Below are 61,229 nucleotides of genomic sequence, written 5' to 3'. Positions count from 1 at the left end.
AAAAGCTTTATTAAAGTTCGGTCTGTTTTGCTACTTGTTGGGATTCCTCGAGTGTTTACTGTGCCCTGAGCAGTGTGCTGACCTGCCGTGGCCATCGGACACCTCATCTCCTCCGAATAATAGACCCCAGCCCCCAGCGCAGCTCGGCCTTTGCGAGTAACAAGTCGGCAGGCATATTGCCAGGTTTGGGGTCCTTGTTCTACCACTTGGAATTTGACCTTGGACAAATGATTTAGTTTCTGTGCCCCAATTTTCTCATCTGTGAAATAGTGGTAATAACTGTTTCCCTCAGAAGGTGTTGGGAACTTCCTAAGTCAATGCACATGAAGCCCTGTGTGTATGCAGTGCATGGAGCGTAGCGTGTTCTAGATCAGCCTTGTTCTTCAACTTCTCGTGCTCTCAGTTCTACAGATGAGGAAATCGAGACTCAGAGAGTTTGAGGAAAATACCCAAAGTCACCTAAGTCATACTGTAGCAGAAAATGAATGCATTCCATTATTCTGCTTAATGAAGATATGATGCAGTATTTCATTCTGTGCCTTTAAAAGTGGATGGTCATCCCTGTAATCATAGATATTTAAAGATTACAGGTTTTGTTTAAAACAATATAGAGATTACAAAAGGGAAAGATTCTCCAACTTTCCTAAGAATTTCATGGTCTCTCCCAGCCAACTCCATGTGGCTTCTGACAGCTGAAGGGGTCCTCCTGCCAGGGGTGGGTGCTAGGAATGGCGGGTCCCCAGGCTTCCCTTATGGGGGCACAGGGGGTGCAGGAAAGTACCCCCCTGGCGCTTCCTGACCAAGGGGAGCCCGAACTAAAGCTGCCTGTGCTGTCTCCTTACATGTGTGTCTGTAACCTTAAGCAAGTCACCCCCCCACTGCACCCTCCTTTATGAAAACAAGGGGAATGCTTATTTACCTCAGAGTTTTAGTAAGAGTGAAAGGAGGTAATAATTGTAAAAATGCATTCCTACACTTTAACAAATGTGAGATGATGATTCTTCTGAAGTCATTGCAGCTTTCCTTGCGGTGTTCGCTGTGCGAGTGATTGTCATTATTTTGTGATGCGTTTTGGCACTCAAACGCGTGGTTGTTGGGAATAGTCATTGGACATTGTCTGAGTCATTCAGAGGCATGATCACGCCGTGTTCTATTCATGCCCACTTAATTTCCGTCTGGATCACAGGTCAGTTTCTTGGTAACTATTTGGACAGTTGCCCAGTCCCCCTGTGGCAGTGGCTGCCACCTTCTTTTCGCTCACCTGCACACACCTGCAGAAGGTCTTTGAAGTTTGTTGCAGGGAAGAGGGCAGAGAAGACTGTGTTCCAGCCCCTCCAGCCGTTGGATCCTCCCCAGGATGGAAACACCAGATCACTTCCCGTCTGTGTAGTGGAAACCAGGATTGAGGAAGAAGTGCCCTTGCGAAGGAGGTGTCACCTTTAGAGAGCTGGAAGTGTGCCGCTGAGAGACGGGAGCGCCCCAGCCGCCCACCGCACCTGTGCATGCTAGGGGCCCTGGGGTCTCCTTCCATCTGCTGGCTTGACTGTATCCTGAATGGTGGTAGTTGAAGCCTGACCTGGTGAAGCGAGGAACCGTCCGAAGCACAGCTGTTGTCCCTTCTACAGGTGCATGGGGTCGTGAGAAAACGCTTGTTCAAGAAGACCCGGGGGCACCACGCCGGCGTGCACTCCCCTCTCCAGCGCTCGTGCGGCGGCCCCTGGCGGAACCAGCACTGGCTGCCCAGAGACCGGGTGAGGAGCCCCGCAGAGCCAAGGACAGCTTAGGACCAGTCACTGCACACGGGCTGGACTCGGTCACCCGCCCACGCCCCTCGCCCAGGCTGTGGCAGTGACTGAGCATGATGCTCACGGGAAGACGTGGCCAGTAGCTGTTTCTGATGATCCATTGCTGGCTGTTCTTTGTGGAAGGTGACTATCACCTGAGCTCAAAAGAGGGGTGCTCCCCGGTTGCCCTCAGTAGGCAAGTCACACCCCGCTCCACGTCTGCGTCTCCACTGTCCCGTGTGCTGGCCACAGCCCCTGGTGCCACGGAGCCCCGACGTGGGAGAGGCGCTGGAAGTCTAAGATGTACACCAGGTCTTTAAAATTTGTACAAAAATCGTAAAATAGTTCATGTGATTGTTATATTTTGTGATAATACTTTGGATATGTTTTGATCAATAAAATACATTCAAATTAATTTCACTTGTTTTACTTTCTTAAGTGTGGATTATAGAAAATTAAAAATCGCCTATGTGTCTGGCATCGTATTTCTATTTGACAGGCCTGATCTACAAGGGGACAAAGGCTGGGGGTGTTCACACTGTGGCCACAATTCCTGCGTCTATTAGCTACTCTACAGGGTTTAACTCATTAAGTAGATGTGAATCTGAAGCTAGACATTTTATGGTTAGCTTAATCATATCAAATTAAATGTCAGTTGAAGGCTTTCTAAGTCAATTATGTTTTAATTTTATAGTCTGAAGTCAAATTTAAGAGTAAATGGCATGATCAACAAAGATTTAATACATGACATGGAAATCATGAAGGATCATCCAGGAATCACTGGTGTTCAAAACAAGAACCAAGAAATAGCATTTGAAGAAATAGGAAAATTCTAGATTGGGTTAATGGTGGATGATACACCATGCTATTCTCTGTGGGGGTTTTTGTACCTTCAAAATTTTTTAATTAAAAAATGTTAAGTCTAGGCACATAGGTTATTTTGTTTAGAACTATTATCTGAAGGTGATTCCATATGGTAACACAATGACTAAATATGATTTCTCCATGATCACTAGTCCAATGAATGGAATCAGTAAAATCTTAAGATCTGCAATAATTGGAAATCTTACCGGTTTATCTAAATGAACATAATCAGTTCGTGTTACATAGTCCTACGATTCCAAAGGATCATTGTAAATAGTTGTTTGCATATTGCTTATAATGAAGAACTAAAATTCTGTTACTTCTGTCTGCTCGTTTCATTATTCCCCAAGGAAATTACTTTGGAGGAATTGTGTTGGAGGTGCATTTATAGTGGTCTCCGAAGACACATTAAATGCTGACTGCAAAAGAATGAGACTTTTTAACAAGGTAGCAGTTAATAATTCTAAGAAATGCATAGAAAACAAGATAATTCCCCGAGTTGCTAACCACACTCTTGTGATCTAGCAAATAATTTCTGCACTGTAGTCTAAGACTAATGGTCACACATAAGATGGTGTCTAAGCAGCTCAGTGCAGTGCTACAGCTGGGAAGCTGGAGAGCTGGACAGGACTGCAGGGGGGCGGCCAAGAACACCTGGCGCACTTGGCAGATGGGGGAGCAGCCATGACGACAACAGGAAATACCCAGGCTTCATGAAGATCCCACAGGCAGAGAGCTACGTGGTGGGGCCAGAATGAGACCCGGTGCTCCTTGTCCTCTCCAGTTTGGACTATAATCCATCAAATGTGATGTGACCTAATTAAAATAAGTATGTATTATGTATATATTATAATACACATATATTTATAATTAATAGGTAGAATACCTTCTATATAAATATGACTTCATATATCTGAAACATTTGTGTATATTTACCATTGATGATAGGGATTTTTCAGACAATCACCTCGCTTCGCATCTTTAATGTTGAATCAGGATCCAGGTGCCTCTAAAGAGGCCCCTGCACACTCTAGGTGGGCGACCCCGTACTATAGTCAATGGCACAATGAAGTCTTTAACCAAGCTCTGCCCTGAAGCCTCACAGTAACTTGGAGACAGCTGACTTTGATAGTGGGACTTCCCCTTGTGTTCCTTAATTTCCACATATGCGCAGTTACCATCTCTCTCAACACCTTATGGAAATCCTTACTTATTAAAACACACTTACATGCATGTTCAAGCCGTATCCATCCGTCGCTGTTAGACCAGGACAGCACTGGTCTTTATGTTAACAATGTTCAATCAGTGATGGAAATTGTTTTTCCGTTACATTCCCAAAGTATCAGCCACGCCCATATTTAAAAAAAATGCTCCATGCATAATGATTAGAGCAGCCCTGTGGACTATTTACTATCTGATCCGCAAAGCGCAAAATGCTTCACGTACATTCTACATTCTCACCATAGCCTGTGAAATAGGTAGGGGTCCCCAGATGTCCTGCCATGATTACTATCTTTTTAAAATCTCCCCCAAAGGCAGAGCTGGGTCCTAAGCGATGCCTGATATTTGCTCTTAGTCTACGTAGAGGATGAGACGTGTCTGGGAAGCCAGGGTTAGAAATGCCTCCCCTACTGCTGGGCGGTGCAGGCTTTAAAGAGTAAGAACACACTGATAATTTCTTTTGAACCCTAAACCTGTAAGAGTAGAAAAGCCCCGGGGAACAGATGGGACGGCAGATACTTTGGGTTTTCACATTGTTGCTTCGAAGCTGGCCCACCTCGAAACACCATTTAGGGAGCAGTGCCATTCCCCTGCATTAACCCACTGGGGCGAAAGGCAGAGATTGAAGGCAAGAGCGTGGACGGGAGAGTGGGCAGAAACCCAGCAATCTCAGGCCTTTGTAATGGAGCCCCTTTTGCCACGACTGTTTGCCACCCCCTGGTGGCCACCTCACGGCAGCAAAGAGCTTCCTGCAGGGAGGCAGAGACCTCTGGTGAGAGGGGGAAACCTCGTGCCCTGTGAAGGCCAGGGGCCCCCAAGGACACTGGGGGTGGAAGGAAGCTCACCACGGCCTCCCCGCCCTGCTCCGGGCCCCCGGGCTTGGCCTGCAGGAGGTGCCCGCCTGCGCCTCATCATGGCCACAGACCCCGCACCATGGGCGACCCTTCGCGTCTCGTCGCGCCCCCGCCCGTGGGTGGCGCTCTCTTCTGGGCCACCCGAGGCACCGGGGTCTCGTCCCTGCTGGAAGCTCCTGGTGCAGCCTTAGCCGCGTGCTGATTGCTCCGACGGGGCGGCGGGCCCCCAACGAAGGCTCTGGGTCAGTGACCCGGGCACACGTGTTCCAGCTCCCCGCTCGGCCGAGGCGGCCATCTCCCCCACGTCGGTCAATAAACGCAGACAGACGGAGGCCCCGCACGGCCTGTACAGCCTGTTGTCGCCTCCCTGCCACCGGCCCGTCCCCACCGACAGGCTGGGCCTCACCCAGAGGTGGCAGTGCGCCCTCCCGGTCTGATGGGAGCTGGGCAGCGGCCTCCAGAGGAAGAGGCTGCAGCCACACTGGGTAAGAGCCACCCGGGTCCCCTGCCGTTTGGTCCTGTGGGACACGTACCCTCTCCCAGAGCAGCGGGGGCCTCCCTGGGGGCTGCAGGCTCCTGCTGGGCGCTCCCTCCCTGCCCTGCAGAGCAGCTCAGGGAAGAGGACGCAGCCATGGCTTGCCAAGCAGGGCACAGTCCCCGCACAGTCCGTCCGAGGGGCTCTCTTCCCGGTGCAGGGCAGGGGGGCGCCACGCTAACCGTCGGGCCGGGTGGGAAGGAGGCCGGCCGGCAGCTGGGCAGCATGACGGGGCCATGGCGACGGCGGCCGCCTGCCTCCCTCGTGGCCCGGCGCCTTCCCTCCGGGGGCGGCTATGTCGCAGGGCTCACTCCACAGCACCCAGCCTGGCTAGGGTGCCGGCACCCCCATCGCACAGGTGACAAGGCGGGATGCTCGCCCAGCTCACGCCCCCGGGGAGTGTGAGGGAACGAGGGCAGCCAGGCCCCTCGCCGCCCTGCCGCCTCCGTCCCTCTGTCCACCCCGCCGTCCTTCTGCAGAGAGGGACGGGAGCCCTGGGCCTGGACGCCCGCGGGCTCTGCTCTGCCTCGAGCGGGCAGCCCTGGGGCAGGCGGCCCCCCAGGGGCACCGGGCGGCTCCACGGGCCGCCTCCAGCCCCGCCGCTGGCCGCTCTCCCGGGCTAGTGCCCCCTTCCGGGGCCGGCCTGGGTGTGCGTGTCAGATCCAAGCAGAGGCGCGCGGGCATTAGCCATTCTGCTTGATTCTGCGTCCCTAAGCCTGCGGCGTGGCTTACGTCCTCCCCGAGGGCCAAGCTCGGGCAAGATCCCCGTCAGCCGGAAGGTGGTGGGCGCTTGGCATCTTCCCGAACCATAGGAGGGGGCGCAGAGGCCTCTTCTCCAGATGTTCAGCCCACCGGAACGGATGGTACTGTCTGCCCAGCTCTTGGAGGGCATCTGGCTGCTCCTGGCAGCGCCCCTTGGGGCCCGCAGTGACAGCCAGCGGCTGGACGCCACGACTAGTCCTGGAGCCATGGCCCAGGGGGGCAGCTTCCTGGCATTTCCAGGGCACTGCCTCCCCTACTGCCGGCCGCTGGCCCTGCTCCATGCCACGCCTTCAGCACCCAGCCCAGCAGGGCACACAGGGCACCTGTTAAGAGGCAAATGTGTCTTATGGCTTCCGATTTCCAGGGAGAACGCGGGCTTCATGCAGCAGATGGGTTTTCAGCTAAATTTGAGTAAGAGAAGCAGCAGCTGGCAGCCGCCTCATCTCCAGCGTCCGCTGAGTGTCAGGCATTGCACATGTGCTACTGAATCTGCATGACTGAGCACGATTGCTCCCACCTAGAGACAAGAGTGAGTCAGGGTGGGGAGGAGCCACGGTCAAGGCTGTGGGACCGGCCGCTAGAAGCCGCCTCCTCGGTGCCCACGTGCAGAGGCGGGGTGGCGTCAGGCGAGGAGAGTACGTGAGAAAAGAGCACGTACGTGACGGTAACACCGGCCAGGGCGTGTGCGAAGGAGAGGGCAGCGTGGAGGACGGACACGAAAACGTAAGGAAATGACTCGACATTGGGTCATGCCTGGCATACGCCCGCTAGGTCCTTGCTCTGCGTCACCCCGCCCGCTCCTGACCGAGCCCCAGTGAGACCGAAGTTCATCCTGCTTCGAAGCCGAGGTCAGTGAAGCTCCACAGATTAAGTGACTGACCCCAGGGTTTCTGAGAGTCAGCAGCAGGGCCAGCCCCGCATCTGCTCGCCTGACCCCCAGACGGGCGCTTGCCCCACGCCCGCATGCCTCTGCTGCAGCTCCAGGGCACAGCCTCCGGCCGCTGGAAATGAGGAGAGGCAGGTCTGCCCTGACCTTTGGTCTTGGCCAGGCACCCGCTGCCCCGGACCTTTCCCTCGCCTCTGGGAAAGGAGGTTGCTCAAGAAAACGCACAAGCTGTTTCAGGTATAAATGCAACACCACCCAGTGACGAGAAGCTGTTCAGACATGCAGCCTTGCACTCTGTGCACAGAGCGCGCCTGGTGGCACGGCAGGTGGCCCGCGTGACAATGCACGTGCGGTTGGCAGGGAAGTGCAGGTCGGCCTCCTGCGATCCGGACTGGAATGGGCAGGACAGAGAGCTGGTTCTTGCTGCTGCCGGCCCACCCCGCCCTCTTCCTGCTCCTCGGGCTCACAGCGTGCCTTCCTTCGGGGGAGCTGTGGCACGGGCAAGCAAGGCCTCGTCGCCTTAACTCAGACACCCAGGAAGGACAGGCTGCGATGCCCGCCGGCTCCTGCAGTGCTTCTGTGCTTTTCTTTCCCTCGGTTTTGTCTCTCCGGGCAAGCTCCTGCTCTGGGAGGTTTGCGTGCATGAAGAAGGAAGCGTGCATGAAGAGGGAGGAACTGGCTGTGTCCCTGTTTCCACAGGTGGCATCAGGGCAAAGGAACGATGCGGGCGGGCGGGCGGTGAGTAGGCCCGCACCCACCCCACCTGCAGCCTCCGTGCCGGGCGGCCCATTCTCTGTGGATGGTCAAGCGGAGGCCCAGCCGAGGAGCAGTTGATGGGACAAAAGGCAGGCATTTATGTGCAAAAAGAAGCTGCTATTTGCAACTAGCCAGAGGAGCTCCTGTCTCCTCCCTAGTCCCTCATTAAACTCTCCTTTGTTAAACCTAAGGGCCAGCTTGCTGTGGCCTGAATGTTTGGGTCCCCCCCCAAATTCATGTTAAAGCCCTACCCGCAATGTGGTGGCATTTGGAACTGGGGCCCTTGGAAGCGATTAGGTTAGAAGAGATCCTGAGGATACGGATGGCATCCCGCCTGTGGATAAAATGAGAGTTCCTGTGGCCGGGATTCTCACCTGGCCCTGGCTGACTAGCTCACTGCCCACCTGTGGGCAATACAGGGCTGTTGGCGCTATATAAAGAGCTCCACCCAGTGCTCTGGGCGCAACACGGTGGCAGGGCTGCAAGGCTGCAGGAGAGCAGAGCAGAGCAGAGGCTGGAGTGGTGGCAGCGCCGAGGACAGAGGCCCAGAGGGCAGCTGTGTGGGACGACTGTGCAGAGAGGCCCAGAGGACGGCTGTGTGGACAGAGGGGCCCAGAGGCAGAGACTGGCTTGCTGCAGGCAGACTCGCTCTGAGTGAACGGGATTTTAGTGACCTGCCACCTGGAAATAAAGTTGGGTATATCCCTTTCACCCCAAGAACTTGCAGTCAATTTCTTTGGTCACATTGAATCCGGAGCAAACTTGCCCGGGGCTGAAACCCATCGGCAAGACACCGCCCTTATAGGGGGAGGAGACCAGGGTCGACTCTCCACCAGGGAGGAAGACAGCATCCATGAACCAGGAGCAGGTGTCCCCAGACAGTGGATCTGCTCGGGCCCTGATCTCAGACGTCCTTTCTCCACAGCTGTGAGAAGCAGTGTCTTTCGGGTAAGCCACCCCGCCTGTGGCATGTCGGTGACGTTCTGGTGGAGCGGCCGCACTGACGGAGACAGAGGCTGGTGCCTCTGTTAGCTGGGGGCTCCAGGGAGGGGGTGCAGAGATTTCCCTCCACGCCAGGTGACGGCAGGATGCTGGGGTCAGGCCAGGGCCTGCGGCAGCCGGGGAGTTGTGTCTGTGAACCTGGAATATAACTGTTTCGGTTCATTTTACTTCAGAGGCAGCGGAAGGCAACCGGGCGGTATTTTAGGGGGTGAGGAGGAGCCTCTGCCCCTTCTTTGACAGGGAGACCGTTCTCACAGGTGCTCAGAATAAAGCACAGGGAAGCTGGAACGTCGCCTCCTTATCCCTTCCACCGGCCTTCCTGTGGTTCCTGGGATGCGGGTCTCCTGCAGGCACGGGCTGCCAGGTGGTGAGTCAGGCCTGCCCTGCAGCCAGCTCATGGAGCACCCCCACTGGGCACGCCGCCAGAGTGCCCGTGGCCTGCCCGGAAAGGCAGTTTCCATGGGACAGTTAAAAGGATGGCAGCGTGTCTGCCCCTCAGGGATTGAGGGGCAGTGGCACAAAGGATTTACAACCAGGCTGGAAACACAGCAGGCCTGGAGGCCCTGGGGCAAGGCCCCTCCTGTGGCCCCGAGGCATAAACAGCTCGGGGCTTCCTGCGGGGATGGAGCAGGCGGAGAGGCCAGGCTGCAGGGAAAACAAAGACCAGTGGCCAGCGTCCGACCAGAGCCTGGCCGGGGAGCGGCAGGCGGCGAGTGAGATGGGAGCACGTGGCTGGCTGCTCTCCCCCTTGCAGGGCCTGGGGGTGCCTCTCACCCAGAGCCTCCCACTTCTGTGACCCGGTGACTGTTGTGGCCCCACCGTTTTCCCCACGTGGCCTCCAGAATGGACACATTTGTACTGGGCTCTTTCCCCCTGTTTCTTCTGGAAGTATCTTCTAGGTCACTTCCCTTCTCCGCCCCCCCACCTTGGCTGAAGTGGGACACGTACCCCCACCCCCAGCCGGGGTCACAGACACGGGTTCAGCACCATCTAGTGGCAGTGGAGAGGCCCTGAGTGGCTGTGCAAGTCGTCAAGCGGTGACACAAACATCAGCAGAAGAACAAACGCGGTGGCAGAACAGGGCTAGCGTTGGCCACCATGTGAGCACGGGGTCCCTGGGAGCCCTGCATGTACGTGTGTGTGTGTGGTGCAGGGAGGGTGCACTGTCACTGCCATCAGGCCAGGTCCTGTTTGTCTTGGGTCCCCCTTTATAGAAGAAGCTGAGCGGGTCCCTACTTGACCCTGGGGATTTGGGGCATTTTGTACCTGTTTCTCTCCTGCTATACCAGCTTCTAGGGCAGAGATGACCCTTCCCACCAGCTCTGCTGGCCATGGGGAGCAGCCCCAGTGCCTTGTGGCCTCCACAGTGTGGGGAGGGCATGGGGTTAGAGGGCCCCACAGGCCCATCCTCTAGGGACTGAGGCCGAGGACCCCATAAACTCACTTTGTAAACTACCTGCCAGGTGCTCCTGGCACAGGTGGTGTGTGGAGGCAGGGTGAGGGCCCGGATGGTAAGTGCCTGAGGGCAGAGGGCCTGTGCTGCTGGGCTCACTCTCTGCCAGACCCACCGTTTTCACAGTGTCGCAATCGAGAAATGTGGGGCCAGCCCTTCCACGCAGGATGTAACCCCCTCTGGGCTGGGGCTCTCACTTCTGGGGGAGACTGGCTGTGGCTGGGAGAGCTGGCTGAGCTCGAGTTGACACAGGATGGAGGGACCGGCTTTCACTCTGCAGAAGACCTAGAAATAGATATGTCTGCCTTCTCTTTGGACCAGAGGAAAGTGTCACTGCTGGCACAACGCAAGTGGACCACTCCAAGCACTACAGGGATCGGGTCACAGAGAGCCTGTGGTGGTGGGATTTCAGAGGCCAGGACGCATGGAGGGACCACGCCTCAGCAACTCCCCCTCCAGCCACTCCTTCACTTTCCTAGGATAAGGAAAATCCTGCTGTGAATGTACAGAGCAAGGTCCGAAGATGGTCTTGGGAAGAAATGAATTACAGAATGTCATTAAAACATGGCTAGGGTCCCACGCATAGTCAGAAACGGACCATAACCCTGGGGCTACTGTTAAGTGTGTTCGTGTCCAGGTGGGACGAGGCTGCTGTGGACTTTCATGTCCATGTCCAGTGGCCAGGTGAGCGTGGCCCCCCACCACGACAGGAGGCCTCTGGGGAAGGGTCTCTCTGTGTCTGGTTTCCTCATTTGCAACATGGGGAAAAGGTAACAGTTACTCCCCGTGGGGTTGGTGCTGAGGCACGTGTCTGGCACATAACACATGCTTGATGCATATTTGCTGTTATTACCTGAAGACAGTGTAATTCTTCCAAAGAACTCCAAGGAACTCAATGTAAATGTTAAGCCAGTATATTTTTCTGTCTATGGAAAACTATCGCCTTTAGGCCAGGAAAAAAAGGATGGTGTCCTGTTTCTAAATTTCTAAAGGAAATTTACAATTGTGGGGCATCATTAAATTGCAAGCCTCCCCGGGAACAGGGTGGAAGCCCGTTGGCACGCTGCTCCAGCCCGTGGGGTCATCCGGGAATGCCTCCCCGGGACTGGGCGGGACTGGGCAACATGATGCAGGTCGTCCATCTGTGATGCCTGCAGGGCTGTGGGACGGGTTCCCACTGGCCACTGAGCAGTCCAAGGCCTGTGACTAGGTGCCTGATTTCTTTCCACATGGAAAAACCACATGGAATGGGAGAAATTGTGGTCACGGAATCCTTTGCATCTCATGATGTCAGAAGCATTTCCTAGTTCATTTCCCTGGAGTCCCACCAGCAGAAGGCATGGAGCCTGTTGAAAACATGCAAAGTCCATGTGACAGAACTAGAATTTTCCCCAACCACAGCCGTTCCAACTCAAGTTGGAAAGCACTGTCAGTGTGGCTGCTTCTCAGCCATACTGGGGCTTCTGCTCAGGAATTCACCTTTGCGGAGGCAAGCGTGGGATTCAGTCAGAATCGGAAGTCCTAACAGTTTCTGACAAATGTGTGATGTTGAGAAATTCTTCCTTTCAGCCTGTGTGTGTACATCTGTCAAGTGAGGTAATGAAAACTATCTGACCTTGAAGGATAAAACCAAGGACTAGGAAGGTTTGTTATTCAATGCTTGATGAGTAAATACTAATTGGATCTGAGTTTGTGGGAGGGGCTGGCTTGACAGGCGGGTAAGGGTAGGGCAACAAAGGGATTATGGAAGCCGTTTGAACAGACATTGGGGACGTTTGTCAATGTCAAATGCGTCCATTTATTCAGTGAGACCGGTCTGCGCCACACCACACGGACAGTGTGGGTACTGGAGGAGTTAGTCTATTTCCTGGAGACTTCCAGAAAAACCTGGTCCTTTTTAGGAACTGTGATCTCACAGGTCTCCCCCGCAGATAGCTGCCATGGATTGTACCATATGCATTGGTAGAAAAATAAGATTTTGTTTTTGGTTTTTGCTTTTTCCAACACCAGGGACAAAGAATTGGGTCAGTGGCAACCGCACACAGACCAACCCGGAAGGAGGCGGTGGACTAAGTCTGTACCAGGTTGCACCTGATGCAGGTGTCCACCCTGTCGATGGGAGAAATCAAGCCCGCTGGTCCTGTCTCTGGGGGTGTAGAAAATTCGGGCAAACCCTGAGATGCAGGTGCACTGGTCTGTATTCTGGGTTGTGGGGAACCTCTGCCACACTTCCATGTACATCAGACATACACCCTGGTCTCAGAACCGGAAGCTCGAATGCCAGGGGCTGGCCTCCTTCCGGATGGCTGCATCTGATCCCGACAGCCTGTAACACCCAGACTAATACATCCTTCTAGTAACTGTAGGTACCGGGCAATACCAAACAGTGTTTGTTTTGAAGCAGCCAGATTGGAGACACCAATTTTAAAATGCAAATCCAATGCATTGCTAAGAAAGAGGTGAGTTTCTTTCACTTGTCAGCATGAGGCCAGAGTTACTGCCAAGTTATACTCAGGCTTATACTTTTTCTGAAGCTCTCGTGCCCTCCCCCTCACTCCATTTCCTGGGTGCAGGGAGGGTGGGGGAGGACCGCAGGGTCCGTGTCCCCCAGGAGGAGGCCTGGTTCCCAGGGCCCGTCTGGGTGGGGCCGTGTGTGGGACCTGGGCCATGGGCCCCGCATGCTGCTGCCTGCAGGAGGTGCTCCAGGAACAGTGGGAGGCCTTCCCCAAAGCCCAGGAGCCATGGACCTTTCTTTCTTTTCTTATTTACTTTAAAAATTTATGGTAAAATATACATAAGATAAAATGTATATTCTAACCATTTTTGAGTGTACAGTGCAGGGCATTAAGAACATTCACATTGTTGTGCAAACATTCCCCACCATTCATCTCCAGAGCTTTTCCATCTTTTCAGACTGCCCACCCCCAGCCCCTGCTGCCCACCCCCTGCTTTGTCCCTAGGGAGGTGACTGCCCAGGAACCTCCTATATGCAGAATCACAGGATTTGTCTCTCTGTGTCTGGCATGTCTCCCTGGGCACGGCATCCCCCAGGTCCATGCATGTTGGAGCGTGGGTGGGCACGCCCTTCCTGTTTAGGTGATGGACACTCTGCTGTGCGGACAGCCCACATTTATCAGCATGGATGGGGGCTCAGGTATCTCCACCTCTTGGGCACCCTTCGCTTCCCATCCTTGTCACAAGTCATCATGTACAGTCACTCGTCTGCAGGTGCTATTTATAGACACGGCCTCTTTCCTTAAAAATTACTTTAGAACAACAAATGCCGGTGAGGATGTGGAGAAAGGAGGTCCTTTCTACACTGTTGGTGGGAATGTTAATTAGTTCAACCACTGTGGAAAGCAGTATGGTAGTTCCTCAAAAAACTAAAAATAGAAATACCATTTGACCCAGGAATTTCACTCGTAGAAATTTACCCAAAGAAAACAAGATCCCAGATTCAAAAAGACATATGCACCCCTATGTTTATCACAGCACTATTTACAATAGCCAAAATATGGAAGCAACCTGAGTGTCCATCAGCAGATGAATGGATAAAGATGTGGTACATATACACAATGGAATACTATTCAGCCATAAGAAAGAAACAAATCCTACCATTTGCAACAACCTGGATGGAGCTGGAGGATATTATGCTCAGTGAAATAAGCCAGGCAGAGAAAGACAAATGCCAAATGATTTCCCTCATTTGTGGAGTATAAGAACGAAGCAAAACTGAAGGAACAAAACAGCAGCAGGCTTACAGACTCCAAGAAGGGACTAGCGGTTACCAAAGGGGAGGGGTGGGGAGGGAGAGGGGGAGAAGGGGATTGAGGGGCATCATGTCAGCACACATAATGTAGGGGGTCACGGGGTAGGCAGTACAGCACGGGAAGACAAGTAGGGACTCTGTGGCATCTTACTACACTGAAGACAGTGACTGTAATGCGGTATGGGGGGTCTTGATAGCATGGGTGAATGTAATAACCACAATGTTGCTCATGAGAAACCTTCATTAAGATTGTATTTCAATGATGCCTTAATAAAAAAAAATTTTTTAATGACTTTAGATCATGGAGCTCAAAAAGACAAAAAGCAAGGGAACGCTCTAAGTGCCTGACATGAGCAGAGGGGCCTCTGGGCCGAGGGACAGAGGCACGTGGGTGCTGATGCCCATCTCTTGTGGGGCGGTGGCCGCCCTGGACGGCTGTATTTCGTTGCATGTCCTTTTGTATATGTCAAATAGGAAAAGCAATGATTTGGGAAAGTTTTCTCCAGCCTAGTAGTTTTCCGCATTGGCGCATAAGGCAGATGAACCTGGTCTGAATCACCCTGACTTGGCTCAAGTTCACCTGGTTTCGCTTCAGGAAGTGACCCTGCTTTTTTTCCTCAAGAGACAGAAAGCCTCCCCACCCCGACGCGGGCGGCAGGCAGGCAGGTGGGGCAGGGGGGACCGTGGGGATTCTCCCCGCCATCGTTCTGGAGGCCACCGCACACCCCCGGCCCCAGCTGAGCCTGCAGGACCGGCACGGGGTGCAGAGCACCCCCGGTCTGCCCCTGTCATCCGTCACCCCGCGTTTACAGATCAGCGCGGCCACCACACTCGGGGGCCCAGCCCTGTCCTGCCAGGGCTGCTCTGACCCGGCCGGGGTGGGTGCCCCAGGGCAGAGGTGTGATGTGGTCAGGAAGTTCTCTGGACAGCGCGGCCCACAGTCCCTCTTCCTTAACTGCACCCCGTTACTCCTACTTGAATCTCCCTGTGCCGGGCCGAACGCCTCCTCTCCCTGCTGCTTATGCCGTGCAGATGTTTGCGGGCCTGTCATCGCAGCCCCTTCCCTTGGGGTCCAGTTTGGTCGAGTTCCAAAGATGTTGCTGGGCCCCCGTTTCCTCAGAAACCGGCGCCTCCTGCCCCTTTACGGCGGGGCCGCGCTTTGCATGGTCGCTCACCGTGCACGCTTGCACACACATTCAGGCATACGCCCAAGGCCTCACATACACACGCCCGACACGCACCACGTGGGGCATGTGCCGTCCCCGGTGTCTGCCGCATGGCACATGCTTCTCTGTCTCAGAGTCTGTCTGCCTCCCAAGAATACTGGTGACTGGTCCCCCCCAGCTGGCACTCTGTCAGGCAAACCGGCGTTTAAAGCCATGATTCATTCTGGTGCCTAATCCCTGTGTCCTAACAGAGTAGCCATTCATTCAGTCAGTCAGTGGCCTCTTTGTGTTGTCTCCAGCTCCAGGCCATCCTCAGCTTCGTCCTCTCTTGGCAAAGTCAAGGCCCTGAGTCAATGCAGCTTCTGGCGGCATGACTTGAGGGGCTGGCGGAGACCACCCAGCCCATGGCTGTCCTTGGGGTCCCAGTCGTCCCGCCCCAGTGGACCCTGACAGCTGCCCAGCAGGTGTGTTAGATGCCCGGGCAGGCACTACCATCCGCTCCCGGGTCATGCTATCCCCCTTCCCTCCTGCTTCTGTGGGTGGCCTTACACGGTGACCTCCCGGCTCCCACAGGTTACAGCCTGACCATTACTCAAGGTGCCCACAGTTCTCTCCTCTCCCTTCTGCACCCTGGGCTCCCCTCTCTGCTGGTTCGGCCCCATCTGTGTGCGCACAGGCTGCCTGGCCCCGCCCCCCTGCCGTGTTAAACGCCACAGAACAAAGCCCTGCCCCTCCTCTGATGGTTTTCTCTCCCTTCGCTTACGCAAGACTGAAAGGGCTCTCTCTGTGTGTGTGAGCCGTTGGTTTTAGGATGCAGATCATTGAATCTTTGTCTAAAATCTCGACCTTGGACAATTTCTCCAATTTCACAAATATTTAAACATCTTGCAGCGTTAGCCTGGTAACCTGCTGGGCCTAATTTATATTCTTTCCTGGTGTGGGAGGAGCAACGCGGGCAGCCAGTTTTTAGGAGCTCAGCAGCAGTTTTGTTAGGACTGGCCCTGCCCTCTCCCAAGGGGATGATGAGTGCTTCGCTTGAACTCAAGCCATGAGCCCCTCTCTTGGTAGTGCGAGGTTGCGACTGTCCACCAGCCCAGGCACAGACAGGTGCCACGCGATGCAGCTACTTATTCCAATTTTCCATGTTCCAGGCCAGACGGGTTGACAGAACTCCCAAGACACAGTCCCGCGAGGGCAGCCACACGGGGCTGCACCACCAGCTTTGCCCAGCAGCCACCCGGCAGGATACACATGGGGGGCCTGGAGGGGACCAGGAAAACCTCCCAGCCCCACTAACGCCACAAGGCGCCTGCTTCGTCTGCGGGTTCCAGATGAGCACATCCTCCCCCTCTGGCCGTGACTTCCAGGCAGGCCCCGTGACGTCCCCTGCCTGAGGTTTCCCAGCCGGTGGTATTCTCCAAAGGGCTGCCTTCGTCCCAGCTAACACAGGCTGTGTTCCAGCAGACACCCCACCCTCTCGGTTCAGTTTTGAGAGAGGAATTCAAAGGCTGATGTGCAGGGATATCTGGGAAGGTCCCAGGCCCCATGGGCCTTTTAAATTGGGGGCACGGTGGAATGGGGCCCTGAGGTAAACGACCTACCCGCAGGGAGAGAGACCAATTGTTAAGGGAACTGAACTGCCCCTCGTCCTGTTAGGAGGCGCTCCGGGCAGCATGTATGGCCGGGCTTCTCCGTGTGCTGTGTGCTGACAAGTGGGACCTCTGGGCACAGCTGTGTAAGCTGCCTTCTGCGGCTGGCACCTGGCTGAGGGGGGAGATGGGTGCTCACACCCACCCACGTGGGGCAGCCTTTCCTGACCCCAGGAGGGGAGACTGGAAGCTAGTGTGGCTACAGTTGGAGCGCCTGCTGTGTGGTGGGGACAGGGGCCGGAAAGCTGAGTGAAGGGCTGGCCCTCTGGACAGGGGAAGAAAATCTCAGCTGGGGGCTTACTGCAACAGCATTTCTACTCAGTGTCTTTTGTTGTTGTTGTTACTGATATGTCTAGTATGCAGACACCATAGTTTGCACTTTGCTTACATGATCTCAAAACTGCAGACAACCTCCCTGGAATGCAGGGGTTAGCATCAGGTCCCCTCACTGGAGGAGGAGTCAGGGGCCAGAGGGGGCCAGGCACCAGCAGGCTGTTTGACTGCAAAGCCAGGAACTTTGCTTCGCATGTGTGTGCCCCTGGGGGAGGTCACTGATGCTCAGTGGTACATTTTGCTTTCCACCCTGTGTTTAGAGATGTTATATAAAATTTCAAATAAAAGTAGAATCTCTCTGTGACATGCGAAATCATGAGACAGTATCTTGAAAATTGCTAAGTGTAACAAAGACGGTATTTTGAACTGACCTCATTATCCATGATTGCATGAAGTGTTATCTCTTCTATTACTAGGTTGCAGTAAATACATCCTGGAATTGTTTTTTTTCTTTTTTCTTTTTTTGTACAAGAACTGACTTGGGGATAGGTGGGAAAGGAAAGAAAGAAACAAATTTTTCAGACTAGGTCTCCTGACAGGGGTCACCATGTCTTCTGCAGTAGGTACCTGTGTCCCATTTAAACAGAGATAAGCCTCCATGAGAGGGAATTTGCTTAAAAAAAAAAAGGTGGCACTAACCAAGTGAGCACAAGAATCTTAAGTCTAATTGCCAAGTAGGTGCTAGTGCGTGAGTTTCCTCTTCTGCAGGGGGGCCCTTTAACTCAACACTTTAGAAGGATGGTAAACACTTCAATGAGGAACCTGCCCCGCAGAAGGACAGCTATGTGCTGTTTAAAGGAAATGATGAAAATACTCAGGTGTAACAAACTAACAATCAGATATTTAATTATTTAAAAATGTCTTTTGCTTCAACCTTTTCCCCACTGTTCAGGGAACCCAGTGTCAAACTGTAGCAGAGAAGGGGCGACGGCCTGGGGGACCCTCCCTGCGTGTCCAGTGGGTGACGAGTGGGGGCTGCAGGCGCTGACCCGGGTGGCCTGGGGGAGCCGAGAGGCAAGCCCAGAGGGCGGGGTCTGGGGTCAGTGGGGAAAATCTGCCAAGCGGGAGCAGCTGGGGAGGCAGGTGGAGACGCAGGTGAGCTCTTGCAAGTGAACCGCCTGCCGCTAGGAACCCTGGGACGGGATCCGGGGTTGGAGACAGCTCGGACCCGGGTTCACCTCGGCTCCTGCAGCTCTGGGCAGGCGCCAACCCTGCTCGTCTTTAAGGAGACCATTGGAATAGGTGTCTCCATGATTTCTTCTGGATGAAGCACAGCCTCTGTGTCCGTGGAGGCCCCTGCTGCCTTGGGAGGCGACGGAGGCCGGCGCGGAGCTGCGGTGGACTGGTGAGGTGCGTGCAGGGGCTGAAGCCACAGTGCTTAGTGGAGGACTTGGGGACCTTGGGGGTCTCAGGGGGGCACCTAGGGGAGCTCTGGGACTGCTCCCAGAGGAAGCAGGTGGGCTGGAGTGCCAGGGTGGGAGGCAGGTGTTCCCAAGGAGAAGGGACAGGGGATAGAGAGGATGGTGAAAATTCAAACCCCTTTTACTGGGAAAACATGGAAATTAAGGTGCCCATGCAGACGGCACTCTTCCTGCCAAGGTCTGCGCTGCAGCACAGAGGGAGGTGCTGGGGCAGATGCCATAGGCAGCGTCTTGGGACTGAGGGGAGGTGGGTGGAGTGTCTCCAAAAGAGCCCAAAGACCCCCATGTGGACCAAGAGGGTGACTTCGGGGCACAATTAGTTCTCTGCTTCGCTGGTTCTCGAGAGGAGCCTGGATAATGGTCCTTGTTGCTCCAGTAGGAGGGGAAGGTTGGTTGCCGTCCATCTTTGCGTCTGTGAGTCATGGCTTGGCCTGCGGCCTGCAGACCAGGCAGGGTGCCTGGGGACCTTCCGCGGGCTAAGTTCCCTGGAGACGTGCGGCCCTTGCTTAGGGCACCGAGACCAAGGAGGGGTCACTGAGACCTCATTATATTTCACTGGAGACACAAAGGCTTCGAAAAATGTCTAACTCTCAGTGACTAGAAACTGAGGACTTGGGGTGTTCCAGGCCCTGTGTAAGTCCTGGGGGTGCAAGGTGTTGGGGTCCCTGGCAGCTGGGTGCTCAGGTGTTTCCGGCTTCTGGAAAGGAGGGCCTGTGGTGGGTGTTTCTTCACCATAGCTGCAAGCGGGCCACACCGGCCCCTGGGGCAGGCCTGTGGGACACGGGCCCTCTCAGCCTCTGCTCTGGCCAGCCACAGTGAGGCCTGCCACCAGCCTGACCTCTGGGAGATGGAGGGCACACCGGGAGGAAGGACCCGCCGACGCAGCGCCTTCCTGGAGGGACGCAGATGGTTGCTCAGACTGATAACCCTGTGTGTCTTGCTTGGTCCTCGTCAAATGCTGTCAAACTCTTTCCAGGGAAAAAAGAACGCATCCTGGAAGCCCTGGTCACACTCACCCCAGCAGGGGGATTGGTTCAAAGCAGGGGAAGGCGGAAAGTGGGTCGCCTTCTGGGCCGGACTATGAGGGGTCCTGGGGACCCGCTGTGGCCAGGCAGCCAGCTGCAGGGAGCCTGCTCGGGGCCGCTTTGCCTCAGCAGGGGCAGTACCCTTGTCCCGTGGCCCCACTGTGCCCCCACCCCAGGGCTGCCTCTCCCAGGGCTGCAGATTCCCCTGCGTGTGACTCTGGAAGCACCCCGGCCAAGGGTGCTGCAGCCCAGTGGCCATTCCTCCCCAGTGGGTAGGAGGCCTGCAGTGAGTGTGAGCCTCGCGGCCCCAGGCCTCCTCCCGGGACAGGCTGCGTCTGCAGGTGCTGGCCACCCAAACCTCCCCATGTGCTGCCCGGGCCTGCTCTGCCCCGGGCGTGTGATCCGTGAGTGTGTGCCTTGGCCCGTCACCGAGCACAGCTGGCCTGCGAGTGGAGGAAGCCAATTTGTTAGCAGTGCTCAGAAAAAAAGAGGCTGAGGGTAGGAGTGGGAATCCAGAGGCAAAATCCCAGGGCAAAGACTGCAGCCAGTGAGAGGCCCTGGCCCCACCTCTGCCCCATCTGGTCACTAGCCAGACACTCACCTCAGGCCCTGCTAGGCCTCCTCCACCAAGAAGCCTTCCCGCTGTTCTCCATCTCAGCACCGAGCTCTTCCCAGCCTCCCAGCAGGCCGCGTCCTCCACAGCAACAGTTGGATTTGTTATTTTGGTTTGTTTTCGTTCTTCAGACAGCACAACCCTGTTTCAAAGGAACCCTCCCCGGAGCTGATGGGGTGAACATTCTCTACGTTCAGGGCCCCCTTGTTTTGTTCTGAGTGAATTTTACTTAAGAGTTTAGGTTCTTAACAAAATTGGGCAGAAAGTACAGTTTCCTATGTACTCCCTGCTCCCCCCAGCCACCCTCACTGAACCCCACACACCCTGCGTGGACACGTTCTCACCCAGAGCCCACGTCTACATCAGGGTCCTGCTGGTGTTGGACATCCTGTGGGCCTGGACAGACGTGTGGTGACGTGTGTCCCCATTGCAGTGTCATGCAGGCAGCCTCACTGCCCTGATACTCTCTGGGCACCCCGTGCCCCACCCTCTCCCCCAGCCCTGCCCACCCCTGGTCTCACTGTCCCCATAGTTGTGCCTTTTCCAGACCAGCACAGAGTTGGAGTCACACGGCAGGCAGCCTTACGGGCTGGCTTAGAAATACGCATTCTTGGTTCCTCCGTGTCTTCTCATGGCTGGATAGCTGACTCTTTTTATCCCTGAGTAATGTCCCATTGCCTGGACGGGCCCAGTTTATTTACCCACCACCTACTGAGGGGCACCTGGGCTGCTTCCAAGTTTGGCACTTGTGAATGCGGCCGCTGTAAACATCCGCGTGCAGATTTCTCTGGCGACGTAAGTTTTCAGCTCCTCTGGGTGAGTCCCGAGGAGCATGATTGCTGGGTCGTAAGGAGGAGCACGTTTACTTTGTGAGAAACGGCCCGGCCGGCTTGTCCTCTGGGCGGCCACACCCCCTGTACCCATCTACAGTGAGTGGGGCCCCTGCTGCCCCACGTTCTCCAGCGTCCGGTGCTGTCAGTCTGGGTCTGCGCCCCTCCCTTGGGTGTGCAGCCGTGTCTTGTCTCCCTGGAGACGTGGGGCACCTTTCCACGTGCTCACACGCCATCTGCGGGTCATCTTCCCCACACTGTGATGGCCTCACTCGGGGCGGCACTGGGATCTGAGTACCGGCCGCCTTGCTCTCAGGGATCCTATTCCTGGCCTTAGGAAGAGAGGGGTGTCTCCTGTCTGCTCCCCCCACTGCCTCGGTCACGAGGCCCTGAGCCCCGGGGTGCAGCAGGCTCAGCGCCACACACCCCTCCATGTCTGGGAGGTGGGGAGAACACCAGGGCCTGCCTCACAGTCGTTTCAAGTGGAAAGTGTGCTAACATACATACACACACGGAGCTCAGAGCCGGCGCACAGGCCAGCACTCAGGGAAGGGCAGCTGATGCAACAGTTAACGATTCAGTCTGCATCTTGGAGGCGCAACCAGGTTTCGTTAGGGCACCAAATAGCTAAGTTGGGAAAGGGCAGCTGATGGTCTCCGGTACAGAGGGTGTGAGGCCAGCAGTCAGGGTGCCTCCTTGCATTGTTTCATTACAAACATTTTTTTCTAAAATGGGTACCTGGGAGATTTGGGGTGATGTGAGGTAGAAAAGGCTAAACCAGCCATGCCACGGTGGCAGCTTCATAAACCCCAACCCCCAACACAAGTATGTGGCTGGAAAACCACACTTACAACTTAAGAATTAAATTTAGCGATTCAGAGAAAGTGCCTCATTTGGGGGCCTCGCCCAGGAGTCAAGCTCCAGTACAGCAGGCAAAGGGGTCAGCTGGTTACTAGGAGACTAGTTCCTGTGTCACCCACTCACTTTCTCGACTTCAGCCGAGGCCAGTGCTGGCCTGGCCTCTTCCCTCACACCATTAACACAGACAATTAATGAGACACTGGACCAGGCCCAGGCCCAGGCGAAAACCTTGTTTACAGCACTTCCTCTCCACTTCACAGGCACAAACATCTATTCTGGGTTCGGGCTGTTTTCCAAGTTGGGTTACATGATGGTAAACAATTTTCTTTTCTTTTTTTTTTGGTGAGTGGAATTTTGACTGGGTACTTTGCAAAACACAATTTAGAAAGGTTATTTGAAGAAACTGTTAAGTGGAAAAGTTAGGGGTGTAAAGAACTACATGTGGTTATAAAAATGTTTTCCACTAAGCTCGGTTTATTCCTTGGCATTTGGAAATAAATCTTCTCAGACACATTTCTGACTAGTAATATGAAGTCCCCATCAATTTGAGGACTTTTTACGTGGACGATCAATAATAACCTATCTTAATTTAAGGATAAAAACAGAAACTGAAAAGTTCAAGAAATCAATTAGCTAGCTGGGATTTTGCTGAGAAATTTAAAATAGTGTTCATGACTGAAATTTACAGAGCGAATCAACATAATCTGAGGAAGTAAATTAACCCAGAATGACAGAATGACAGGATGGTTCCCATGTAACCTCATAAATTTCCGGCTTGATGCATTTCAAGTCTCTGATTTCTAATAAAATTCTCATGAGAACATAGTATCGCTCCATAAAAACTCCTGAACTCTCCCCATGAGAACTGGCTGGTTTATAAGGGCACTTGGGTTCACGGCTGTGGTTTATTTATTAAAAATTTCTCAGTAAATATATCATGGTCCACTGGATAGCGCCCCGAGATTATGGGGAGGCCATGTATCCTTTCTGCCATCCCCAAGTACGAAGAAAAACAAGGAAAAGCACGTCAGGGACTCTCTGAACCAGAAAAGAAACTGTAACACTTTTTCTCCCTAAAGAAAGTTCTCTGTGAGGTATTCACCTTTGGCCCAAACAGACCGTAGGAGTTTTACATTTGCCTTAGGAAAGTCTGAACACACCTGCCAGACGCAGAAGGAGGTGCGGTGTCATCCTGGCCCACACTGAGGCACGTCCTCATGGAGAGCGCGGGGCTGCCCAAGGCTGCTGCCAGTGTTGAGGGATTTCAAACATACGCCTTTGCATGTGGCCAGGAAGACGAGATCCTGGCTTACTCACCTCCCCCATGCCTACCACTGGGAAAAATAATGTTCACTGACATTGTTCTTAATCTGTGCTCTTCAAACAACGTCACTGGTTCAGTCTAACATCTGCAAAACACCTGCAATGGCTTCACAGATAGGCCCACCTGAAGCCTGCAGAGAAGGGCTCTTGTCTGACTTGCTGCCCCTGACGCTAGTCCTCAAGAGCTGGGCCCCCATGTTTCCAACACTGGGTCTCCAGGGCCTGGGGAATGCAGGTGCTTGACTAAATATTTTGACAGGTAAGAAGAGGTTTTGGTCCATGGCTGAGAAGAGAGCTTAATGAAGAAATGTTTTAAAAAATAGGCCTTTTTTGAAGAGCAGTTTTAGATTCACAGCAAAATTGAGGGGATGGTTGAGGGATTTCACATATAACCTTTGACTTCTGCACATACACAGCTTCCCCATTATCCACATCCCCACCAGAGGGTATACTTGTTACAGTCAATGAACACACTGTTAATACCCAGAGCCCACCACCTACATCAGCATCAGTCTGGCAGTGCACATCCTAGGGGTTCAGACAGATGTGATGACGTGTGTCCCCCATCAGTGTCACACAGAGCAGGCTCACTGCCCCGACACCCTCTGGGCCCCCCTGGGCCCCTGCCGACTCCTGACTTACTGTCCCCATAGTTGGGCCTTTTCCAGGAAGTCACAGAGCTGGCGTCACACAGCATGTGGCCCCTTCACCCTGGCTGCTGTCACTCAGTGGTGTGCATTTAAGGCTCCCCCACGTCCTTCACGGCCTGACAGCCCATTTCTTTTTAGTGCTGACTAATAATATTCCATTGCCTGAGAAGACCATTATTTTCACCTCGCAGAAATGAAAAGCACTTTCTAGATTCATGCAATGTAGGCGGAACGTGAGAGCTGGAGACGCCAGAGAACTGGTGGCACATTCTGGAATTCACTGTCCCTGCAGAGACACAGAAAATGACTTTTTAAAAATGGCAATGTACCAGGAGCCTGATCCGTAGATCCCCCTAATAAAAGTCATTCCCTTTGGTCCTGTAACAGAAAATGCATAGAATGCAGGGTCCTATGAATGGGCACCTGAGCTTCGGTGAATAAGCTGTTTGCTCGATATTTCATGAATGCTGACCCCAAAGGGCACCAGCTGTTGTGTTCCTTTAATGGGAAGCATTGAACACGTGATCCTCCCAATAAACTCGGAAGCACAGGACTTGAACAAGGGCAGGACTTGACCTTGCTGGGAAAATGCTGGTTTTGCCCTCGTGGTATGGTGCTGAGCGTGTGCTACGGCCCACACGGGGCGTTTGTGTGTATGACTGAAAGAACGGATTTAAGTGAAGCCAAGCAAGTTTACACCGAACCAGGTGAGAGCTGGAGCATCAGCAGGAGGCCTCAGGGCTGCGGGCCGGGCCGCTGGAGGGGCAACGGCGCCCCCTGCCGAGCCCACGCGGCCCTGCGTGCGGGGACCAGGGGAAGAGCGGGCGGCCAGCCCCCGGGGATGGCGGTGGTTCTGTCCCGCCGGGGCTGGGGATACGTGCTTGCAGGAGCATAGCTTTTGAAGTAAGACCTGAGCAGCAGACGCCTGTCCAGAGCAGCGCGCACAGCATGTCTTCAGGGCCCGTCACCAGGTGGAGCGCAGCGCGGCTCCCCGTACATCGTTTTCTTTGCATCTTGAAGTTACGTTTGAACAGCATCATGAATTAGCCGAGAGAAGGCAATGCGCCACTTATTTAAAATCCAAGCCAAAACTAAGCCAGAGTAAGTTTCCTCTGACAGTTTTTGAAGATAAATCTCAAAATCCTGAAAGTTTTTACGACCTTACAAAATTCAACTGGGACCCGGGTCCACCTCACTCCATTACTCAGATTAGTCACATTGCTTCCAGGCTGCTGGGGAAAAAAATATCCTGACCTCCAAATTCTTGAAACATTTGAGAGTGGGAAGCAGGGTCTGGGTATGAATGTAGAGCTTTCTTTTTGTCACCCACTTTGCAAGTACACACATGACCAACAGCTAGAATCTGGCCTTTTCCCTTTGCTGTTCCTGGAAGTGCTAGAGATAAGACGGGCACCTAATGCTTTCAGAATTCCTATTTCTGTTGGTCACTCAGAAGGGCCATTTTTCCACCCCATGAGCCCACAAGGCCCAAGAGGGGTCTCTGTCCCCCCTGCCCCTTTACTCACGGATGAGGTTTTTGCCTCTCGTGCCATAGAAGGTCACAAGACCATGGCAGGATATCCCCCAGACAATTTTATGGCTTTGGGGCAATTGCTGTAAAACATTTCAGTACAAGCAAGCTTAAACACCCATCAGGATCCGTTGTGCATTTGCTTTAGGGTGTAGGAGCTCACCAGACAGGGCGCCTCTGACCTCACAGGGTGACTCTCAGACCAGACCCTCTCTAGAGGGCAGCTGGGGCATCAGCCCGAGGTGTGGGTCAGTACAAGCACAAGGGTCCTGCCACCTGGGTGAGAGAGTTCATGATCATGGCCTTGGCGGGCATGCGTGAGAATTCTGCGACCCAGCCAGGCCAGCTAATAGCATCCAGATTTAGACAAGAGGACCGCGAGGCCCAGAAAGATGAAGTGATTGGCAGAGTTAACCAGAAAAAAAGCCAGGACAGAGCCCTCTTATCTCCCCATCACGCTCCTTCCCTCAAAGGCACAGGACGCCCAAAGCTTATTTCTTCTGTGGTTGACCAAACTTTGGGTATAAGGGGGAAAAAAAAAGCAAATCTCTCTTCTATCGGGTGCTCCATCTTTTAAAGTAAATTAAAGACAAAGTGCTGCCTTTAAATCCACGATTTTTGGGGTCTGAGTGACATCCTTAATTGACCGTGGTTCGTTGGTTTGTATTCTCTTAGATTCAGTTAAAGGACACGCTAAGAACAAAAATCCATATTGTTTATTCAGCTCCCAACCTCATCTCCCCGCCCTCCCTCTTTCCATCCCCTGACCCCCAGCTTGATAATTTGTAAACGAATCAGAGAAAAAGCCACTGGGCTGAAAACCTGTCCATGGTTTACTCCAGCTGGAAATAATTGTGTTCCACCAAGATTCAGACCCCATTTATAATGGAAACCCTGATGGGCAATGTTGTAATTATAGTCTTGCCATAATGAATGTATCTGTGCGGTCAAAGTCATGGATTTTTCCATGGTATTTTTCCATGGGAGATTTCCTCCCTGAGAGATGTTAACTCAAAATCTGGATTATAGCTGTGACTTTGGAGCCGGATCTCTCCTGGCATTGGTAGGGCTTGAGGTTAGTGATCAGACTGACTTTTGTAGTCACGATTAGCAAGGGGAGCATTAGTCTAATTGATGAGGATGGGGGATAAGGGTTTGGAGGTAGAGGACCATATTCCAGGAAGCTTGTATTGTCTCCCAGATTTTTAACCAGGGAGTGTTTTCTCTCCCCTCTGACTCAGCGGATACAGTCAAGTAGAAAAGGCCAGTACAGTCAACAGGTGTTAGGGTGACCAGCTGTCTCAGCTGTCCTGGGACTATCAGCTTTTAGCCCTCAAACCTTCCATCCTAAGAATCCCTCTGTGCCCCAGCCCCCAGCCCTGGGGAAACCACGACAGCTGGTCATCCTAACTAGATGGGAAATTAGATAAAATTTTGGAGGACATAAAACGAACCACTTATTTTAAAGACTGCCACCAGACTGAGGTTTAAAGTAAAATCCTTTCTTGATGCTTAAAAAACTCAAGTGCAGTCAGCATTTATCTTGCAAACTGACTCAGGAAGCAGCTTAAAGGAATGTAGAAACCTCATGCCTGGAATACAGTATGAAAAGCCAAGCCAACCACTGCTCCCCAAACAATGTCACAGGCCAACCTAGTCCCTGGCCTGAGCAGAACGAGGCATCCCACGGCTCTGAGGCCCTCCTGGGAGGCTGCTGCCAAGTCCCACTTCTCACCCTCCCTGCACGCCTGTCACTGCTCTGTGGAGGAAGGGAATGAATTGGAGGCTGTTTTGGGGGGCCAGGGTTCCCCACTTGGGCCCCACACTGAGCTTCAAGGGGCCCTGTTTTCTGACTGTCTTGAAGGTCACCCTGGCTGCCTTTGCCAAGTGCTGTGAAAGTCACTGGGGGCAAAAGGAAGGAATATAGAGGCGGAAGGCAGAAGGGCTAGCGCGGGGGCCAGAGCCACAGGTCAAGGGGAGCCACCTGACCTCTGTGTAGGGTGCCAAGGGGAAATGGATCTCAAACCTCTGTTTTAACCATAGAGAAACAGATACCCCGGGACATGAATCCTAAACTTATCTCTGGAATTACAAACACTAAGGCTTTAGGAAATGGACAGAATCGACTTAGGGATTTCTGAACTCACAGCTTAAAGTAGATGCTTGAACTTTCTGCTGCTGTGAATCCTACAGCTATGAAGTCCAGGGTCATGAGACTGAGGAAGAAGACATGAGGAAAGTGAGGCTGTCACCCTGCTGTGGTAGACCTTTGTTCCACCCTGGCCCACGGAAGGCAGGCGTGGCCACATGACCTGTTGAGGCCACAGAAAGTGGGCAAGAGTGGCTGATGCCTGCATTTCCACCTGCTCCTCTGGGAATTTCTGGCCCGTGTGTGCACCGCCCCTCCACCCTGGGGTGTAACCTTGACCTGAGGCTGGTGGAAGAGCCCCTTAGGTGACCCACAGACCCATCAGTGGAAAAATAAATACTGGCCATTTATGCCCATGAGGTTGTTATGCTTTTCTCTGCACTTAAAGCTGACAAATACACCTGCTTTTAAAGAGGGAACACCACCTAATCATATTGTAACTGATTCTCTCTCAGTTGGGTCCCTGCACCGTGGGCGTGTGCAGTCAGCAGTGGACAGCAAGGTCCTGACACAGCCCCACTGGCTGCCCAGCCTGCAGGAAAGAGGACGGACAGCGTGTGGAAAGAAACATGCCACTTTCCTGCCAAAGAGATAACCTCACAGTGACGTTGGCATTTTCAGGTATGTTGAGGATTATAAGCATCCATTTCTCACCTGCTTCCACAAAGGGCCTGCAATACCTGACCATTATTTTCTAAAACAATGCAGCTAGAATAGTTTAAAAAGATCAGTAACCACCGAGTGTTGGGAGAAGCTAAGTGTAAAAAGATCCCTGAATGAAACAGAATCCTGGGTTTTACCTTTGAGTTTCCTAGAAGCCACAGCAAGAAAAATAAAACCGGATCATATAGTTTGTGATTTCGACTGGACATCTTTTCTCCCTGAGTGCTGTTAGGGAGCCTTCTGTGCACATGTGGGGTTTGTGGTGTCCGCAGGGGATCGTAGAAGTGATCTGATCTGGCACCTCGCTTTTTGGCTGCATGGAGAGGTACTGAGCAGGGTGCTCCTGCTGTGTGTGTCGGGAAGGGGACTCTCCTACCGCCAGTGACCCGCCTGTCTTGCTGGCCTGGGGTCTTAGCCCCCTGGCTGGGGTCAGAGGAAAGAGCTCACCTCGGCCTTCGGCCTCCCCTGCAGCCACAGCCCCTGTGGGGGGCTCACACCTGGGGGTGGATGTGAGGCAATGCTGCTCTGTGGGCCTCCAGCTCACTGCCAGCAACGTCGCCTGCGTGCCCACAAAGGGCCTGCAATACCTGACTATTATTTTCTAAAATAATGCAGCTAGAATAGTTTAAAAAGATCAGTAAACACTGAGTGTTGGGAGAAGCTAAGTGTAACAAGAAGATTTAGGGCCCTGCGGGCACCCACTGCTGCTCACACTCCAAGTCCCCCTGGGCTCTGCCAGGGAAGCTGCCCCTGGGGCCGTGGCCTGGGATGGGGCTGATGTTGGCCAGGGGAGCTGCGGCAGGCTCAGGCTCCTCCCAGAGTGGCCCATGTGTGGAGTCACTGGCCCACCTTCTTGCTGTGAGGACAAGGCCTCGTCAGCGGTGGCACTGAAGCCTGGTGTGGGGCTCTGTCCTTCCCCCACCATTGGCCGCCTGCCCTCTGCCCGGCCGTGTACCCCAGCAGCAGCCCCGGCTCCCCCCTTCAGGCTGCCCTCCCGTGTAGCTGCCGGCTTCCGGGCAGGGGCTTCGATGGGATTGTTGCTGGCAAAAGACACATAACGTGAGGTTTCCCGTAGGTCAGCCTCTGCATTGGAGACATCTTGAAACTCAGAGCCTTTCTCTGAGGTCAGGGGCTCATGGGGCGCCGGTGGGGAGCCTCGCTGGGAAGGCAGGGGCGTGCTCTGCTGGTTGCAGTGCTGGCTCAGCCCCCTCGCAGGGGCACAAAAGCAGCCAGGCTTGTCTTCTGCAAAGGCTGCATCAATCTTAGACACATTTCCTGTTTTTAGGCCAAGTTTCACCAACAACCAGTGGTGCTGATGGAGGAAAGAGTCCTCGCCAGCAATCTGGCTTTCCAGCCCGGCCTCTGGGGGGCCCCATTGCAGGCTGGGGGGCTTCCCCAGACTTGTTAGCTCATAACCTTCCTCTGAGCACATGCTTGGGTCCCCCGGCACCTCCTCAGCTGCAGCTGTGGCCCCGGGAGAGGACTCTTCCTTGGCTTTGTCACGCTGGCCAGGGCCACAGAACGGCCTTCAGAAGCCCTGCCAGATGTCTGTGGGTTTAGGGTGTAGCAGGCTGCACTAAATCACCAGGGAGACACTGCCCAAAAAAGGAGAGAATAAAGAGCACAAGGTCATGTTCTTTGAGGACCTGCATTCTCCATGGTTTGCAGAATCCCAGGTTCTGGAGTTCCAAGTAGAGTAATGTAATTTGGGGTCTGAGACAAGGATCCCGTTAAAACATCAGAACTGACTATTTGGGGGAGTTTAAGTGGGCTCCAGCTTCCACAAGCTGTAAATGTTTCTAACCTTAAAAACAAAAGTTTAAATCCTACTAATTCTATGACTTCTTCCTTGAGGGTGGCTCCAAATGAGCGCTCTGGCTGTGTGTGTGTGTGTGTGTGTGTACGCACACATGCATGTGGGAGATGTCTGGTACAAATCTTAATTTTACTTTCAAATAACTGGATCAGACACGCAGAATTCGACCATCCACACACAGGCTGATGGGTTCCAAAGCTGGGGGGGGAGGGGAGGAATCGTCTCAAAAGCAGGACTGCAGCCGGGGTCAGGCTTACCCACCAACACCGCACACGAAGGGATTTCCACGGGCAGCGGCACCGCTTCCTTTGTGCACAAACATCTTAAGGACATTGTTGTCAGTTTAATTTATTTTGATCCGAAGTGTTGACTACGACAATAATGTCTTTAACAGAGGGCTCCAGGGACCTCCCACGTTATTTCCAGCTTCCTGTTGTACTGGACCAAGTGCCTGGTTTCAGACGCTTGCTATCAACAGCACAAAACCCAAACAGGAGCAGGGGAAGCATAGAAGGGTCAGGAAGTCGCAGCCTGAAGGGCTGGCGGGACCCTCACACACGACCCCCACCCCCATGTGTCTTTGGGGGATGACAAGGGGTGGGGTGACAGAGCCGGCCTCAGTCCAGGGATGGAAACAGGATTCGCACTGATGAGAGTCGGCTCCTCAGTACGTGGACGTGTCTATGCTGTTCTGTATTCTCACCACTGTGGGCAAGGTGTCGGGATTCGGGCATCCTTTACAGGGAGCCACCCAAGGCCACAAAGGGGAACTAGGCCCCCATCAGGCAAGTCCTGAGTACGTGTGCAGGGCCATGGTGTTGGCACGGCAGGATCCTCGGCTGCAGCCCCAGGCGGGTGCAGTAGGTACTCGGGAGTGCCGGTCAGGGAGGCCCAGTCATGAGCCAGAGCTGCGCCTTGAGGGCCTGTGGACTGCCTCCAATCCCCACGTCATCTCCCACCGAGGCTGCCTCCAGGGCCACTTGGAGGCAGGGGTCCGGGCCGCTCCCGGAGGAGGGGAGCAGGGCCGGCGGCCTGGCTGTACCTGACGCAGACATTCTGGCTGCTTACAGCGCGGGGCGTGGGGTCCGGAAGGGCCCTGCCCACAGGTGAAGGCAGCCCTGCCCCGCCTGCCCCCCGAGCTCCGTTCAGTTCCTCACCACCACGTGGGGACGGCTTCGCCACCCACCGCGCGGGAAGCTCCATTCCTTGGGCTCAGCCCGGGCGACTTCCTGCCTTTGGAGTTAGTTCATGGCAAAGAAGCAAGTTGCAGGAGGGAGCAACTCAGGAGGCCCCACTGGGTCTTGCAATCAGAAATCCACCCTGCCCGCTGGTCCACGATGCCCCCTGCGGAAAGTCAGTGGCCAGCGGCGGAAGGATGGGGTCCTCCAGGCGCACGATCTATGAGGGCGAAAGGGGAGTGAGCACCCGGGTCAGGCCCCCGGCCCCGGGGACGCCCCTGCCCGGGATCTGCAGCAGCTGCCTCGGGTGCTGGAGGCTCTCTCCTGGCTGGTGGCCCTCCCAGAGGCAGGCTCGGGGAACAGGGGTGCTGCTCTGTCAGAGGGGGAGCGTCCCTGTTCTCCCTGCAGCTCACTGAGCGTCTGCGCCATCCTGAGTACCCAGGGGTGAGGGCACAGCGCGCGTGCCTCCCTTCGGCGAGGCGGGCTGAGAGGAGCTTTCACTTCCTGCTTGATGCCTTTCGGTCTTGTGTGCCTGCGTGCACGTCCTACTCTTATGACACAGTACAGTATCTGCATAGCTCACAGTGCCACCAAGTTCCAGTGAGCAAGGGTCACAGACTTCCACAACTTCACATTTTCCCCCACGTATCTGCCTCTTTAAAGGTAAATTGGGCCTGTGGCCACCAGGTCACATCACCGGGAAGCGTGTTTGCTGGCAGAACGTGATGCCATCCTGCAAACCGGTGGCCGCTCTCACGGAAGGTTCGTGGCTTATATACTTTGGTTTCCAATTTTTAAATATAAAAATAAATTTTAAAAAATAACTGAACAAACTGTCCATACTCCAAAGATGCTATATTTTAAATACTTTGTATGAGACACTTTAAAAAACTAAATCGTTATACAGTCATGCTAAAAGCCTTTGAAAGCTTTGCCATGGTCTTCCATTGGCATCATTTTAACTCTAGGAAAGTCAAACAAGGAGAGATTTTAAAACATCATTAGGAGCTGCTCATGCATCCCGGGCATAGCCGCTCGCCCCATGCCCTGCGCTCTGGGTGGCGGTGTTTCAAAGGTTCAGCAGGCAGAGTTCAATAGGAATGGCATTGCCCGGCAGCCTGGTCTGGAGAACATGGGCTGTCATCTCCCTGCTATTTACATCAACCCCATCTCATCAGTTGTCTGGTCCTGTGGAAGCCAGTTCTTAAGTTAGTCTCAAATGCTTGGCCTTTGTCCTGTCCTCCGTACTGACACTTGCCTAGTGCTGGCTGGGTCCCGCCGCTTCTTCTGTCTGCATCTGTCCCGCACGCTGTTGCTGGGTGACCCCAACACCCACAGCTCACAGCCTGTCCTCCCTACCGCACCTCAAACAGCCCACAGCCACACACCCACCCAGACATCTGCTCGGTATGGACAGTAAGTTAGGGTTAGCCGAAGCCGTCCTCACCACTTGCCGTACAGAATGCGGCCATCCTGGTTCTGGAAGGGTTGTCCCAGAAGCTGAGGTAGCAGACGATGCACACGGCCCCCGTGAGCAGGTCAAACCGCCGCCAGCGGCAGGTGCTGTCCACGATGTCACTCTGCTGTGCCCGAGCCAGAATGTCATCACCAGCCACTGGGCGCCTAGAGAGAGGCAGGCCGCGGAGGTCAGGGTCCACACGGGGTAGTGGCAGGGGGGCAGGATGGAAACCAGGGCTCGAACCTCCTTCTGACCGCTGCCGACTTGGCATGCAAGAAGCAAGGCAAAATCCAGAGAGACTCGAGGGCACAGAAAACCAACACGCTTTACCTTGGCACACACTGTCTCACTCAGTCCCTACAAAGGGGAGCTGATCTGATTTGGGGGTGGAAAAACATCTAGCTTCCACAACACTTCCCAAATATTAGTACTTATGCCGTTTAGTTCCAGAAAGCGTTTAAGGAGGCAGTCATGAAACTGAGACCAGCTAATTTTCAGCCGCTGTTTAAGAGCTGAGAACCTTCACATTAAAAAGAAAGGCGTTGCAGGCAGCTGAGCCATCTTTTCATTCCTACACTGCTGGAATAACATACTGGAGTTTGAGCTGATTTCTTTTTTTTTAATAAGTAAAAAAAGCTAGTATCTCTTTGCAGAAGTGCAATATTTTTTCAAAATGTTTCCTTTCTAACTATAAATGTATTTGTGGTTGCTCCAGGCTCAATCTAAATATTTATCAATATTTAAATTGAGAAATAATAACAGTAAGGATTCTATGACAACAAGTTATTACAGTAAAAATCATCTTAGAACACAGTGTTCTGCAGTGTGTTCCCGGATGCCCAGAAGGGCCCCTCTGCTTGGCAGGGACACAGGCCCCCTCCAGGGCACCAGGCAGACTCCGTCGTCATGGTTCATGCCCAGGTGCGCCCGGGCAGGGGGAGAGGAGCAGTCTGGGTTCAGTGGGGATGTCTGTTTTAAACAGAGAACACGGCCAACATTCAGCACTGGAATGAAGTGGAGGCCTTCGGAGGCTGTGGGCAGTGCCATTGTAGGGGCGTTGTGTTCGTGTACGGGGTCAGGGGAGGCAGGACCCTGTGCATCCCTCCTGGCTCCGCAGAAAGGATTTCAGCTCACGATGCAGGACTGTCTCCTGAGCAGCTGCACGGCTAGCCAAGCCGTGCCTGGAGCTGGCCGGGCCGACAGTGCGTCGCCAAGGAGAGCCACCAGGCATAGCCCTCCCTGTACGCTCACAGGCTGGCGTCAGGCCTCGTGCTCTCGGGCCTGGACTGCCCACAACTTCTCTGACCCAGCGCTGGGCCAGTTTTAAGAGGCTGGCAGCTCCCACGCCCTTCCTCCTGGCTTCTCAGCTGCCACACGCTCAGTCCAGGCTACTTTCCCAGAGAAAGGCCACGGTGGGGAGCCTCCTTGGGAATGCAGGACCCTGCTATCTGGCTGCACATGCATGAGGCCCCCCAAGAACCCACCGGAGCCCAGTCAGTCCCCAAGAACTGGGGCTGATGGTTATAAATGGTTGTTTTAAGGCACTCAGTTCTGGGGTGGCAATTCAGCTTACCTCCAACGACAAAACCCAGACACCTTACACTCTGAGGAACAGACCCAGACTGAGGGCATGAGCCCCCAACATGGCCATCCCCCCAGGGATGCTGGTGGAAGAGGGCAGCCCACGGCATGCGGAGGTGACTAGGCTTCAAGGGGCCCATGGCCGGGCACAGCACACCAGGGCCCAGGACCGCGCCAACCAGGAGCAGAGGGCGCTAAGCCCTGGAAGGGGAGCAGACGGCAGGGTCTGGGCACGTCTGACCTCTCTGTCAGCCTGGCTTGGAGGGGGCCTTGCCTCGGCAGGCACCCGGTGCAACAAGCCGGGGGCAAACCCGCACAGCTATGTACATGGAAGGTATACGGGAGTGGCACGGTGCAGGCTCCTCCCCCGTCTGGGCTCGGCCCATAGGAAGCAGGTGTGGGGGCTCCCAGATGTACTTCAGGGGAGCCACACAAAAGCACTCTAGTCAAGGAAGTAAAACCAGAACGTCAGGCTGTGCCAGGCCCTTTGATAAAGATGGAGGGGAGGCCAGTGCCGTCACGAGCCTCAGGTATTTAATGTAAGCATGTACAAATGTGGACACAGAGAAGAGAGGGGAGGGGAGAGAAGCAGGGAGTGACCGAGAGAGAATGGGAGAGAGACGGACAGGCAGAGGGGCCCACGCCCTGGACAGCTGGACATGTGTGTGCGGCCTGGATCGTTCTGTGTCCACACAGCTCTTGGGTGCCTCCCGTGGCCCTGAGCCGGTCTAGTGACTGAGGATACAGGGGAAACACACACACTGATCTTACTACGAGGCAGCATGCGGTCCCTTCCCAAGGCTTTGTCGAGGTGATCTGACTACCACAATTTCTACCTTATGGACTGACCCCCGTGAGGGAGGCCACACCCCTCAGCCCCCTTGAACTTACCAGTTCAAACAAAAGGCAACTTACCATCGTCCTGCACTAGTAAGCTCAGGCAGCCCTAATTCTCCCAAGCTGGGGAGGTCTTAGGCTGGGAGGGTTTCTGTCTGCCTGGAGAAGCCGGGCAGTCTGTGCTGGGCGGTGGAAGCTTCTCATCTGGTGCCGTATCTGTGCAGTCTGACGCGAGGAACACATACGTCTGAAGCAGCAGGTGGGGCCCGGTCTGGAACAGGGCTTCCAAGAGCCAGAGGGCTGACCGGTCAGCCTCCAGCAGCAGCCAGCCCTGGTGGGGGGGCCTCCCAGCCCTGTGCCAGGACAGTCAGCGTGGTGTCCCAGTGCCTGAGGAAGAGAAGGCAGTGTGATGCCCAGCCAGCCCACAGTAGCCTGAACAGGGTGACCCCCTTTCCTGGCTTATCATTCAGGGGCACGTGGCATTCCGGAAAATAACCTGCCACACCTACACACTAGTCCCTGAGCTCCGACTGCACAACTAAGATGTCAGCTCTAATCCAAATGCTGCATGAGGCGGTCCTGCCCAGTGGGCCCACAGCCTGGCCCAGGAAGGTTTGCAGGGCACTCTGAGCCCCACAAGACTTGGAGCCAGCCTGGAACACACCAGCACCCAGAACCTCTGGGATGGGACTAAATGCGCTCGTTGCAGTGTCGCACGTTGCCATTGATGTAGCCCATGAGGAGAGGAGAAGCTCATCTTTGTCTTCAGGATGGAGGACTTTTTGTGCCTCTGGACCTGGGTCAGGCAAAGAACAGAACGAGGACACAGAGGGAGTGGGCTGGGGATGGGGAAGGTGTGGCAGGAGACCAGGTGGCTGGCTGGAGAAGGGAAGGTAGGGCTGATGCGGCCCAGGAGGTGGATCAGGGCGCCAACTTTCAGGTTATGGAGTTTGTATTTTGCTATGGAAACGATTCTTGCAGACACAGGTGGGCTGCCTTTGGGGTGCAGGATAAATGTGCATGTGCGTATGTGTTAGGACTGAGTGTCTGTGTCTGTCCACAATTCCTGTGTGGAAGCCCTACTCCCGTGTGATGCGATGAGGAGGTGCGTAGGTTTAGATGAAGTCGGGAGGGTGGGGCCCCATGATGGGTTTGAATCCTTGTAAGAAGAGGCAGGAGCACTGTTCGCATGGACCGAGCCAAGGCCGTGTGGGCACACAGCAACAGGGGGCCGTCGCCAAAAACCAACCCTGCCCGCTCCTTGATCTGGGAGTTCCAGTCCCCAGAAATGCAAGGAAATAAATGCCTGTGGTTTAAGCCACCCAGTCTGTGGTGCTTGCAGTCAGTCTGGCCCGGGTAACCAGCAGGACCATGTGTGTGTGTATGTTCATGTGTGCATGTGTGTGCGGTGTGAGTGTGTGTGTGCATGTGCTGTGGGCGTGCCGGAGAGAGGAAAATCAGCAGGAAGGTTAAGGCAATACTTCAAGCCGTAGCTGCTGCAGGGCCGAGTGAGAACTGGGGACGGTGGGCAAGCAGCAGACCGGGGAGGTCCCGAGAAAGGCTTTGCACAGAAGAAATGAACACACACAGAAGATGTTCCCTCTGCAGGATGTAGCGGGAGCTCTTCCCCCAGGGCTGAGTGGGCTTGCTCTGAAGGTCCTTAAGGAACGTGTCAACTCAAGAGAAAGAAATGAGGCAATGATCTTGTTTCATCCCGTTTCCAGGAAACCTGTACGATGCTCCATCTTCCAAGCGCTGTCTGGAAGGTGACATGGGTCATCATCCTTTACCACTGGGACAGTGTAGCATGGATGAAACAAAGCCACTTGCCAGGCAATCTCAGGCTGTAGACTTTGGGTTTTCACAGCAGATTTCTCCCTTGCCCACCAACATGCCCTTGGTTACTTGCAAGCAGGAACAAGTATGGCTGCCAGGCCTGCTTGCAGCACACAGAGCCCACCCAGTCCATTTGGAATTGTGCACATGTCCAAGTTAATAAAATCTGAAAGTCATTTAAATCCACCTACTCCTGACTCAGCGTTGGATGCCCCTTTAAAGTCCCCTGAAAAGCCCCCCAGGAGGGCCCACCCAAGGACTTGGGCTGTGCAGACAAGCTTCACTGATGTCTGGCCAACACTTCAACGGCTGGAGCAGAAGGGGGTCCTCTTTGAAATGTCTTTCTTCATGGTACCGAAGGCCCAGAAAAGATGCTTAAGAAAAACAATCTTCTTTTTCCATGAATTGGAGTCCTGGAGTGAGCTGGTTTCTCACTGAGTCTTTGATGCCATGATCTCTGGCACAAACATAATGTTAAGAAAAATATGAAGCCCAAACGTGTAACCCTAAGGGCAGCCTGTCGCTTGCCTTTCAGCCTCAAACTATTTGTTCTTGTTCCACACTGGCCTCTGATCCTACCTCCCTGAGGCTGTCATCCCCTCAATGTGAAATTTCGCTGGGCTTTTGCACCTGCTGGGCACTGCAGACAAACGCAAATGTAGTGAAAGATGTTCTCTAGAGTCCCTGGTGAGCTGGGAAAGGAAAGCGCACCCACGGGCATGTGAGAAGTTCAAGTAGGAAGGAGGGTGCGTCCAAGTGAGGGGCGTATGCGTCCTGGGACAGAGGATAATGTGGTCTGGGAGCGCCAGGCTTCTTCCCACCGTAACGCTTTCTGGAGATGTTAAAACTTGAGATAGTGAATAGCTCAAGGTTTTCAGCTATGGCTGTATGTTTTGGTCTTTTTTTTTCCAAAGTATTTTTTATTGTGGCAAAATACTTATATAGCAACTCAACCATTTTAAGTCTACAATTCAGAGGTATTAATCTAAATTTAATATTAACAATAGATTATTAATAATTTGTGATAATTCATAGTTGCATGACCATCACCACCACCCATCTCAAGAACTCCTGCCATTTTGCTAAGCTGAAACCCTACCCATTAAATGCTCGTTCCTGTTCCCCTCCCCACAGCCCCCGGCACACATCCCTGGATTTCTGTCTCTGGTTTTGGTTACTGACGTAATTGGAATCAGGAAGTGTTTGTCTTTTTGTGACTGGTTTATTTTACTTAGCATAATGTATGTCCTCAAGATTCATCCCTGTCATAGTATATTGCAGAATTCCCTTCTGTTTTAAGCCAAATAATATTCCACTGGGTGCATGCACCACATTTTATCTTTCGTCTGTGGATGGACGCTTGGGCTACTTCCACCTTTTGACTCTTGTGAATGATGCTGCTAGGAACACGGCGTATGATATCTGTTCATGTTCCTGCTTGCGAGTCTTTTGGGTATTTGCCCAGGTTTGGATGCTGGGTCACATGGCAATTCTGTTTAATTGTCCGAGGAACATCCATACCATCTTCCACAGGGGCTGCAACAATTTACATTCCCACCAACAGTGTACAAGGATTCCAATGTCTCCACCTCCAACATGCCAGGCTTGTTTTCTGTTTTCTTGGTTTTTGCGATGACAGCTATCCTAATGGTGTGCGGTGGTATCCCACCTTGTGGTTTTGATTTGCACTTCCCAGGTGAATTGTCACATCGAGCATCTTTCATATTACTGAATATTATTACTCTCCAACAATCATGGCATATTATTGGTATGGTTGTATTTTGCATACTTCTAAATATTATATTTCTACCCATCTATGCTGAGTTTGCCCTACTTCTCCTTAAAGTTCACCTCAACTTTCCTTTAAAGAACTTTCAGCTTCCTCTAAAGAAACATTTCTAAAACAAGACATGTGATAAGGATGAGATGACTTAGATATGCTTCTGTCATCTCATACTGAGTGCAGATGGCTTTACAGGCTTACAAAAATTAACAAGATGCTGGTAACACATAGCACTAGAATGGAAATATAGTAACTAAATAGGGAAAAGCAACTGGCTTTGTTTAAATAAGAGGTCACTAATATCAGGGTCTCTTGAATGAGTCACACTTAACAGTAACCTAGTGTGAATTATTTAGAATTAAAAAGAAGACATCATCTATGTTTAAATTCTCACATTTTTCATAAGCTATCTCAGCAGGTTTGCATGTCACTCGGTTGTTAGTAGATTCTTCTGGATTATAGTATGGTCACTTAAAAGAAATTTCTTAAATGCTATTCAGTATTCTTCAAAACACATTGTTTTGGCTCCTCCCAGAGGTGTTTTTCCTGAACTGCAATTTGCCTGCGGCTTCTCTGCTGGCCCCGAGGTGAAGCTCTTGCAAAATCCAGTGAGCCTTGGTTTCTACATACCAGGTCACCCAGCGTTTTCTCTGTGAGACCCCAATGTGCTGGTTTCACGATGACGAATAGATTGGCTGCTTTCTATTTTAACTTTCAAAGCTTTTTGCTAAGGCAGTGGATTTCTATTTGTTTGTCTGATTCTTTATCTCAGAAGCACTACAAACCACGTAGCTATGTAAGCTTGCACTGGCTGTTATAAAACTTAGAGCCAAATATCTGGTTCCCCTTGAACAATCGTACATTTTTTGCTTCATCTTGTTTTCTAATATTTTGTCCCTTTTCCTGATTTTTCTCCTTTTTGTTTTGTCCCTTTAAATGTATGTATTTTTAAAGTCACCTTATTTTTTAAAATAAGAGAGAGAGATGACTAATTGTTTCTCCTAGTTTCTGATTTTCATGTCTCTCCTCACTTACCCATTTTAGTTTTTTACTTAATACCAGAAAATCATGGCATCATTTAAGAAACTTTTGAGGGAGCTTGGGGAAGAGAAGAGTGTGGAGCGGCCCCGTGGACACCAGCAGCATGAGCGTGGACACATCACGGGCCTGGCCCCACCCCCATCTCTGAAGAAGGCCCCGGGTCGGCCTGGCCTGAGGATCCCCACAGAGCCCCGGAAGAAAGATTTATCTGGCAGTTATTCAGGAAGCTTCTCTTAAGTGACTGGCATTGACCTGACTCTGCTTTGGAGCTTCAGACGTTTGCTGGAGGACCTGGCTGAAAGGTTCTCTGTCCTTGAGGCCACACGCTTGCACGTTAGTGGGTTTCCTACTAGGCTGGGCTGAGGGCAGAGGTGAAAATATGTAGTCTTGTGTGTGGTGCCCAGTAGAGGCTCCAGTCTGTGTGAGTGCTGGAGAGTCATGTGTGCTCTCCTTCCTCCAGGAAGAGTCTGCTCATCTCAGAGGAGCTGCACTGCTTGAACGCAAAGGTCCAGCTTTGGGCAAAATTGCTGTGGCGGCAAAACATGCTTTTGGTGCCTTTAGAGATACAGGGTCGCAGCTCCTCGGGCCCAGAGAGATTTGGGGAGTTGCCTGATGTCTGTCAGAAGCACCCTCTCCCTCCTCCTTGAGATTCCACTCTGGGTGTAAAGGGACTCATTTTCTCCTTAGGCTCAGCCCCGAAGCCAGAAAACTCACTTCTGCTCCTCCAGAGAAAGCCTCGGGAATAGGAGAAGGCATAAGCCACCGAGATCTGAACCTTGGCAAGGATGCCTCCAACACCCTTCCAATCCTCAGCGTTCACAATTTAACGAACACTTCAGCTGCATGACTTCACGGATTGGATGCCCCGAACTCTCCACCTTTTTTTAATCCCTGGCAAATTGTATGGGATTATGAGGCAGCTCAAACGCTGACATTTGCCATTCATTTAAACTCACTGCCACATCTCGCCTGACCCTCCAGGTGTCCATATACACCCAGTGAAAATGGAGCCTGACCCGCACAGGGGGCACCCCAGGTAAGCCTGCAGGCTCGAGGCCCAGCCAGGCAGCCTGTTTTTTATGGAAAAAAACTGGCCCTGGCTCCCAAATGGCTTCTATCTGCATTAAAGTTTTAATGCACGTGTCACAGGCCCAGTCCACTGCCTCGTCTGCAGTTAAATCTACACCAACCTTCTTTGACTAAGGTTGTAAGCAAGTCACCTTCTATGGCTCTAAAAGCTCATCCAAATAATTGAAAGAGTGGAAGACAAGATTTGGTTGAAGACAAGAAAAAGCTTTTGAAGGGTCACTGCTGCTTCCGGAAGGAGCCCCTCGGAGCACCTCTGAGCCCCCTCCCAACCCTGAGCTTTCATGACCCTGAGGAACACACATGTGCATTAGCAGCACAGCTTCGGAGGTGAAAGGCCACATACCCTTACCGCCTCCACACGCCGAGCTGCAGGAGGTGAAGCATGACCCACAAACAAAGGCCTGGATGCCCGTCTGCTCGGGACCACACATAGCTCAGGCCTTGGACCAGAAGCCAGGCAGCAGCCCAGAAAGGGCCAGCTACCCTGAGAGAAGCTGCCCTGTGGTGACGTAGTGCACCACGGAGCCAGGGCCTGGGGGATGAAGAGGAAAGACCAGAGAGTTAGTGGGGGGCTGGGGAAGCAGCCAGCACAGCCTCCCTACCACCAGCAGGGCTCTGCCAGACGCAAACCTGAGCTGGAGCCGCAGAGCCAGCAGGCAGTCCAGAGGGGCAGGAGGTGTCGGGGCTCTCCAGGGTCCCCAAAAGACCAGATACGCAATCGCACGGGACAGTATGCACAAAATACCTGGATTCTAGTGTGTGCTCAAGAACGCTAACCTCCTCTCTGGGGATTTATTTGAGGGTGGCAGGTGGAGAAGCATAATGGAAACAGACTCATCTAGGTTGGGGTCTATCTGCACGCCCCAGTCAGTGACAGTGGGGGTGGCGGTTGTATCTGTCCGGCTCCGGTAGGTGCATGAATTCAGTAATTGCTTTTATGACTAGTGCTTGGGTTTTCTAGTATTAAAGTTTACAATGGATTTGTGGGCACAGAAAACTGAGCGGTAGTGGAAACAGCACTGCCCTGGTGTGCAGTGACGGCTCTGCGAGTCGCGAAGAGGGGCTGGGGCTTGGGCAGCCATTCGCTGACCCCCAGGCGCTGTCCCACGCTCTGACCAGCTGGGGTTTGAGCCATAACCTGCAACCCAGTGTCCCCAGCACACACACGAGGCACTTTACGGCCCACGCAGAGGACTGTGGAGGCCCAGGCCATTTCCTGCTGGAAGGGAAGGAGAGGATGAGGTTTGCAGGGCCACGAGGGTGGGTACTGACCCCCGTCTGGTCTTGGCTCAGCATGTCCGGGGCGCTGGACCGAGTTTCGGGGGCGTTTAGCTCTCCAGCTGCCGCTGGGCCCAGGTCAGCCCCGTGCGACCCTGAGCCGGGCAGCAGCGCTCGCAGGGGCACAGCTCAGAGCCAGGGGCCCCCAGAGCGAGCTCCGTGGAGGGCACGGCGCCCTGGGGGACAGAGCTGGGGCCTCCTTCAGGCCCCCACTCCGGCCCGCCGAGGACCAGTGGGCGGAGCCTCCCCTCCGGCACCCAAAGGGTTAGAAGTTCAAAGCCGAGTGGCGCCCAACAGCACAGCCCTCTTGCGTGGCGGGGTCCCCGGGCAGGTCGGGTCCGGCCCTCCTCTGAAGCCCGAGGAGGCGCAGGCCGTGCCCGCCAGGCCGCGCGACGCCGAGCCCCAGCACCCCGAGCAGCCTTCCCCGCCTCCCAGGCCCCGCGCCGCCGGCTGCTGGGAGGGCAGTGCGCGCCCCGGGGTCTGCGGGGGGGCATCGGCGGCCAGCGGCGGGCGGAGGCCCAGGACCCACCCGCGCCCCTCCCTGCGCGCCCCTCGGGGGCGGGGAGGCTTCCGGCCGCGTCGTGCCCGGGGTGCCAGGGGGGCCGACTGAGTCTTCTGGTTTCGGAGGGAAAGCACGGATCGGACCGGCCTCTGGACGGGGGCGGAAGCGGGTTCCTGCTGTTCCCCAGCCGGTAACGCGCCCTGGAAAGGAGCTGGGCTGGTGGCGCTGACTGCGGGTCGGCGGGAGGTGCCTGGGCCGGTCACCCCTCTACGGCCGCGAAAGGCGGCCAGGATTCCAGGCGTTACCTGGTCCCAAGGACTCCTGCCGGCCTCTTGACTGGTCTCTTCCTCTGCATCTCCCCCAAATCCACCCTAATCTCTCCTACAAAAGTTTTCTCCAGGTGAGGAAATAAGATTCCACTGTGCAAGAAGTTCTATATAGCTTAATGTTGTTATAAAATGGCTAGTGCTCAAATCAATCTATACATTCAATGTAATCTCATAAAACATTCCAACAGGATTTTTATGAAACGTAATAAATGCATTCCAAAATGTTACACCAAGAGGGAAGGTCTACACATTAGCCAGTTTTTATCAGCAAGGTGGATAAAGAAGGATCTTTGCCCTTCCAAATATTAAGACACACCAGGGAAAAGTCATATTTATAAAACGTTCTGGTTTGGGCACACAACAGATATGAAACAGAATGGGGTGCTCAGAGGCAGACCTGGGATTATGTGCCTTAATATATAACCTGTCCTAGCGCCACGTGTCAGTGGAGAAAAGACAGACTGTTGGTGGGTGTGTGAGAAACCGAGCTCCTTAGACAGAAACGGGAAAGCTACACGTCTCCCTCCCGAGGGCAGGCAGGCTGTTACGGCACCATGCCTGGCCTGGTGGCCTCTGGGAGACCAAACCCTCGGAGACAAAGCTGCATTTTATATTTTCATTTCGATACCATCCATACATCACTGTAACCGTATTTCAGCCCACACAGACTTACTCATTTATTCGTATATTTGACAAGTGGTCATCAAGAGCTGCTGAATGCCTGGCACTGTGTGGTGGACAGTTTATATTCCAGTAGCTGTTCACACTGAAGCTGAACGCTGGTACGTGATTTCAGCATTCACTTTGGCAGTGCTTTGAGGCTAAGAAATCCCACAAAAGGATTTCACTGGGTTGGCAGGTGTGACTCCTGCTGATATCTTGATGCCAGAATGGCGTAAGCAGCCAGCACACTGAAAACCAGGTTGACTGCAGCCCTGAATCATGAATCTGCTGCAAAGAGGGATTCATCCAATTACCAATTTGTTGCATAGAGGAATTTCCAAAGCTTTCTGTTGCACCATGTCTTCACCATATTAGTTTTGCTGCTATGATTTCCCTCCAATGTCTGTTTTGTATCTCATTCAGGCGTTCTCAAATGCCCAGTTTTCCGTGTCAGTATGTGAGGCTGCCCTTAAGTGACATTCATGACCTCTGTTTTTGCAGGGTGTGCCTGCCTCCACTCCCCATTTGTTCCCACGTGTATTCCTGTGCTTATATCTGACCTGCCTCCCTGTCCCCATGGTCCTACTTGTGTCCTCCTTTGCATCTCTGATGGGGAAAGGACTTTGTTGAATTGTTTGAGACAATTTAAGGTTGTACAGGAACAGATCATTAGGAAAAATGTATTCAGCAAGTTGGTTTAGGAAAATTAGATAATGGAAAATTGTTGATTCAGAGCTTTGGCTGTGAGCTATTGAGAAAATCCTCGAGCCAGGAAGATGCTGTTGGCAGGTGGAGCCCGTGGTACCCATGGCACCTGTGTTTGCCGCTAGATGGCGCCCGAGAAGGTGCTGTTCTGATCCCACTACCCGCTGGGATTAGGCAGAAACGACTCAGGACCTTTGGTAAAAGCACGGGGCACAGTGTCTCAGTGTTGTTGACTAGTGACATGCAGGTGCTCGCTCAGAACTGCAGTGAGTTAACGGGCAGAATTTGAGGCCTAGGGCTTCCTCCTTTAAAAATGTGATGCAAAAAAAATGTCCAAGGGAGATGGTTCCATTATCAGTACTCGTGCGGAAAGGTCCTGATGGGGGGAGCAATGGACAGACACTAAAGATGCACAGCCACTGAAGGTGGTTCCTGAGCAGCGGGAGCCCAGACTCACCTTTTCCTCACAGTGTACTTGGCTCCTGCTTCTTTTCTCTGTCAGTTGATAGCAGGTAACACATCAGTGTGAGGAAGAAAGGGGCTCTGTGGGCCCCCGTTCCCTCCCAGCCCTCACATATCCACACTCAGCCCTAGCCTGTGGGGGGGGGGGCAGGAGAGCCTCGAGTAGGAGGAGACCTTGAAGTTTAGAAATGACAAGCCTACATCCTAAAAACCAGAATCTTGGACAGCTCAGAGTTACTAAAATGTTTCGTATTTGGACTCAGAACATTAGCAGCTTCTGGTTTGGGACCCAGTGAGTTGAGATGTTTCAGTCTAACGGGTGGCAACCGTTTACTGAATGAATTCTCTTCCATTCTCATTTAATGACCATGTTGACTGTAAATTTAGGGTAGGAAAAGTACAGGCCTGAGAGTTTTGAGGGACTTGTGCAAGGGGGCACCACCAGGGGTGGTGGGAGCGGGCCTAAGGTGGGTCTCCTTTGCGTTCGCCGCTGCAGATGGTCTTGGAGGCCTCTTCCGGTCTGAAGGGTGACGGTTCACTCCAGCTCTGTGATCCTCTGAGTCTCCAGCCACATGGAACTGTGTCTTCTTGCACATGTGTTCTAATTCACCCCTGAGTCGGGCTCCGGGTCAGGCACGAAGACTTTCAACCCTTAGAAGCACAACAACCAGCTTCTGGGGACATGCAGACAAGGTGCCGGTGGCTGTGTGCAGAGGGCGCCCGTCCCTCCCTGGCTGCCCTCCAGGAACGCCGCAGAGGGCAGGAAAGTGAGCTGTCGCCCAAGGGGCTCCTGGCGCCAGGGGTCGGTGTGGATCTGATACCTCCTTGGTGCCTGTCATCCCGGGGGGTGAATCTGTTCAGCTGGGAAACCTCAGGTGTAGGGAGAAAGGGATGAAAAACTCCTTCCCCTTTTCCTTTGGCATTGAATACCCGCGACCTGTGTGGTGGAGAAAGGGTACCCCAGCCTGGGCCTCCTGGGGCTCCCTGAGGCCTCCCTGCAGGGGGCCTCCTTGGTTAGGAGGAATGTGGGGAGCATGAGGAAGCCTTACACCAGTGCTGCCCATCCACAGGAGTGGCCTCACCAAGGTCATCCTGCCCTTGTCGGCCATGAAGCCCCGCAGTGGGCCTGCTCCCCAGTGAGCCACTGCCCGCCCTCCCTGGGGGGCCTTGGTGATAATGTCAGTCAATCACGCCAGGCTGTCGCCTCCTGGCAGGGCTGGGAGACTCTTTTAACCCCTGCCTTGCCGAGTCAGGGCTGGCTGGGAGTGGAATATGGGAGTGGAATTCTAGGAGGTCAGAATCCACACTTTAGAGAGAAGCCTCCACCGTACCCCAAAAGGCAACATGCAGGACAGTGCACAGGAACATCAACCAGTGCCCGGGCCTCCCAGATGGTAGAGCCCTAGTGGACCAGCCAGCCAGCCAGCATGGCCATTAGGAGGCATCTCCTGAGTCCCGTCTCACAGGTGCCAATACCTGCTATTCTTGACACCAAGTGTTTTATATTCTTTCCACCTTTGAGATGGTCAGTCGGGTGTGGCCGCAAGAGGAGACAGAGGCTCAGGAAGACAAGGTTGATTACCCTCACGGGTGCTGGGATGGGAGGCGTGCCATGCAGGGCCATGTGGAGACACCAGGAACGTCAGGAGACAGAAGACAAGAGTAGGGGGAAGATTTGAGCCACTGCTTTTATTAGAGTTTCTGAGGATAAGGCAGGGCAGGGTGGACAACTTAGGATTTGCTAGTGTAAATAATTTTGAAGAGCTTTGGGCTAGAAGGTTGGTCTCTAGTAGTCTAGCCTCCACCGTGGGATGACTAAAATAGAGGAATATTACCTCCTGGTGTGCACGGCCAGAGAGGGGAGTATGGCTGTGGGCACATTGGTTTATGATCACAGGCATGCTCCTGGCTGGACCCTTTGCTCTTTCTAAGAATTGGCTAGCTGTGGGAGGGGCAGTCTTGCCCAGCAAGGAAGTATTTTGTCTTACTGTTTTTCAAAACATCATAATATACAGAAAATAAAATATATACAACACAACACTTAAATTAGTGGACCGTGGGTACAGCAGATTGCCCTTTATGATGTGGTGGGCCTCATCTAATCAGTTGAAGGTCTGACTGACTTCTTTCAAGAAACAAGGAATTCTGCCAGGAGGTATTGGCCTTGAACTGGAACTCTTTTCTGTGACTCCAGTCTGTTAGCTGTCCCCATCAGATTTTGGACTCCACAAATCTCCATAATCACATGAGCCACTTCCTCAAAATAACACTTCCAAAGGGAGAAAGGCAACAGTTCTGGGCTCTACAGAGGGATGATTTCACTGAGCAGCCTGCTGGGACCACTGAATTTGGGGTGACCTTCTGCTAGGACCAGGGAAGGCCTGAAGCTGCATCCTGTCCTCACCATGTGCGCTTGATGTCATGTGGACCGTCTCTCCACCCACTTGTTGATTTGGTAATAAAATGAAGTGCAGGTGACATTGCTCAAGCCCTTGTCACCATCCCCCAGTCCTGTGCTCAGCTGGCTTTGTGGCCTGGCCTATCTCCTCTTACAACCCCCATACTTCCTCAGCCTCTTCCAAAAAGAGACACAAGATTCATCTGGGCATGAAGGAGGTATGCTTAGGAAAAAGTCTTTTATTAAAGTAACAATTATACATGCTTCACTTGGCTTTTACATTCTCGCTGCTATCACTTCCAGCTCAGAGTCAACGGAGGCAGCACTTGGCTTTCCCACTGTAGCAAGTGCCTTCGATCCTGGTGAAGAGTGGGCAAGGGGAGAAGTTGCAGGTCCCTCCTTTCCGGGCGCATATGTAGTGGTCAGACCGCTGGCCAAGGCCAGTAAGATAGCCAACACCTGTGAGAAGGGAGGGAAAACATTTGAGACCTGTGGCTTGTAACCACAGTGTCTTTAGAACTTTTGGTAAAGCAGGACAGGCAACTCTTTGCAACACATTTCAGAGAGTTTTGTCTTCTGAGAACTTGGCACTCAGCTGATCTCTGGGGCTTCTCATGAAACAAGGCATCTGAGGGGCACCCTCAGTCTGAAGTGTGTGCCAGCTGTTGTCAAAGAAAGGCTGATGAAGAACAGCAGGGCTCTGGGTGAGGTTTTCTTCTGCCCAGAGAGCTATAAGGTATGCAGAGAATTCAAGTTAGTCCCTCAATACGTGTTCTACCACAACATACTATTGCCCAAATGCACATCCTGTTTTAGAAATGCTGAGGCATATTTTTAGCTCTAGCAAAGAAACTGAGTCCATAAATAAAATTCTAGGCCAAGATGGCTTCATCAGCAAATTCTACCAAGCAACAGATAAGAAATAGTGTCTGTACTACACAAACTGTTTCTCAGAATAAAAACAGGAGAAAATTCACCAATGTATGGTTTGGTGCCAACATGGTCTTAACACCAATATCAGTAATGCAAAGAAAGGAAAGGAAAACTATAGGTCAGCCTCCCTATTCAGCAGAGAAGGCAAAAACCCTAAATAAAATATCAGTAAATGATATAAAACCAAGTTCGGTCTATTTCACAAATTCAAGGTTTCATTTAACATTTGAAAATCATTCAGTAATAATAATAATAAAGGAGAAACATTATCATTTTAATAGATATGGAAAAACTTGGGAAAAAATTCAACATTGATTCATTGTAATAACTCTTAGGTAAGGAGCTGCAGGGAACTTCCTTAATTTGATAAAGAATATCTATAGAAGCCTGTGACAAAAAGTATACTTAATGGCCAGGCATCGAAAAGTATCAATTTGAGATTGGCAGGATCAACAAAACTGCTGTCAGAAATTACATACAACATTGTACTTGAGGTACTAACCAAGGAGATAAGAAAAAAATTTTAAAGGCATAGGTTTGGAAAGGAAGAAATAAAATTGTCACTACTTGCAGTTATTATTATACGCAGACAGTCCAAAAGGAATTAACAAGTGAATTTAGTAAGTTTGCTGTACATGAAATCAATATACAAAAAAAGAGGAAAAAAACGTACTTCTGTGTATTAACAACCAACAGAAACAATGAAGTTCACGTAAAAACACCATATAAACATATCAAATGCCTAATTATAAAATAACAAAATATGTGCACTATCTCTGTGTGTAAGGAACAGCATTTTTTGGTAAGTTAAAGAAGGCCTAAATAAGTGGAGGTGCCAGGTTTAAGCATTGGAATATTAATTAATTAAAATTAAAAGTCTTAGTTTTCCCCCCAAAATCTGCAAATGTAACCGATTACCATGAAAGTCCCAAGAGATTCTTTCAGTGAAACTTGACATGCTGATTTAAAAATTTATATGGCAATTCAAAGGGCCAAGAATAGCCAAGGCTCTTTGGGAGGAGGAGGACCTGCTTTACTGGATTTCAAGACTAATCATAGAACCACTGTAATTAGTGTGGGGATGGCACGAGGGCAAACCAATGTACAACGTGAACAGAACAGAAACAGACCTGTGCGCATATGGAGAATTGACATTGAACAACAATGGCTCAGAAGAACAGTGAGGGAAAAGTTGTTTGTGGGCCATTTGGATATTCATTTTGGAAACAAAACAAAGCAAAACAACTTAACCCTAAACTCACACACTAAAAACCATTGTCAGATAGATTGTAAGACTAAATGAAAGAAGAGAAACAATAGGCTTTCAGAAGACAATGTTGTTGACTCTCTTTGTGACTTTAGGGTAAAGAAAGATTCCTTATGATATAAAAAGCACTAACCCTCAATGAAAAGATATGATACATTTAACCACATTAGAATAATAATAAAACCCTGTCTAAGGCAAGTAAGTAAAGTAAGAAAGAAAGTAAACAATCAAGGCATAAGGCAGATATGTGTAATGTTTATAACCGACAAAGGCTTGTGCCTGGAATCTATAAAGAACTACTACAAATCATTAAGAAAAGACAGATAATATGATAGAAAATATAGACAAACAGGCCCTTCACAAGATATCCAAGAGGCAAAAAATTATATAGAAATGTGCCAACTGATTATTTGTCAGGGAAATGCAAATTATACCTCCAGTGAAATACCACCACACTCACCAAGAGGCTAACATCTAAATATGATTGACATGATGAGTGTGCCATGCATGTGGAGTAGCAGAGAGTCCCTTTCACTGACTGTGGGAACGTATGTCAATACAAACAGTTCTGGGAAACAGTTCAGCATTATCACAATTTAATATAAGCATGTCCTGTGACAGCACTGCTACCACCTCCTGGTATCTGGCCAGTGGAAATGCGTGCACACCAGGCTGTGTCATTCAGCACTAGAGCTATCATGGTACCAGTATAAGAAACAGAGAGTTAGTATCATCAGAGTTAAGCAACAGGTACCCTTGGGGGGCAGGGGGAGTGGTGGCTGGAAAGACTGGAGGAGGGCTTCCGGGGTGCCAGCCACGTCCTAGCTCCTGCCTGAAATCTGGCTTGCCCGTGCTGGCTTTATAAGAAGCCACTAAGTCAGACAGCCATGCTTTCTGTGCTTTTCTGGATGCATGTTATATTTTATAAAGAAAAAAGTGAAAAATGTGAACTGCTTCTGTAAAGGTCTGTGTATTCCTGGATCAGGGTCACCTGTGCCTCACGCAGGTTTCAGGGTGCCCTCCCATGACAGGCACATTGGCCGTTTCCCTCTGTGCCCTGCACATCAGCTACTTGGTCAGCTCACAGCCCCACCCCCTCCTCCCCTTTCCCAGAGATAACACCTCTCTGAACTGGGCGTACTCTCCTCTAGGCCCTCACCGAGCTGGCCTGCGAAGCACAATCCAACACGCCATTGGGCAGCCTTTGGAGCGCCGCGAGCCAGAGGAATGTGGAAAAGAGCAGACTCGCCCTCAGCTAAGATGAAGGATGGGGGTGGCTGCTAGGAAAGCAGGTTGGTGCCAGCTCTTAGCTTAGAGGGCTCTTGACTAAATTATAAACTTACTGTACCGAAAGACCAGCAGGCTGAGGTGGGAGTGAAGTGCCCAAATGATAAGGGTTCGGAGAAGATGAGGCCCCAAGTCACCCCCTGCCAGGATCCAGGCTGCTGTCCTGCCTGAGGTGGCACCAGCTGCAACAGGACAGGCTGGGAGAAAGGTCAGCAGCCAGGACACGGTTTACATGGCGATCTCTCTGAGATGTGCGAGGAGAAACAGAAACAGAGATACAGCCGGGCCACAAGACGCGATGCAGGTGTTCTCAGCACTGGCCGTGGAGTCCCATCCCTCCGGGCCGAGCAGCGGGAAGCACGTCAGGTGGACCACGGGAGCGGGAGGCATCTGCCTCTCGGAGCCCTCTGGGCCTTGGAGAGCCAGTGGGCTCTTTGCCTGGTCAGGACCAGGGGGTCAGTTGGCAGTGGTACGGAGGTGGGGCACCCCCATTGGGACATTAAAATAGAGGCTGCTTGTCACCAGAGGGGAGAGGCCATTCGTGGTCAGTGGACCGGGGCAGGCTTTAGAGCATCGGGTGTCATTTCTATGAATCCTTTAAAGCTATTTTGGGATGGAATCAGCTCTACAAGCTACTCCTGGAGAACAAAAGCAAAGGTCCACACTGAAGCAGGATCTAACCACACTGAACCAAGCACGACTCATGAAATCTCTGCTTCCCGAGAAGCTCACGCAGGCTGTTCGTCACCAGTAATACCCTTAGTATGTGCATGAGAGTTTTCCCTCGATTCCCTTTGAGATTGTTCTCAAGGTAAGTCCATGTGCCTGGTGACATATCCAGAGGTCTTTAGAAAGTGTGAGGTGTCTGAGGAAGTGAGCTGGGTATGTGGAAAGTCAGCCTCTCTGGGAGTCACTGCAAAAAAACCTGTAAAATGGGGGCAGTTCGTATCCTCTGTGGCTGCTGGGGACATGTTTTGAGATCATATTCACAGAGCCACTGTCTCAGCTGTGAAGTGCCACATGTGGTATTTCGTGACTGGTGTTTTTGAGGACAGCTGCCGTCTCCTGTGCCACTATCTGGGTGCCCTTGCAGAGCCAGGCTGGGAGGCCGCAGGGGCCTGCGTGAGGGCAGCAGGCAGCATGTTTTTCTGGACGGGACGGGGAGGCTGCCACAGGCACATTCCTGGTGGCTGCTGCCAGAGGCCAGAGGGGCTGGTGGAATTCTGGCGGGCAGGCTGGGGCAGGGATTGCAGATGAGGCATACAGGTGCGGGCGAGGCCCGGCAGAGCCGGAGGGTCAACACACTTGTGGGAGCTGGGGCTCCCTTTGCCCCGTCCCTCCTTTTGAAGGTGGGGAGGCTTGTGTCCTGACGCCTGGGTGTGCCTGGGGTCCCAGGGGAATCAGAGAGATACTGAGGAACTACCAGTGCCCCTCCCGGTTGGCTTGTGTCGTGTCGCTCTGCCGAAGAGGGGGACATGCCGTTTCGGGAAGAAGGTCCATCCGTGCTGCCTCCCTGCGTCCCCCTTCCTCCCCTCTGATGAGCTCCATGCTCCAAGGAGCAGCCTCTTAAAGAGGCCATTTCTGATTCTGTCACTCTGCAGCTTAATCACCTTTGGGGCTGCCCCAAACCCCTATGAGTTTCCGGCAGCCTGAGACCCCAGCCGATGGGCCCGCAGGACTCCTCTCGCTCCAGGCGCTCCGTGTGCCCTGAGAGGCGTGGGGGCCGCCCTCGTGCCGGCGGCTCGGGTTTGAGGCCTGACTCTGCCTGTTACTAGTGTGCCGTGGGCCGAGTCACTGATCCACGACACGGGGATAGTTATTCCTCGTTCCCCGTGGGGGCAAGCGGAGGACCCCGTTAAACCTGAGAGCTGCTGCTTTTTATTCCCTTTGATCCCTGGATTCTCAAGCTGACACCCTATCTGTCTGTCTGTCTGTGCTCCCACCTCCCCTGTCACTTCTCACTAGTTCATTTACTCCCGAGCTGCAAATTCAGACACCCGCAGCAGCCAGGCAGAGAGCCCAGTCTGAGAAGTGGCCGCGGGGACGCCACAGGGAGAGGTGGGGCCTGTGCTCACGGGGCTGGGCACTGTGAGTGCCTGTTTGGGGGCACAGCTCCCACTTAGCTGCAGCTTGTGTTGCCATGTGGGAATGCTGCCACAGTTCTGTGTTTTTAAAGATAAAAATCTCAAATGTATGCATCGTATCCTGATTTTTAAAAAAATATTCAGAAGAAGGAATGAAAACAATTTTTAGAAATTCCATGAGCACCCTCACTTCTCAGCTTCCTCCAGGAAGCCTTCCCAGCTCCCAAAGACCAGGTCAGCCACCATCGTGGGCACAGGCCCTTATTAGCATTTCACAACACAGTTGTAATTAGGGAACTAGTTATGCAATCGGGGTTTCTTGCCGTGCTGCGCTCCGGATGTCTGTCGGGAGATGGAGGGCTGTGTTTTCCTGGCTCCCCCCGTTCCCAGGGCAATGCCTGCACTATGCGGCTGCCGGCTGGGGCCTGCTGAGCCAGGGCGGGGACAGCCTTAGACTGTCCAGATTTCCAGATGCCTTGCTGGGCTCCCGTCTCGCTGCTGCGCCTCCTGAGTCACCTTGTCATTTTGACATCACACTGTCTTCAGGGAAAGACCATTTGTAGGAGCGAATAGCGGGCAACCCATTTTAAAATTTTCTGCTGGAGATGAAAACTGCTACACAAGGACATGGTCATGCTTTCCTGCAGTGACCACAGCACTCTCATTCACCTCTGCTCCAGCGTGCCTTGATTTCCCCATGTGTGCAGCTGGACAAGCCGACCTCTCATGGCCCTTCCAGCAAAGGGGGTGGACCAACCCCGGTGAGGGCTCCGGGCGAGTCCTAAGGGAGGCTAGGTCCCAGCAGCACCCTCAGGAGCAGAGTGGGTCCCCTTCCTGCTCTAGCATCTGGTCTGTCCCTCCTGCGGGCAGCTGGTCAGCCTGTGGGCAGCAGGGACAAAGCCAGGCCGATGCAGCCTCCACAGGGCCAGCCACACAACAAGGAGCCCCAACAGCAGGAAGCACCTCAAACCCGTGCCCGGAAGGTAGAGCAGGTGTAAGAGCTGTGTGCCGCTCGGCCCAGGAGACGTGGGCGGGGAAACCTGAGGTTTTTAAGGCCAAAGACACTGGGGGAGTTAGTTCTTCTGCCCAGATGGCATGCAAGGTCCTATTGAGAAATACCTGTGTTCACTGTTACCCTTCCCTGCAGCCCTCTTTCAAGATGTGTGAGCATCTCAGGACTGTGACAGCAGCATCAAGGTGGCCTTTGGCCTGCATGGGCATCCAGGCTAGTCGGCACCTGCTTGGCCTCATTCTGGGGGTGGGGGCTGGGGAGTCACTGCTCTTCCCCTTCCAGAAGATGGAGGTGTTGGCCAGCCCCACAAGAAGGGCTCCTGAGATGCTGGGTCCCCATACTGAGGGTCCACTTACTGAGAGCTTCGTGCATCAGAGGACAGCACCGTGTAGCTTCTCCTGGCGTATCTGAGCTAACCTATGTATCCTAAGTGCTCAGTGACGCTCGCTAGTGTTTCCATAGGGAATGGTCAGTAAGTTTGGACTTTTATTTTCTACGCTTGGAATGAGGTGCTCATAATCATATTTAGATGTAATAGACTGGAAATAACTCCTCATGTTAATCCAGTGGCTTTTGAATTTTTCTGAGTTGAACTGAACTGCAGTAAGAAATTTTGCACTGCTGCTCAGTACAAATGCACACAGACACACACACATGCCTGAAATAGGAGTAAAATAAAACGGCACGTACACTTCCTATGTGGCACATGCTGGCGTTTCCTATTCTTTTGAAAAAAAAGCCGTCAACTCACTGAACTGATTTCTCTACCTCTGTAATGAGTTCCAACTGGAAACATTATAACCGCATTAGAATATGTTCATACCCAGTTTTCAGAAGGGGAAACTGAGGCACACTTGGGGAACATTAGGCATATCTGCATGACGAATCGAATGCCCGGAGAAAAGCGCAGTTGGATCTTTCAGAGGATTTCAGGTGGCTTTGAGAGCCGCCTGCCACAGCCTGGTCACTTTGCTGAGGAGTCCAAGGCCCAGAGCAGGTGACTGGCTCGGGTCACTCAGTGAGTGATGGTGCGGCAGTGTCCCGCCCTCCCTCACATCAGGGGCACCCATCCAGAGGCGCTGGCATCCTCGGAAAGCGCCCCTCCCACGCACGCACAGGTGGAAGTCTGCCCGTGTGCCTCCCTGGCTGCCAGCACTCTGGTGGGGCACGGCCCCGGTGAGCTGGCCTGCTGGCAGGGCTGGGCGGCACCTGCTGGCAGCAGCGCCCCTGGGAGGCCCCACCCAGAGACCGGGACTGAGCTGGGCGGGCAGCGCACGCCTCCCTCGGCTGCGTGCGAAGCTGGCCTGGCGCGGAGGTGGCGGCGAGGAGCCCCCTGCGGATGGAGGCCCCTCCGCAGCCCCGGCTCAGCCAGCTTGCCGGCCGCCTCTGCCCCCAGCAGGCCAGCGGGCCTGGGGATGCGCCCCCGCTGCTCCGCCCTCGGGCCTCAGGGCCCCCGCGCCCCCAGCCCTGGAGTGAGGGGGCTCCGGCCGCCCCACAGCTCACCTGGGGCCAGGTGGGCGAAGAGCAGGCAGAGCGTCAGCAGCAGAAAGCAGGGCACCCTCATGGCGCTGGCGGGCGGGCGGCCGGGATGCCCCGTGCGCGCGGAGAGCTCCCTGGAGGCTGGCTGACGGGCTGCCAGGAGCCAGGAGTCACCCTATTTATAGGGCAGGGGTTGCGTAACCGCCCCGGCCCTCCGAGGGGCGGCGTCACGGGTCAGCGGGACTCTAACCCAGGACCCTCGCGGCGTGAACGGCCTGCCCGTCGGGTGGGCGTGCCTCTCCGCCCGGCTGCAGCTGGATCGCGCTCCCGGCCCGCAGGCCTCTGCCGCGGGCCCCTCGGGCCGGTTCCGCTGTGGTTTCTGGCCAGGCAGCTCCGCCGGCGGTTCTGGCTCATCGCCCTCGAGCGCCCCCTGGCGGGAGGACTCGGGGAACCCGCGGGGAAAGGGCCGCGGGCCGCCGTCGGCCTCCGCCGGCCTCCGCACCGCGCTGGGTGCCCCGCCAGCCCGCCCGGCACCCTCCCCCCTGGTAAAAGCCAGGCCGGTCGCGCTGTCCTTAACCTACAGCGCAGTTTTCACCAGGCTCAGGGGCTTCTCGTTTCCCTGCCTCTGCACTGAACTTTCTCCTTGATTGACAAGCCCTGGCCTGCCTTCTTGTTTTTAATCAATATGTCTGTCAACTTTTTTCAGTCTATGGGCCTCCCCCGTCTGTTAATTTTTTCTTTTTGTCAAGACAATTTTTTTAGAGTAGTTTTAGGTTCACAGCCAATTGAGGGGATGGCACAGAGAATTCCTATATACCTCCGGCCCCCCCAACCGCCATGCACGCCCTCCCCCTCTATCCACGTCCCCTCCAGATGGGACATTTGTTACAACTGATGAGCTTGCGTGGACACGTTCTTACCCAGAGCCCACGTCTACATCAGGGTCCTGCTGGTGTTGGACATCCTGTGGGCCTGGACAGACGTGTGGTGACATGTGTCCCCATTGCAGTGTCATGCAGGCAGCCTCACTGCCCCGAAACCCTCGGGGCGCCCCCGTGCCTCCCTCCACCCCCAGCCCTGCCCACCCCTGGCCTCACTGTCCCCATAGTTGTGCCTTTTCCAGACCAGCACAGAGTTGGAGTCACACCGCAGGCAGCCTTACGGGCTGGCTTAGAAATACGCATTCTTGGTTCCTCCGTGTCTTCTCATGGCTGGATAGCTGACTCTTTTTATCCCTGAGTAATGTCTCGTTGCCTGGACGGGCCCAGTTTATTTACCCACCACCTACTGAGGGGCACCTGGGCTGCTTCCAAGTTTGGCACTTGTGAATGCGGCCGCTGTAAACATCCGCGTGCAGATTTCTCTGGCGATGTCAGTTTCCAGCTCCTCTGGGTGAGTCCCGAGGAGCATGGTTGCTGGGTCGTAAGGAGGAGCACGTTTACTTTGTGAGAAACGGCCCGGCCAGCTTGTCCTCCGGCAGCCGCACCCCCGTGCCACCCCCCCAGCAGTGAGTGGGGCTCCCGCTGCCCCGTGTCCTCCAGTGTCCAGTTGGGTTCGGGCCACTCCCGTGGGTGTGCAGCCGTGTCTCGTCTCCCTGAAGACACGGGACGTGGAGCACCTTTCCATATCCAGCCTTTTCTTCTCCAACTAGACATGTGTCCCCAAGGATTTTCAGCTGTGGCTTCCAGTGAGCCCCAGTGTGGCCCCCGGGAGCGGGGTGCCTGGGTTGCAGACTCGGCTGCACCTCGCTGGGTGCACGGTCAGCCAGCCATGCTGTGTTAGCTGACACCGAGGACCTCTCAGGTCCTTCCCCCACTACCCACTAAAGATTTTTTTTTTTATGTTGTCATTGATTTTAAGTCTATAAACACCTTTCCTAATGTCTCAGTCAGGGTTCTTATTTGTAAGCAAAGATGCAGCTCTAGTTACGCAGGAGAAGTTTCTTAAGAGGCTGTCGAGCAGTTCACACAGTCACTGGGGGGCCTGGGGCACCGGCCTGCAGCTCGGCCCCCAGCAACACCGTCCGGCAGACGCCACAGAGCTGGTCTGATGAGGACCTCTGGGCTGCGCGGCTCCCGGGCCCCAGGCCTGGACAGCACTGCTGCTGTCACCGGCTGGACACCATTCCCGCAAACCCATATGCCTTCTTGACAGCCTGGGAGAGATAGAGAGAGAGAGAGACAGAGGCAGAGAGACACACACACAGAGACACGGAGAGACAGAGAGAAATAAAAAGAGATGATGGAGAGATAAAGAGAGGCGCACAGAGAAGGGAGACAGCGGAGCGCCGTGGGAGCCTGTCCTCCCTGCCCCCCTGCCGCGAGCCCGCCCGTGTCCCCTGGTCCCCTTGGGCATGGCTGGGGAGCCTGGAAGGCACGAAGGCCGCGTGGCCAGCACTTTGCAGGTAAAAAAGGGCCCTTTTTTACCTCCTGCTAAGCACTGACATTGGAGAATCCCCAAAGTCTCAAAGGGGTTAAGATGTTGGGTAGATAAAACAGTGCGTGGTGTTTAATTCTTGCATTAGTGATTCGGGCGGGCTGATCCAGTCCCCATCTTGTGCCAGGCAGTCTCCAGCGGCTGGGACGTGGTGGGGATAAGCTGGGCGGTGGCTGTCTGCTGGGCAGGGGGCAACAGACAGCCTGACACGGGCGCTGGGTAGGTGTTTGAGGCACAGCGTGGCAGGTCCAATGCGGGAGGGCTGGGTGCGTATTCAGGTTTTTAAATGTCATTGTCAGACAGATTGAGTTTTCTCCTTAGGCAGAAGGGAGGCGCTGGAAGATGTGAATCAGAGGCAATAAATGAACTGGTGCTGTTGTTGAAAAAGTCTGGGGAAAGTGTGGAAGACAGATGGAGGGACAAGAGTGGACTTGGGAAGACAATGAGGGGCTGGGGGAGTCATCAGGGGCTCATCTGAGGCCACGAAGGGAGATGAGAGATACAGATTCAAGGGACACTGGGAAGGCCGGCTGGACAGATGGACAGAATGGGCTGTTTCTGGCTCAGAGTAGATACGGATGCCGTCAGGAGCAGAGATGGAATGAACGGGAGGCGGAGCTGATTTGGGAAAGGCTGGGTGGTGCCCGTTTGAGTGTGGGGAGCGTCTTGCTTTAGGTTTCCCTGGAAGCGTAGGTGAGCTCACGTGCATTAATACTGTGGGTCCTCATCAGAGACACGTTGATTGCGTTTCAACAATATGACATGACAGCTGTGTGTGAGCGTGCAGGAGGGAGGAACACGCCCAGCTCCTTGGGGGCTTGCAGCTCCTGGATGTGAGCTGGCTCATGGCCCCGCCACTTCCTCTGAGAAGCCCTCCCTGACCTCTGCCCCATGCCTAAAAGTGTCTGGGTCCCGCTGGGCTACTCCATAGTACCCTGCTGCTCCATCACAGCGACTGTCATGTCCTCTACCTGCCTGTTAGTGGGTTGAGGGAGGGGCTGAGTGGGGAATCCCCCATCTCCCCTCCCCCAGGGGTGCCTGGTGTCTGGCATGGGTGACCAGTCACTGTTGGGAAGAGAAGCTGTCGCTTTGGCCTGAGCTGGGTCCCTCCAGAAGTCACATGTTGAAGCTCCAGCACCCTGGTGCCTGTACTTGGAGCTGTGCCTTTGAGGGGGTGACTGAGAGCATAGGTGGGGCCTGATCCCGGAGGACTGGAGGTCTGCTAACAAAGGGAGAGTCCTCTCTGCTGTAACACACAGATAGGAGCAGCCACCTGGGAGCCCCGAAGTGGGCTCTGCCTGAACCCCAAAGTGCAGGCAGCTTGGTGGGGACCTGCGGCTCCAGAGCGATAGAAATAAAGTCCTGTGGTTTATGCCTCCTGCCCAAGTCTGGTGTTTGTTTACAGCAGTCAGAGCTGCCTCGCTCTGGGCTGGCCCTTGCCTCCTCCAGCACCCCTGGGACCCTACGCTGGGCAGCACCCTGGCCCCCCCAACCCACTCCCTCCCACACCTGTATGGTGCCTCTCCCTGTGGCCCACATTGCTTCCTAAGGAACATTCTGTGTCCAAAACAGACCGAAGGCCTCATGTTTACAGCCTCAGGTGGCATCGGAGGGCAACCTCAACATTCCTTACTGCTTCCTGGAGGACGGTTGTCACGCACATTCTAGGGTAGAGAAGCATTCGTGCCAGGGCCCCTTCGGGGAGGAGCTTCAGAGCTGCGCACGTTTGTGTGGGAGGAAAGAATCTACGTGTGTGCCCAGTATAGAGAAAAGGCCTCGAGCCCAAAAGAAAAGCCCCTGGTGTCAGTACTTAACCTCTGGGCAGGGAAGGCGGCTCAAGGGGCAGGCAGTGAAATCCTGCCTCTATTCATTCTGGACATTTTTCTCCTATTGGTTTATTCAGTGAAAAGGTGCTGTGTTTTGCTCTGAAGCTCTGGGTCCCAGAAACAGTGGTCCCACTTTCCAGGCTCCCTCTCTGTTCTCTCCCTTGCACCACACCTCGACTGCGGTCTGCCCAGGCCACGTGCTTGGCCAGCTGGTCTGTAGGACAGTCTCAGGCCGTGTTGCCAGCTGCTGCCTGGAGGCAGGAGCTGTTTGTGTCAGGTGTTTATCACACCTTGGGAGCATGAGGCCTGGGTGCAGGGGTTGGGGAGGGCAGAGCAGGGAGCACTCGCCTTGGGCCACCTGCTAAAGGTCACACCAGACATCGTTCCATCCTGGGGTTGGGCCGGTTTCAGACCCCGTGCGGTGCTCTCCCAGAGCCGGGCTCAGCTGGGAATGTGGGAGCCGACTCCCCGGGGCCAGGGAGATGATGAAGGGCACAGCCTGACTGAGCACCTCCCCAGGCCAGGTGCGGTGCAGGGACTGTCACACCTGTGCACAGCATCCTGTGGAGGGAGATGAATCAGCCCCAGGGTTAGACCAGGTCTTGGTTCTGGGCCTCCAGCTGGAGGCATGGCATTGAGCTGCCCTTTCTGTTTGGCAGGAGCAATAAGCAGTGGCAACACCAGGGGTTGTGTGGATCGAACTCACTCGGGCCCATGGGCCGGCTGGCAGGTGGGCGTGTTCGCTGGGCGCTGGCTCTCACGCCTCCTTGCTACGCTTTCTCTTTTTACGCTGCCCCGCCATCCCGCTTTTCCTACGTGTTGCACGTGGACAGCAGGGAAGGGTAAACCTTCTTATCCTTGGTGGGTCCCAAATCGAGCCGGACCACGGTGACCTCAGACACCAGGAGGCTGGGCCAGGCAGCTCTGGGCTCAGAAGGCCTCCCGGTGGTCGGTGTTACTTACAAAAACAATACCCGTGTTGTGCAGACCCAGCACAATTCTAGCCTGTGTCAGCAGAAAATGAAAGTGGCCTGAATTCTACTTCTCACAGATGTGGGAATTGCCAGCCGTTGGGTCTGTCCCAGCCTGTGACCTGTGACGTCTCCTCTGCACACGTACATCTGCCTGCTCATGCACGGCCCCGTACATGCTCGTTTTAAAAAGGGAACTAACTCTGCTGCCTACTTTCTCTCCACTTCTCGCTTCGACGTCCTTCAGTATCACTGGAGCCACGTCATGTTGATAACAAATGTCTGAATTCCCTCTGCAGTGGAATACTTCTGAAAAAATCATTTATTTTTAAAGGTTGTGTTAACACGCTCAGGATACGGTCTTTCCAGTGTAGACACTTTCAGGTGTACCGTGCAGTGGCCTGAGGACCATTCGCTGCTGGGCAGCCATCCCACCATCCATCTCCTGAGCCCTCTCCGTTTCTCTGAAGTGAAACTGCCTGTTAAACACTGACTCCACCTGGTCCCTACCCCCAGCCTCAGTGACCACATTCTCCTTTCTGCTGGTCGGGTCTGACTTCCTATGGTGGGATGGCCCAGGACTTCCCCTTCGTGACTGCGTATTTCCCTCAGAGTCGTGTCCTAAGGGACATCTGGGTGCTAGTGAGTGCCAGGAGTTCCTCCTCTTTAAGGCCCTTGGAGGGCACAGCAGGTCAGTAGACGTGATAGGCGCCCTGCTCCACACTCAGCAGGGCAGGCCTCTGTATTCGAGCACCTGAGTGGACGCTGGACCTCCCCAGCTCCCAGGAAGCCTCCTGTGTGTGTCACACGCCAGGACTGAATGTTGGGTAGTGTCCCTCGCTGGCATATGAACACACTTAGCAAAGGTAGCTTCACT

General features: G+C 53.6%; 2 protein-coding genes across 2 annotated transcripts; both read right to left on the bottom strand.

The window, feature by feature from the left end:
• Positions 1 to 28,652: 28,652 nt before the first annotated feature.
• XKR5 (XK related 5) lies at positions 28,653 to 47,140 on the bottom strand. Its single transcript, XM_073219297.1, is given in 11 exon segments — positions 28,653 to 29,834; positions 31,236 to 31,314; positions 32,549 to 32,685; positions 32,688 to 32,910; positions 34,155 to 34,276; positions 34,279 to 34,341; positions 35,182 to 35,311; positions 35,313 to 35,358; positions 41,070 to 41,169; positions 41,172 to 41,236; positions 46,400 to 47,140. Coding segments are annotated over 11 exon segments (2,199 nt in total). The 5' UTR covers positions 46,561 to 47,140; the 3' UTR covers positions 28,653 to 28,761.
• A 136-nt stretch (positions 47,141 to 47,276) lies between these two features.
• Positions 47,277 to 55,464, bottom strand: DEFB1 (defensin beta 1). The gene is made up of 2 exons (XM_017681104.3): positions 55,144 to 55,464; positions 47,277 to 47,516 (listed from the first exon to the last, which is right to left on the bottom strand). The coding sequence occupies exons 1-2, from the start codon at positions 55,202 to 55,204 to the stop codon at positions 47,368 to 47,370; spliced, it is 210 nt and encodes a 69-aa protein (XP_017536593.1). The 5' UTR covers positions 55,205 to 55,464; the 3' UTR covers positions 47,277 to 47,367.
• Positions 55,465 to 61,229: the final 5,765 nt, after the last annotated feature.

Source organism: Manis javanica, chromosome 12, assembly GCF_040802235.1.
Source record: "Manis javanica isolate MJ-LG chromosome 12, MJ_LKY, whole genome shotgun sequence".
Classification (NCBI taxonomy): Eukaryota; Metazoa; Chordata; class Mammalia; order Pholidota; family Manidae; genus Manis; species Manis javanica.
The sequence above is the reverse complement of the archived record's forward strand: the minus strand, read 5'-3'. Positions and strand labels throughout refer to the sequence as shown.

Coding starts and splice junctions, on each gene's coding strand:
- DEFB1 (XM_017681104.3), bottom strand. CDS start 55,204: ATGAGGGTGCCCTGCTTTCTGCTGCTGACGCTCTGCCTGCTCTTCGCC. Junction 47,517..55,143: donor CTTCGCCCACCTGGCCCCAG/GTGAGCTGTGGG, acceptor CCCTTCTCACAG/GTGTTGGCTATCTTACTGGC.